Genomic DNA, 72,089 nt, shown 5'->3' with positions numbered 1-72,089 from the left:
AGATGACTTGCAAATTTGAACTGGGTTTGTCGCCATAGATGAAGAGGGTTTCGCCATTCGGTAGATTAAGGCGAACGGCCCTTTCGTAACATAGAATGTCGGCACGATGGGAACTTAACCAATCCATACCGATGATTATGTCAAAGCATTTTATTGTGACCGGCATCAGGTCTACTTTAAACGAATGGTTGTCTAGAGTGAGGGTACACCCTAAGTATATATCATTAGTGTGCTCTTCTTTCCCATTAGCCATTTCTACTATGTATGTATCTTTTAATGAATGAGGGGTTTGTTTTAGCAATTGTTTGAATTCATGGCTCACAAAACTCCTCTCTGCTCCACTATCAAATAGTACGCATGCATATGTGTTATTGAGGAGAAACGTACCAGAAACCACCAAGGGATCCTTGATTGCTTCTCCGTGTCCCATCGTCAGGACTTTCCCTACACCTCCAGCATTGCTGTTTCGTGCTTTCGGGCAGTCTCTTTTGAAGTGCCCTGCCTCTCCACATCCGTAACAGGTTTGACTTGCTCCAGTGTTAGCGGTTGGGGCGACTTGAGGGGCGGATTGGGCTGGCACTTTACAAAATCGAGCAGTGTGCCCCTTCCGGTTGCAATTTCTACAGTGCATTTCCCGACAAGCACCGGTATGGTGGAAGTTGCACTTGTTGCACTTGGGAAGAGTTCCTGCGTATTGCTTTGGTGGCGCTGGAGCGGGAGCAGTAGTGGCTGCACGGACAGCAACAGTCTGTTGCTTCTTTGTGGGGTCCTGCACCGGTTGTTTCTTTTTACTGTTCCAGAACTTCCTCTTGTTGTTCCCTCCTTTCGTTTGGTTGGTGGTGGCGACCATGGTGCCACGGCTGGCCCTATGATCGATAAGTTGTTGTGCCAATTCCTTGGCACTTTCAAAGGTAGTAGGTTTCGAGGCCAGAACACTATCGTGAATCTGGGATGATAGCCCCCAAAGGTATCGTTCTACCTTTTTCTCCTCCGGAGTAACCATTGCAGGACAGAGGAGTGCTAGGTCATTGAATCGGGCGGTATAAGCTTCGAGATCCATCCCCGACATCTTAAGATTCCAGAGTTCCTCTTCGAGTTTTTGTATTTCTCCCCTCGGGCAATACTCCTTTAACATCAACGCTTTTAAGTTTTCCCAGCCTATGGAGTTAGCCATTGCAGGAGTAAGTGACTTAACTCGGCCATTCCACCAAGTAAGAGCTTTTCTTGTGAAAGTGAATGCCGCATACTTGACTTTGCTCGCTTCGGGACAAGCACAAATTTCGAAGACTGCTTCGGTCCTTTCGAACCATTGCATCAGCGCTATGACGCCCCCGCTTCCGTCGAAAGGATCGGGTTTGCCATTAGTGAAGTCTTTGTACGAACACTCCTTAGTGCGCCCCGTACTGTCCCCCTGATTCGAGTTAGTATTCCCGGATCCGGAACCGCCGGAACCATTTGTACCCATTTGCGACATTGCTGCCGCCACGGCTGTTGTTACTGCAGCCTGAAACATCACAGGATCAAACTTCGGAGGTGGCGGCGGAGGGGGTGGTGCTGAGTTTCCGGAAGGTCTTGGTCTTTTCCTTGGTGGCATGGTTCTGACATAAGAAAATAAAAGAAAGACTTTTCGGTAAGACTTCAATGGTGATAACGAGTCGAGCGTTACTTGTTTCATCTCAATTGTATTTTGTTTCCGAGTTTATTAATTTAGAAGGTAATTCATCGCAAAGTTTATGCAATTAAACTTATGAATTAAATAGTGTTGACCCGAGCAGAGTCATGTGCTTGGTTCGTGTCAGCATCCAAGGAAGTAAAATACATGCCACATTCATTGATAATTTGTTAGTACATATTGTTTTGAGGAATTTGACCTCATAAGGGTCTACATTACATCATAATAAAAGATAAAGTTTTGGCAGTACAAAAGCCCCTTTGACTAGTGTGATCACTTAGTCGCGAGGTTAACCTATTCGCAATAAAGAGTAGCACCAACGCATACTCGAAATCCAAGATTTATAACAAAATGTAAGTAGCGCGAACACTACTCGTGGCGTGTAGCATCTGGTCCATGGTGGCCCTGGGATGAGGTCGAGGCTCCCTGGAGCTCCGCAATCCGGCACTCGGCCGCGATCACTCTCTCCTCGAGAGCTGCGTGCCTCTCCTGGTACTCCCTTACCTCCGCTCGAGCAGCGGTAAGGTCCTCGATGATTTGGTCCAATGGATAGAAGTCCCTCTCCAAATCCCGGGTGCGTGCATCGGTGGCTGCCGTAATAGCGCTGAGATTTCGAACCTGGTCTGCCATTTCCCTACTCTAGTTCCCCAAGTTCGTGATGTGCTGGGTCATAACGGGGAGAGCTCTGTCAGCCGGTCCCCCGTGACTGAGGTCATAGTAACCTCGTTGGTCGCCATAGGGTGACCTCTGGCGTTGTTGCCGACTCCACCTCTCGATCATGGTTGCCCAACGGGGCTCAGGCCCGTTGTGCCCCCAGCGGTTTGCAGGTACCCTCGCAATGTAAGGAGGGTTGAAGACTTCCTCCTCTGGCTCTTCTTCACCTTCATCCTCATCCATGTCCACCTCGTCGTCTTCCTCTTCTTCTTCTTCTTCTTCGTCTACCTCCTCTTCTTCTTCTTCGGGTTCTTCTTCGGGATCCTCTTCGGGATCCTCTTTAATCAGCTCTTCGGGCTCTTCCTCAATCCAGCCGACATTTCCCTGGTTGGGAAAGTATGGGTCTCCTGGTAGGTGAAATCCTGCCATGTCGTCTGCACGAGAATAGAGGGGTAAGAAGCAGATAGCGGTAGATATTAATAATATTGCGATATAGCAACATACAAATACTCCTATAGTATTTTAAATGTTTAGATTTGGTTCTTATAACACTCTTTGTAGGGTGAAGTTAGGTTATTAGACTTGTTGCCCTCCTACGACTATCCCCCGATATGAGTAAGTCACTTCCCGGACTAATATAGTTGATCAGGCTATATCCTTCCCAAAACTGATTACTCATACCAAGGCATACTCGTAGCGTTCAACTCCTCTTCTTTTAGTTTATGTTCTTCTAGTTATGACACTACGCGAGTATGCAATGCATGTAGGTATACTTTTAAACAAGAACTATTCGTTTTCAAAAAGTATAACCGGTTAGAATGTTTTAAAATCAGAGACTCTTAGTCCCAAATGTGTTTATAGTTTGTATATCCTATGTTGTTTGATATACTTAATTCACTATAAACCGTGCTCTGATACCAATCTGTCACACCCCCAAACCAAGGATGGCGGAAACGTCCGGGGGTGGAGGACTTCATGTGTAGTATCATAACAACAATGGCAATAGTGAAGAAAGTAAACACAACCAACATATATATAATTGAATGAGTTACATCATTGTATGAATTACATGTTTCAAAATCAATTACAATATGTTGTCAAAATATGATAAGTTTGACGCCTCAACCCCCCATCCTCAAAAGTACTTTGTTACCTGTTTAGCGATTTCCTGAGAATACAAGTAGTTTGAGAAAGTGTCAACACAATGGTTGGTGAGTTCATAAGTTTTTGTATATAATTATGAAAAAAAACTTGTCTCATAATTGTATAATTATTCCAGAAAATCCGATATTTTCCTTACAAAAGTTATGTAGTCCTAAATACCAGGACCAAAAATGAACAGCTATTTGTCATACTTAAAGATATAAAAGTGGTTTTAAATTGGCATAAAACCCTTTCTGATGTGAGAAAAATCCCGTAATGAATGATGGGTAGTCTTAAATACCAAGACCGAAAGTATACAATAAAGTATGTAATTGTTGACGTAAAAAGTGATTTTAAATCGACATAAAACCCTTTTTGATATGAAGGCGTATAAGTATTTTTCCATACTTAAAGTAATTTCAGTGAGCTAAATAGACATAACTCGCTAATTTAAAGTTAGAACCCATAAATCTTATGATTGTTAATACCACATGTGAGCTATTATAACCATACTTGACATAGATGGCCTCGTAATGCGACGTTCTTCAGGCGTCGCCGTTAAATGACACTTGTCACCACAGACCTGCCGGTCTAGCTGTTGCAAGCAGCTCTGGTGTGGGTTTGTCAAACCCAATATAGATCTATACACAACTATCACGTTCTCCCTACAAGAGACTCTGGTTACAATTTACAGGACTTTTTGACTTTGTTACTTTGGAAGTAACCCGAAGGGAATGACTCACAAATTTATTCATTAACAGATTTACGTGAACTAAACGGAAAACCTTTGGTAAATAAGTTTGAGAAGTAAATGATACATAAACTATACCTATTATAGTTTATCCAAAAACGTTTTGTAATGTATAAGAATTCTTTTATGAATGCTTTAATGCTATGAATCCATAAACTATGCTCATTATAGCTTAATATACGTGTTCTAAATGAATGAATAATCTTATCATGAATGACTATATTTCAGTTTATGATGATAAACTATCATGGAAACACATTCAATATTTGGAACTTATCGTTATACACTTTGCTCAACATAATACAAAGTGTTATGAAAGTTATAAGTTGTTAACAAATTTTCAACCTTTCTACACTGTTTTTGAAAATTCATAGAAAAATCATACGAAGCTGAAAACTAAATCCGTAAATTCTGAGAGTTCCCAAAATGTGTCTAGTTTACTCATAATTTTTATCATGATTTTTAATGACCTCCAACTTGGGTGAAAAAGTCCATAATCACAGACTGGTCCGGATTGGTGTTTGAAATGATAGGCAGTTTTGTAAAAATCACCATAAACTGTAGAAAAATCGTATGGAGATGTGCAAGTAGTCATTTCAAAGCTAAGAACTGGAACTACTTACACCTAAAACAGTTTTGAAAACTAAAATGTTTAAGTGGTCCAAAACAGTCCGTGAATGGAGTTGAACTTTTTTGATGAAGGCTGTTAGAAAAGTGTAGTTATGTTCTTGGTGTTTTAACTTGTATCCCCCCCCCCCCCCCCTAAAAACTTGAGAAAACATGAAAATATGGGGGTATGAACTCACCTTAAGTGTTTTCAGTAGATGATTGTTGAAGAATGGAGGTGTTTAACTCAAGAACACTTGGAGATGCCTTGAAGATTTTTGAGAATCTAGCATCATAGTTATGGAGTTTGTATAAGCTATCAATGATTTGAGTAGAATGAAGTGTAAAAATCACAAGGAGGATGGATTACACTTACCAAGAGTGGAAGAACACTTGATGATCAGCCTTGAGATCTTGAATTAGAGAGAAAAGTTGGAGAGAAAAAGTTGGAGTTGAATCTTTGGTGGAATGAGAGTGATTGAAGAAAATGAGGAGAGAGGTTGAGTGACCAGCCCTAGAACGTGGGGATGGCTTGTGAGAGGGGTAAAAAGTACAAGGAAGTAACAAGGTATGGTGGGGAGGAGTGTGGGTTAATCATGGAGTGGGTATGGGGTTGCTTGGGAGAGATTTGACATTTTTGGAGAGATTTCACATACAGAGAGATATTTAGGAGAGATTTCACATACTTAGAGAGATTTGGGAGAGATTTGACATACTTGGAGAGATTTCACATACAAAGAGATATTTGGGAGAGATTTCACATACTTAGAGAGATTTGGGAGAGATTTGACATACTTGGAGAGATTTGGGAGAGATTTGACATTTTTGGAGAGATTTCACATACAGAGAGATATTTGGGAGAGATTTCACATACTTAGAGAGATTTGGGAGAGATTTGACATACTTGGAGAGATTTCACATACAAAGAGATATTTGGGAGAGATTTGACATACTTAGAGAGATTTGGGAGAGATTTGACATTCTTGGAGAGATTTCACATACAGAGAGATATTTGGGAGAGATTTCACATACTTAGAGAGATTTAGGAGAGATTTGACATACTTGGAGAGATTTCACATACAAAGAGATATTTGGGAGAGATTTCACATACTTAGAGAGATTTGGGAGAGATTTGACATACTTGGAGAGATTTCTCATACAAAGAGATATGTGGGAGAGATTTCACATACTTAGAGAGATTTGGGAGAGATTTGACATACTTGGAGAGATTTCACATACAAAGAGATATTTGGGAGAGATTTCACATACTTAGAGAGATTTGGGAGAGATTTGACATACTTGGAGAGATTTCTCATACAAAGAGATATGTGGGAGAGATTTCACATACTTAGAGAGATTTGGGAGAGATTTGACATTCTTGGAGAGATTTCTCATACAAAGAGATATATGGGAGAGATTTTTGATAAGAAGAGATAGAGTGAAAACGATTGAGAGCGTTTTCGTGTGTGATGAATGTGAGTGTCCGGCTTCGCAATGCAAGGTCCTTAGACCCCGTTATGCCATGTTTTAGGATCTTACACACTCCCTATGAGTATGCAACATTGTTTTATTGTTCTTGTTCATTGTTTAGCACTAAGGTTAAAGAAATTTGAACGCACGAACTTTCCAAGTGATGTTTTCTCATTAAGATAGTAAGTTATGCAGAAATTACATAATACAAACCCTATTATACAAGGTTTAATTCAGTTGACCGGTTTGACTCGTTGACCTTGTCCGGCTTAGACTTGACCCGAATTTGACTATTGTCACAAACTTGCTCTCACTTTGAATTGTGGCATGATAAACATCATTTCGTTTATAGTGAAATCCAACTGGCTTGCATCTGTGTTTGTAAAAATGTAGCTTTGTTTGGGCTTTTTCTCAAATGCGTACATGTGATTGAAAGCAACTTTGGCTTCAATCGTTTCATAATTGTAATGCTTCGCAGGATCACCCTTGTTCAAGCTAGGAGGGTCACTTGCCCTTTGAGTCATGATACTTTGGATCATTCTTATTTTTTCAACCTTAGCATCTGCTTCTGCCTTCTTCTCTTCCTTATATTTTTCAATTAAAATTTCTTTCCCTTTTGATTTTGCACCAGATGCATCAACATTTTCTTTTTGCTTCGAACCACTCCCTCCAACATCAGTAGATTTACCAATCACAATTCCTTTCGGTCTGGTGATTGGCACAGTTGTCACAACTGTTAAAGTGATTGGACCAGTTGTTGCAATGACTGGTTTTGATGATGGAATATTTGTTGAAAACACTTTCCCCACCACCTTCGAATCTCCTCCAGTCTTCGAACATGCCATGATTTTTTCTCCCCCTTGCACCCCTGTGTTAGCAGGTGGGGCATAAGTAGTTGGAAGAAGACTGGAGATGCGTGATAAAGGGGCCAATTGTTGGAAAAGTAATTCTTCGAACTTCGAAAATTTCTGGATCAAATCTTCCGAAGATAGTATGGATGAAGGAGGCTTGGAAGATAGACTTTTAAGCTCTTTCAGAAGGTCGAACACCTCCATGAAATTTTTATTGTCATTAGTTGAAAGCTGAGTAATCTGAGGACTCAGACTTTTGTAAAGCTTTGCAAACTTTGTAACAGCTTCACAGATAATATCCACCTTCTTGTTGATGGACTCGAATTCAGTTCGAACAAACGAAATTTCCTTCTCCATATCTTCACGTAACTCCTGAATTTTGAAATTTACATCTTCTCGCACCTTCTTTACATCTTGAATGAATAGCACATGTCGTTCTTTTGCTACCATCTACAAATCTTTCAAGTTGGATGCAAAATCAAACTTTTGGGAATTTACGCGTAATTCATTATTTTGATCAGAATGATCAACTTTCTCCAATAATTGACACTCGGAATCTTTAAGCATGCCAGAGACTTTGGATGTCAACCTCCCTTCAAGCAATGACAACATACCCTCAACTTCCATACTAGACACCGCATGACCTCCCCCAATATCACCCTGAGATTGAAGAATCGAATTGAGCTTCGTATTCAGAATCTTGAACTGTTTCATCATCATAAGCATATGATCCAGGAAATCTGTTTCCTCTTCGTCAAACTCCAGATTTTCAAAAGTACCCCGAAAAGCTTTGGATTCATTTTCAGTTTCCAAGAAGGAATCTTTCAGTGGAGAGGTAGTGGTAGGTGGATCAATAGATTGTGAAGAAAAGAGAGTGGTGAATGGGTGTGAAATAATATGAGTAAATGTTGGAGAATCTGTGGTGGATGTTGTAGGAATGATAGGAGTAATCTGTGAAGGTAAAGAAATTAAGGATTCGGAAACCACATTTGAAATGTTACCTTTATCTGCATTATTCGAAGTATCCTCACCCATGATGACATTTGTATCTATATCAGATATGTTTACAGGGATGTCTGAAGTTCAAGCCTCCACAGTAACTGTCTTGGCAATCGAAACTTCGGGTGGTTGGGTCACAAAAGTATCGACTTTAGTAGATTCAGTGATAAGAACTGCTTAAGGAGTCTCTGGAATAACTTATATCTCATCAGCTGTAGAATCAGAAGATAGAATCAACTTACGCTTCTTTTTCTGAGAAATATGTTTGGCCATGTCAGCAGCCATTCTCTTCTTCGATGATGGAGAAGCAGGGGCAAGGATTTCCCTAAAAATCACCCCTTGATGAGAAACTTGTGGTTTACGAACAATAGTCATACCCGATGACCTTCACTTGTTTTTCGACTTCATCTTAATTCGTCTGAATACACCAGTCTTCGAAGGAATGACTTCCTTTTTAGTGACCTGGGTATCAGGAATAATAGGCTCCGGCGGAATTGGCTCGGGTTCGATCATAGGAACCTGCTTCGTATTCTTTGATGACTTGACCTTTGTACCTGAAGACCCACCATCAGTTGTCTTCAATTTCTTGGACTTCTTTTCAGTTGTCTGTGGTAAGAGAATCCCAGTTTCCACAGAGGTATTGATGGTTGCCAAGTAAGAAACCAAGACTGGGTTTGAAGGATCAATTCTTTTCAACATAGCGTCTGGGATATGAGCAACAAACAAAAATTTGTCTAAATCATCTGTTGCATCCTTCGGACAACTGTAAGTGTGAAACACAGCCTTCTCCTTTTCCGTTGGAATTAAGATACCTTCTTTGTGATAGAAATGTTGCAAAATCAAGCTCCAGTACCTAGCACACAAAATGCCATGAACAACATTTGTGTTCTCGATACTCTTTTGAAATTCCTTCCACAGTTGTGTCGGATAATCCACCTGGAGATCATAATACAACCCTACAACCATGGCGTAGACCTCCATTCTTCCCTTATCAAGTCCAACCGTTCTGCCAGTCAAACAACAGAGAAAAATCCCAAATAGAAAATTCCATATACATGGAAGCCCTGACTTCTTGAAATCGCTAATTTTGGTTAACTGGGGTTGATGACCCATTTCGTTGAACATGTGGACAATTTGAGGAAAGGTAAAAGTAACATATGGTGGAGAATTTGGGATATCAAAATTTTTGCAGAAAAGCTTTTGTGTCAATCTAACCTTTTTATCATTGATTAGGTTAAATGTAACAACATCCAATCCTTTTGAATATGTGGCGGTTGATCCTTCTTGTGATAACCAGGAGAGAGGTACAGAAAAGGAATTGAATATCGCCTTTGATAAGACGGAGTGTTGCAGAGCAACGATCAGCATTTTAAGTTCTTCAAGATACAGTGAAACATTGGATTCCACGTAATAATTAGTACCCTGGATCTTCATAATTGGCAAAGAAGTAACATCATCTGCTGTGTGAGAAGGTTCAGCCGTAACATTTGCAACATTCGCCATTTTTAGGGTTTGAAGTGGATGATGAACAGAGAGTATTTAATTTGCAGAGAGTATTTGGAATGAAGAAAATGTAAACTAATTATTAACCCTTGTTTCCCCTTTTATACGTAACTCTGAAATTTGAAATCAAAGCGGGATGTGCATTGAATGCATGCTGACGTGTCACCAGAAAAAACGCATCATGATGATGATAAAGTTATCATGCGTCAAAAAGTAATTGTCATATCTCCTTGAAAATCAAAAGGAATACAAAACGTCTCCTCAAACATCCTGTATTTATTGACCCAATAAATTGTAACCGTTAGAAACCTTCGGATGGAGGTTAGGCTCTTTTACTTTTGAGTTTCGAAGTAAAGTCATTTTCCAGATTTTTGAAATCATCGGCCTGATTTGGTGTTACTCAGAACCTCAAGGATTTGGTGTGTGCATTGTGTCAAAGAAGAAAGATGAGAAGCAAATTAATTTTTTTCTTAGATATTTGTGATGTCAAAAATGAAATTGACACAAAGGCAATTAAACCCCAGGCAAATGTTGCTTCATTAATTATCAAGAAAGATAATCAACAGCTTGTGTATGTTCCCGTGAAATACAATCGAAAACTTGTAGATAAGTTTCGAAGGGCATCTTTTGCAAGGTTACATGGGTGACTAAAATTTTTTGTTACATATCAGCCTTAACATAAGGTGAGTAATTGTAACAGAAATTACTTATTTGACGAGTGTAGTCAGTGACAAGTGTGCTTTGAAAAATATTTAAAGTAACTTTGGGATATGAAGTAAACTCACACAGAAATCATATCCATGAAAAAATTTATGATGGGTCTTGATGGGTAACAAACTTCGTGGTTTTCGAAAATTTGATCAAGACCACTCATGCGAAATGAATATGATTTGGAGTTTTGAAGATTGGTACTGAAACAAAAGTTTCGTGAAATATGGAACATAGTTCCCTGTCAAATCCTTAAATTGGAAAGAAATTTGGGTTTCACTTTCATCACGGTCTCATGATGACTGGTCAATAACATAGATTTGTGATATATCTAGATTTCGATTGGTTTTGATCAGAAACCTCTTGGATATATGTCTTCGTGTGTGTAAGTGTAAGAATTTTAAGATGAAAAAGATTGGTTTCTTAGAGAAAAATGTACCTCTGTTATGTTGGACCAAACAGAAGACTCTTAACTCATGTGAGGAGAGTAAGGTAGCTTAATAGACTAATGTGAATGTAAGCCTTATTGGGGAGAAATCTTTGTATGAATAATTTCATTAAGGCTTTCGAACATTGAGTCAATTTGAGGCTTTAGACAACATGCTGCAACATGCTTCTAGGGACATCTTAACTAGTTTTAAAAATTTAAAATTCAAAGAGTAGAAATTTATACCTGACCCTAGAACTTGTGAACATTTTCCTCTTCATCTCTTCAAGAAAAGCTACGACAAAGTACTTTAAAAAACAAAATATTTTTGTTGTTTTTGATTTTTAGAAAAGAAAAAACAAAATAAAATGAAAATCTTTTTGATGTTTTTGAGTTTTTGAAAAAAATACACAAAATTTACTTGTTGCAGATCTTCGAAGTTTTAAGATGAGATGAAAAATACCAATCATACAAATTCGAAGCATTCGAAGATAGACATATGAACAGTAACCTTATCCGTTGATGACATGTCTGTGAACCTTCAATCTTCTTTTTCATATGAAATTGAATTACCATCAACCATTCCAAGTCCTTCCAGAATTCTTACAAACAATTTTTCACTAATGCTTTCGTGAAAATATCAGCTAATTGATCAGTAGTTTTCACAAAATGAAGTTCAATATTTCCATCTTCTACATGATCTTTTCTAAAGTGATAACGAAGAGCAATGTGTTTGGTCTTCGAATGCTTCACAGGATTATGACAAATTCTTATTGCACTTTGTGAATCACAATATAAAGGAATCTTTTTCATGTTAATTGCATAATCACATAATTGACTTTGAATCCAGATTATCTGTGATGTGCAAGCAGTAGCAACAACATATTCAGCTTCAGCTGTTGAGATAGAAACACATGTCTGCTTTTTCGATTGCCAACTTACCAATTTACCATCAAGTAATTGACAACCACCACTTGTAATTTTCCTGTCAAGATTACATCCTCCCAAATCTGCATCCGAATATGCTTGAATAAAAAATCCAGTATTCGAAGGGTACCACAATCCAAGTGAAGATGTTCCTTTGAGATAACGAAAGATATTCTTTACAGCAGTGAGATGTGGTTCTCGAGGATTTGATTGATATCTAGCACAATTACAAACAGAAAACATGATATCAGGTTTACTTTCAGTCAAATAAAGTAAAGATCCAATCATGCTTCTGTATAAAGTAAGATCAACGGCAAGTTTATCCAATGAAGGAGTGAGTTTAATGCCAGTTGCCATTGGAATACGTAATTTTGTGATATTCATCAAACCAAACTTTTCGAGCAGATTCTTCATGTATTTTTCTTGGTTTATGAAAATTCCTTCTCCGTTTTGACGAATGTTTAAACCAAGAAAATTATTAATTTTTCCCATCATGCTCATTTCGAACTTACTCTTCATCAGATCTTCGAATTCTTTAGACAAAACAGGGTCAGTTGAGCCAAAAATAATGTCATCAACATAAATTTGAACAAGCATTAGATGATTCTCAACTTTCTTACGAAATAATGTGGGATCAACTGATCCTTGTTTAAATTTAGATTGCTTCAAAAATGAAGTAAAAGTTCCATACCAGGCTCGAGGTGCTTCTTTTAACCGATAAACTGCCTTATCTAAGATATAAACATAATCAGGATGTTCTTCGTTTACAAAACCTGGAGGTTGTTCCACATAAACAGTTTCTTCGTGTTCTCCATTCAGAAATGCACACTTCACATCCATTTGATATACATCAAAATCTTTATGGGCTGCATAAGCCAGAAATATTCGAGCTGCCTCGAGTCTTGTAACAGGGGCAAACGTTTCTTCGTAATCAATTCCTTCTTGTTGAGAATATCCTTTAACAACAAGTCTAGCTTTGTTTCGAACAATATTTACATCTTTGTTGGTTTTATTTTTGAAAATCCATTTTAATCCGACAATCGAAACATCATCTGGCTTAGGAATTAACTTTTAAACCTTATTTCGTTCAAATTCAGACAATTTAGATTGCATCGCCACAACCCAATCTGAGTGTTCCATTGCAATCTTAATTGTTTTTGGTTCAATTTTAGAGATAAAAACATTGAACATACAAAATTCTTGATGCACATTTAATACCTCATTCTTCGCACGAATTTGAGCTCTTGTTAAAACTCCTTCTTGTGGATTACCAATTATTTGCTCATTCGGATGATCTTTTGTCCATTTGTCCATTGGTGGATATGCTGGATCGAAGTATAAAGGTGCATCTTCGTATATTTCTTCATTCTCAGATCCTGCAATCGAAAAAGCATTATTAATATCATGATAAGTTTCATCATTTTGATTTAACTCCCCCTCAATATTATTATTTAATTGCTCCCCCTCAACATCATCGCATGCTCTTTCATTCTCCCCCTCGAAAGAATGCTCCCCCACAAGTAGAGTGTTCGAATCCGAGTGCTCCCCCTCCACTGGATCATCATGCATACTTTCGCCCATTTCTTGAGGAGATGATGTTGAATCATCAATTATCTTTGAAACTTCAATAACATGATTATCAGGAGCATTACATTCAGCATTTGCAGCATAATCTGAATTGCCAAAAATCAAATCATAATCAATATCCAATGATTGTATATTTTTAGATTCAGTTTGATTTTCTTTTAATATTAGATGATTGTCAAATTGTTTATTAGATTGTGTAATATAATAATCATCAAAAGTAAGATTAAATGTTTCTTCCACTTTTCGAGTTTGTTTGTTTAGCACACGATAGGCAACAAAATTATGCGAATATCCAAGGAAAATCTCCAGTGGTTCAACAATCTTCGAATCAATTGTGATTGGATGACCTTGTTTATGTTGCTTGCCAACTTCACAAGCTGCACATAAAGAATCATTATCAAATTTAAGTACAGGTAAGCCTCTTACAAAATCTTGAACAACAAGTTTATTTATGTTTCGAAAATTAAGATGTGAAAGTCTTCAAAGTCATAGCCAGCTTAGATCTGATGTTGCTTTCGAAAGAAGACAAACAGTAGGTTTGCCTACAATCGGATTGATATCCAATGTAAACATATCACCCTTCCTCTTTGATTTAAGTAAAACTTCTTTAGTGTCGACATTTGAAATGATGCTGCCCACTTCGTTAAAAAGTACTTGATTGCCAGTGCCCACAACAAGTTGAGAGACACTTATCAAGTTATGTTGTAAACCTTCAACATACGCAACTCGATTCACTATGAATTTACCATTCGTGATTTTTCCATATCCTTTTACTTCGCACTTCTGATTGTTTCCAAATTTAACAACTCCAGCATTCTTCAAGCTTCGAAAATCTCTAAGATTCTCTATTTTCCCATTCATGTGACGAGAGCAACCACTATCAATGTACCATTTATTATCGTATTGCTCGTCACAAAGTACCTGCAATCATTGAAAGAATTTAGGTACCCAAGGCTTTTTGGGTCCTTAGAAATTAGATGTCAACAAAGAATTAAATGAAGAATGTTTGACACAGTCACAAATTTTAGTCTTGAGACTATCAATAATGTCTACATCATCATTTGAAGGAATTGAAACATAAGATTTTGTTGGTTTCAAATGTCCACTGATTTTACCCTTCGCATTCTAAGATTGTGACAGAATTGTCTTTGTTTTTGTGACTGGTCTCCAAGATTTGATGGAGATATTCGAATCTTTTGATGATGAACTTCCATTCGAAGAAGTATTGACATACTTTTCATAAGCCTCTTTGATTTGTTTTTTAGAGAATTTGCTAGACAGATAAACTTTACCTTGTCCTTCGAGCCAGTGATCTATATTTTTCCTTGAAGTTATTCCTTTTTCATGCGAAACCTTTAATGTTTGTTTCTTCGTATGATTAGGAAAATTTGGCTTTCGAGGAATAAAATCGACTTTTGGTTTAGTAAGAAAAGATTCAGCATAAGAAGTATTCACAGTGGTTTTAAAATGTTGTGTTTGAGAAAATATCTTTGGAGTATTAGATTTTTCTGAAAATTTCTTTGAAACATTAGGTTTTGACTCTTTCGAAATCTTTTGAGAGTTTTTCACTTTGTAAACAAATTTTGGTGATTTTGAATCGAACCCTCTTTTCTTTATTTGATTTAAAATCTTCTTTTTGTCTGAAAAACTTTCTGAACTTATATACTGAAATAGTTTTGATTTCTCATGTTTCAATTTTTGAGATTCAATTGTTTGCCAAAAGATTTTCTTTCTTGCTTGTCTTTTTGAAATGTTATTTTCTTTTGACAGTTTGACAATTTGTTCCTTGAATTCCTTAGTATTAAGTTTTAATCTTTGTTTAATTTCCTCAACCAAAGGCTTAATAACTTCATTTTAAACTTTAGATTTTTCAACCCATTTTCTCTTTGGTTTTTGTCTTTGAAAAACATATGAATTCTTGGTTAGGTTGTTTTCAGTTGTGCTTTGATTTGCGAAGAACCCTTCTTCCGATGATTCTATGTTGTCTTGTTCCACCATTTCCTTGAATTCCGATTTGATATTTTCAGCATTTCCAGTTGTTACAAAGACTTGGTTCGGAAAAATAACATCATCAGAACACTTGAAGATTGAGTAAATCACAGTATTCGTTTCTAGGAAATCAGCCATTTTCTCAGTTAGCACTTTTTCGAACTGTTGTGTATCTCCATACACTTGATCAACAACTATACGAGGAATTTCTTCTTCCTTTACAACTTTCTTTTCCATCATTTGTTTCTCTTCTTTTTCATCATCACTATCATCGGTTTGACTGTCTTTGACTTCTACAAAGTTCTCATCACAAACTTTCGAAGTAGATGGTTCATCAGTGTCAAACTCAACCAACAATTCCTTAACTTTTTCTTTTCCTTTGAATGATGATGCAACATTTATAATAGTCAACTTAGAACAATCAACATCCTCAAGATCACTAATTTCACTAATGTTAACAGAATTATCCTCAATATCAGCAAAATTAGATTGACAATCAGATGTTGAATACTCAGTCTTTTTCAAGATGTTAACTTGTTCAGACTTAGTCAAAGTTTCATTTACAGTGTTAACCAATTCATTTGAATCAAGATATTCATCTACTTTAACTATTCCATATTTATATCTATCATCTGGAACTTTGTTAAAATCAGCAATTTCTTTTTCACAATCATACGAAATATTATCTACTGTAGCTCTTTCGTAAGCTAAAAAAGGCAGTAATTTTCTATGTTGTTCTTTGCTGATTTCGCATGAATGATGTAGTTCTGTCAATTTTCCATACAATCTTTTAGCCGAATTACAATAAATATTCCTCTGGGCTAACAACAGTTTTGAATCACTTGACAAGTTATCTCTATCAACCATGATATTAGTTATTTGAAGTTCTAAACAATCTATCTTAGCAATTTTCGAATCTAGTTTCTTCTGTGTCTCTAACAACTGATCAGACAGCTTCTTAGCCTCATTGCTAGCAGATACCACAATTGAATCAAAATAAGTAACAGTTTCATCAAAGAAGATTAATTCATAATTATAAGCATGTACTGGAATATTAAAAGATTCAAGAATGTTACGTACCTTTGTAGTCATTGGGGATTTGTCAGCAGCTTTCGATATGAAGCATCTCCCATGAACTTCGCATGCTTCTTCATCTGATTCTTCCTCCAACTTCGCATACATTGCTCCATAGGTCGGATGTCTCATTTCTTCATCATCTGATCCATATGACCAAATTTGATAAGTTCCATCTTCGTCTTGTTCACCATGAGCAACTAATCAGAGATTCTTTGTCTTCGAACGCAGCTCCTCTAACTTTTCCACATAATACGCTTCATCCTTCGTCTTATTCGTCTTCTCATGTCTTTTCTTTAACATGCAATCATTAGCTAAATGATTAGCCCCGTTGCAATAGTGACAATCAATTCCAGCAACTCCTTGCAGTTTCTTCTTAGTTTTTCCTTCAACAAACTTCGTATCTTTCTTTTCTTCCTTCTTCTTCTCATCCCCAACAATTTTAGTCACATTATTTCCTTTACTTTCAGAAGACTTTGCCTTCAGATTGAACGGCTTTTTAAAGAACTTTTTCACACAATTGTTAGAATAAAAAGCAATTGCCTCATCATCAAAATTCATGATGAATCCTTCGTCTTCATCAGAAACTTCTTTCTCTGCTTCTCTTTCAGAAACCTTCGAAACCAAAGCTAGTGGACCTCCCAAACTTAAATTTGATTCTTCTGCAATTTCATTAACCTCACTTTCATGTGACTTTAGCTGATTGTACAAGTCATTCAAAGTTGACGTATCAAAACTCTGTTGATTTTTAACCATCATGCTCACACTACACCATTCCTTTCGAAGACCCATAACAAATATAAGATTGAATTCCATGGCTGATCTGGTGATTCCATATCGATTGCATCGATAGATTAGTTCATTAAGATGATCATAATAAACCTCAATTGTTTCACCATCTTTCTGTCTGAAGTCCTTAAGTTCCACCAAACATTGTTTTACAGAATTAACTTTTGTCTTTTCACTCCCCTGAAATTTTTCCTTGAGATTGTTCCAAATCTCCTTTTCTGTTGTACAACTCCTTACGTAGTTGTAAACAACAAGAGGCAAAGCTCCTCTTAGCTCTCTCATGCATATCTTCTCCAGTTTTTTAAGACGATCAGATTGATTCTCTACCTCGGAATTTCCAGAAGATGCACCAATTAGTTGAACATTTGATGGTGGATTGCGATCACCAGAAATGCAGTTCCACAACTCTTCATCCAAACCATTAAGATAATCCTGCATACGATCAGCCCATTGATCGTAATACTCAGGACTTAGCATAGGAATTTTAGTGGATGAACCTAAAAGTTGAGAGAATGAAGTCATGGAATTAAGATTGAAAGACGCCATTGATTTACGGAAGAAAACCTTAAGAATTTTAGCAAAAAACTTTTAGAATTTTGACAACAAACTATATGATTCAAATCTGAATCATTAGTAGAACACTCGACTCAATGATTCAAGTGCATAATCTAATCACAAACTTAGATCCAGTGAATTTTTCTCTTTCAAAAAGCGCGGAACTTCTTAAACCAAAATTTTGATTTAAAAACTTTTTGAAAAGATGAAAATCAGATCAGAGTAATGATTCCCGCTCTGATACCAATTGATGAATCAAGGAATCGAATATGTAATCAATCAGAATTTAATATGATCAAAAAGGAAGTATGCGAGATTTGAACACCGATGTAAATATGATTTCTGGTTCAGCTCTATTACGCTCTCAAGTTTTACAGAGTACAAGATAAAGTTCTGTAAAAGTCTCACCTAACTCTAGTAAACACTCCTATTTATAGGAGAGGAAAGCGTACAAAAAATATTCTAAGGACTAAGCATTAAGCTTCAAATACAATGCCTTAGAAAAATACATTACATACAATACGAAGACTAGTACATACGAAGACATGAAATACTTCGACTAATTACAACAAAATACATCCTTATAGTGTGGCAGGGGTCATTCTGGGGTTTGTCGAGCAGGAGGTGGTTGCCAGAAATGTGGCAAGGAGGGGCACTATGCCAGGGACTGTCGCCAATCCGCCCCTCCAGCAGATATGAGGATTTGTTACCATTTTCTTCAGGTTGGTCACGTGAAGACCACCTGTCCTCAGCTCGTCGCCAAGTTGGTGCAGGGATCCCCACAGGCTACTTTGAGGATTGGGGATGGGAGGCCAGTCAAGGTGGAGCCTCCGAAGGCTCAGGGACACACCTTCCAGCTCACGGCCTAGGAGGCCAACGGAGCATCGGATGTGGTTGCTGGTAAGTTTCTATTTTCTGTTTCAGTTATTGTATCTGTGTTATGCTTACGGTTGTACCTGTTTTTAGGTACGTTTTTAGTAAACTCTTTTCCTGCATTGGTTTTATTCGACTCGGGGGCGAGTCGGTCGTTTGTATCTCATACTTTCAGTAGAGAGTTCAATGTGTTGATAGATGAGATTGAGTGTCCGTTGCGATTTTTGATCACCAACAAGCACGAGGTTTCTGCTTCTTCGGTTTACCGGGGATGCGAGTTGGAGATTTTCGGGGTATCCTTCCCGATAGATTTGATTCCTATTCCCATGGGGGAAGTATGTGTGATCGTAGGAATGGATTGGCTCAGTCGGTTTGGCGCCATGATCGACTGTGAGGGACAGCGAGTGGTAGTTCGAACCCCAAGTGGGGGAAAACTGGTGGTGTATGGTGAAGGCACCAGAGTGGGAGCAGGGTTTTGTTCATCCGCCAGAGCTCGGCAGTTCATTCAGCACTGGTGTGCCGGTTATCTAGTGTATATGATGGATACGCAGATTAGGGATCATGCTTCAGTTTCATAGGTTCCATTGGTTAGAGAGTTTGTTGATGTGTTTCCAGAGGAGTTACCTGGAGTGCCTCCGGAGAGGCAGGTAGAGTTCAGGATTGATCTAGTGTCGAGTGCGGCTCCTATCGCTAAGGCGTCGTACCGTCTGGCACCGCCAGAGATGCATGAGTTGGCATCTTAGTTGCAGGAGCTGCTGGGTAAGCAGTTTATTCGCTCGAGTAGTTCTCCTTGGGGAGCACCAATCCTCTTCGTCAGGAAGAAGGATGGTTCGCACAGGATGTGCATTGACTATAGGAAGTTAACCAAGTTAACGGTGAAGAACCGTTATCCACTCCCGAGGATAGATGATCTTTTCGATTAGCTGCAGGGTGCATCTTGGTTTTCCAAGATCGATTTGAGATCTGGTTATCACCAGGTCAGGGTGAGGGAGGAAGACGTGGAGAATACCGCATTTTGGACTCGTTATGGTCATTACGAGTTCATGGTGATGTCATTTAGGCTCGCCAACGCGCCAATAGTGTTCATGGATTTGATGAACCGAGTCTGCAGACCGATGCTCGATTGCTCGGTCATTGTGTTCATAGACGATATCATGGTGTATTCCAAGACCCGAGAGCAGCACGAGGAGCACCTCAGGGATCTGTTGGAGGTTCTGCGGTGAGAATGGCTATATGCCAAGTTCTCGAAGTGTGAGTTTTGGTTACGAGAGGTCCAGTTCCTCGGACATCTCATTAACCAGGAGGGGATTTTGGTCGACCCGGCTAAAGTCGAGGTGGTTATGCAGTGGGAGATTCCGAAATCTCCCTCAGACATCAGGAGTTTCTTGGGATTATAAGGGTACTACCAGAGATTCATTCGAGATTTCTCTAAGATTGAAGTACCCCTCACTCGTTTAACGAGGAAGAGGGTGGATTTCCGGTGGGGCCCCGAGCAGCAGAGGGTGTTTGATACCCTCCGGCGGTGTTTATGTGAGGCGCCAGTGTTGATGCTCCCCGAGGGAGTTGAGGATTTTGTAGTATTTTGTGATGCGTCCATCACAGGCTTGGGGACAGTCCTCATGCAGAGGGGACGAGTGATAGCCTATGCATCGCGGCAGTTGAAGCCGCATGAGACGAGATACCCTACACACGATCTTGAGTTGGGAGCGGTGGTATTCGCTCTCAAGATTTGGAGGCATTATCTCTACGGTGTCCGTTGCACTATATACACGGATCACAAGAGTTTGAGACACATCATGGATTAGCCGAACCTGAACATGAGGCAGCGTAGGTGGCTGGATGTAGTCAAGAGCTATGATTGTGAGATCCTTTACCATCCTGGTAAAGCGAATGTGGTTGCAGATGCTTTGAGCCGCAAGTCAGCTGGGTCTCTTACCCCAGCAAGGTGTATGAGGATAACGGTGGTTTCCCCACTCGTGAGCTTGATTAGGGATGCTTAGGTTGAGGGCATGAAGTCAAAGAACTGAAAGTTGGAGAGGATCAAGGGTGAGAGCGCCCAGTTTGTTCAGGATAGTCGCAGATTATTGACCCGAATCGGTCAGGTTTGGGTTCCGATGTCCGGAGGGGTCCGGCAGACAGTGATGGAGGAGGCTCATAAGTCTCACTTTTCTATACACCCGGGTCCACCAAGATGTATCGCGATCTGAGTTTGAGTTACCGGTGGCCTGGTATGAAGCGAGAAATCGCTTGGTGTGTTGAGAGGTGTTTGACCTGTAGGATGGTCAAGGCCGAGCATCAGAGGCCGCATGGTAAGCTGCAGCCTCTGGAGATTCCCATGTGGAAATGGGAGCAGATCACGATGGACTTCATTACGAAGTTGCCGAGGACGGCGAAGGGGTTCGATACTATTGTTGGATTAGTGTCTAAATCCATAACTATTTTGGTATGTACTTGACCCGATTGTGCATGGTCCTTTTGGGTTGCCTTCACCAAAGCAGCTTGATAGGATGATTTATGGAGAAAGAGGATTAATTATGATTTATTAATATATTATATGAATAATATATTAAAAGAGAAATCATATTGTTTAATTAATAATAGTCATTAATTAATAAGAATTAATTTTGTGGCTAAAAGACATTAATTAAATAAAGGGGACTAGAATTGTCAATTGTGTGATAGTTGAATATTGGGCTAATGGACTCCATATTAGAGGGGTGGATGAATTTTATGGGGAAACCCATTAGAAATCGTCCAAGGCCTCTAAGAAGGGAGTCTATGGGCTGCTTAGGGCCTAAGCAGTCAAATTAGGGTTTCCTTGTTTGATAAACCTAATAGCCTCACTATTTAAGGACCCCTAGAGCACCAAAAACGTGGCCAAGAGTTTCCTTAGGGTTTCTAGACGTTTTTGGGTGCTTCTCCTCTTCTCCTAAGTCATCCTCTTGCTCTTGGTGTTTGTGAGCCATTAGAGGTACTACACTTGTGGTACTTGCTTTCAAAGCTAAGGAGTTTCAAGGAACTAGTTGTTATTACTATATAATAACAAAAGTTATGTATTATATTCTTTTATGTGGATTTCGAAAATAGTAGTAGCATGCCAGGTTTCTTTTTGTGTTCATAAAGTTGTATAACTAATAGTGAAAACATAGATCCAACTCTAGGGTTGCATGCACACATATGATTGTTTGTATAAAACCCATCAACTATCTGGGTCATCGTGGATCGGTTGACCAAGAGTGCCCATTTCTTGGCCATACGGGAGAGTTCGTCGACTGAGAAATTGGCTGACATGTACGTCAACGAGATTGTCTCTCGCCATGGGGTTCCAGTCTCCATTGTTTCCGATCGAGATGTCAGGTTTACTTCCTATTTTTGGCAGAAGTTCCACGAGGAACTGGGTACACGGCTGCACTTTAGTACAATATTCCATCTGCAGACCGATGGACAGAGTGAGCGAACCATTCAGACCCTCAAATATATGATGAGGGCATGCGTCATTGACTTCGGTGGGAGTTGGGATTCCCACCTACCGCTTGTAGAGTTCGCCTACAACAACAACTATAATTCCAGTATTGGCGCCCTAACTTTTAAGCTATTATATGGTCGGAGATGTAGAACCCCAGTTTTTTAGGGTGAGGTTGGACACAAAGTGATGGGTCGGACGGAGGTAGTCTTGCAGACTACCGAAAAGATCCAGCAGACCAGACAGTGGCTGCAGACCGCTCATAGTCGGCAAAAGAGTTACGCTGATAGACGCCGATCAGGTTTGGAGTTTCAGGTGGGTAGCATGGTACTTCTGAAGGTCTCACCCTGGAAGGGTATGATCCGCTTTAGGAAGAGGGGAAAATTGGTTCCCCATTATATTGGGTCATTCAGGATCATTGCCAGGGTTGGCAAAGTGGCTTATAGGCTAGAGTTACCAGAGGAGCTCAGCCGAATTCATAGCACGTTCCATGTTTCGCAATTGCGAAAGTGCATTATGGACGAGGAGGCAGTAGTATCGTTGGATGATATTCAGGTCGATGAGCACTTGAATTACGTGGAGAGGCCTGTGGCCATCTTGGAGAGGAAGAAGAAGATTTTACGGAACAAAGAAATACCTTTGGTAAAGGTGCAGTAGGAACATCAGAAGGGATCTGAGTGGACATGGAAGCCGGAGGCGGAGATGCGCGACCATTACCCGACATTGTTTACTCCAGCGGACTTCGAGTGCGAAGTCTAGTTCAAGTGGGGGAGAATTGTAACGCCCCGATTCGCAGGTATTGATTTGAATGAAAATTTATTTGGTTTTAAGATCTACTCGACGAGTTGGTTGCCCTACTCGTCGCGTAGCAGCGGGGTGGGATCGCATGTTTAGTGGCCTACTCGTCGAGTCCATGAGGAAACTCGACGAGTAGGAGTTGGCAAAATAAACCCTATATCCCGGGGTTTTGCACCCTATTTAAGGAAGCATAAGCCTCCTTTGGCCTCTTTACAGTCCTTTGAGAGCTTAGAAACCCTAATTCGTGTGGTGCTTCATCCTTGTGTGACTTGGGCTTTAGGAAGGAGGTTTTTGGAAAAGAAGAGCTTGGAGGGCAAGAGGCTAGAAGCAAGGAGGGCGTGGGAATCAGAAATCTACCTCAGTTAACATCATTTGGAGGTATCAAGTCGTCACCTTTACTTCATTTTCCTTCTAGACCTCATTTGGTTGAGATTTAGGGTTTTTATGGTTTGATTGAGAAGATAGTGTGGGATATGAGCCAGATCTGAAGTTGTAACTTCAGATCTGGACCCTTCTTAAGTTCTAGAGTCATAAAGCTCCGAGTTTAGTCATGTATGAAGCCTCCTTGAGTATGAAACCCTCATTGTGAACTTGGATTTGACATTAGGAGCCTTTTTAAACATGCATGCACGTAAAGTTTGCAAAGCAGGCCTTAGAAGCCTGGATATGTGATTTGGAGCACTACATGGCTTAAAGGGGGGTCTGTATGGCTTAAGGACTGAAGGAACTCAGCGAGTCGCACGGTCGACTCGGCTAGTCATATGAAGATAGGCCTAGACCCAACGAGTTGGATGAACAACTCGGCGAGTCCGATGAAGATTGCCATATAACTCGACGAGTTGTATGAACAACTCGGCGAGTCGGTTGAGGTTTCCTCAATTCATGTATGTGTGTGTAACCGTCGAGATGCAAGAAAGAAACTCGACGAGTGGCCTTAGAGTTCGATCGTAAACCGAAGGAACTCAACAAGTCACTCCGTGACTCTGCTAGTGGGCGAGTACATCAAGGAACTCGACAAGTAGCTGAGGGTACTCGGCGAGTTAGGGTCAACATGGACTGTTGACCTTGACTGATGACTTTGACTTTGACCAGGGGTTGATTAGTTGACTTATGGGGTAACTTGAAAGGTTGAGAACTTATGGGTATGATTATATAATGGTAATAGGTGGTGGAGTTGTTGACAGTGATCTTAGAGTTGGAGTTCATCTACCGAGTCGACATCTACAAGGTGAGTTATCCTCACTATATCGATAGGGTCTACGACACCAAGGCCGACCCTTTAGTTGTTATTATTATGGTATGCTACATGTGGTTATGATCTGTTAGATCGGAATCAGGATAGACAGTATGTTTTGCTCTTATGATTCGTAGGTATTGGTATGTTAGTGACCTGCTAGGTCGGTGCTCTAGTTACGAGAGATTTCTATGTTTGATGATTAGTGAGATAGATATGTTTGATGTTTGTATATACCAGTATATGATTGTTATACGCACATGGTTATTGCTTGTTGGTTGGGTTGAGGCGGTCCTGATTTGTGATGAAGGCCAACATACCCTATGAGCAGTGCGAGGAGACTGTAGGCCCACGTGGCGGACCAGTCATGCCGAAGGCTCGGGATAGGATCAGATAGACTGTAGGCCCTGCAGGGCGGTCCAGTCAGGCCGATGACCTAGTATGCATGTTATTGATTGTCTGTTACTGACATGGTATTATCAGTGTGGTATTGGTATTTTGGGGGTAGCTCACTAAGCCCTCGGGCTTACAATTTTCAGTTTATTATTTGAGGTACTTCCGGAGATCATGGCAAGGCGAAGGCGTGACCGTACTGCTCCTCATCCTTTTGATCTAGTTATTGGGACACTCTGATGAATAATGATTTGAAAACATTTTGTAAAAAAATACTATTTGATTTTTAATTATGATTGGAAAAGTTTAAATTTGGCGTAAATTTTTGGATGTTACAAATACGACCCAAAAATTTCGTTTGAAAAATATTATAAAAACTATAATCATCCATAATTAATAAGAAATCAAGTGTCATGTGTCTCAAAATATCATATAAAATGTTGTATCAAAAACAAATGATAAAATATCAGAGCCTAAAACAATCCCAGGCTGAATACTGTGGTGTGTGTCATGCGATCACCCTGAGCTCTCCCCCTTGCTACCGGAAGTACCTGAAACCAAAACTGAAAACTGTAAGCACGAAGCTTAGTGAGCTCCCCCCAAACTACCACATACCATACAATAACACATAACACATATTGGGCCTTGCCCACTGCATCGGGCTCCTCCCGGCATCAAATCGAAGTCCGGCATAAATTGAGCCCTGCCTACTGCATCGGGCCCCACCCGGCATCGGACTGAAGTCCGAAATAACTTGGGCCCCACCCACTGCATCGGGCCCCACCCGGCGTCGGACTGAATTCCGATGTAAACTGAACATAACATAAACATAAATATATAACATAATCACATATATTGCATCGGGCTTGCCTGACATCGGACCGGAGTCCAAAACATATAACACATAACATAAACATGCATGAATCACATAGACATCAAGCATACATAACTACTTCTCGGGACCGCCCCGACATCAGATCGAAGTCCGGAAACATATAAACTGCATCGGGCTAACCCCCGCATCGGGCTTACCTCGGCATACTGCAACTACATAAACGGGTCGGTATTGGTGCCTTAGACGTGTTCCTACTGGAGGAAAAACTCACATCGTATGATTGACTGCTGAAAATCTGGGTGAGAAATCCCTGTCTGCTGCTCCGATGACTCTCCAGCTATAAATTCCATAAGGACACTTAGTCAAAAACTGATAACTATTCTTAAGGTAAAATGACCATTTTACCTCTGGTCAAAGTCAACGTCCTGGTCAAAGTCAACCTTCCAGGTTGACCAAACTCGCCGTGTCAGTTGAGATGTAAACAAACTGAAAAATTAATTATGATGGTAAGTCTATTTCCAATTATTTTTTTAGCAATACCCTTGTTAAATTGTTCCACAAAACTTAGATGCGCAGGTTAGCGAGGCTAGCGTTAACATGTGCGCAAGTTAGACGCGTCCTCCATGTACCTCCATGTCAAAACCGAAAACTTCTACTTCTCCTCTCTCTTTCCAATCTCCACTTCAACAGGTTCGTGTATTTTGGCAAAAGTTTGCAGAAAGAGAGGGCAAATCTGTGAGCAAAGAACGATGACAGAGGCCTTCATAAGGAACAAGCCAGGCATGGCGAGCGTCAAAGACATGCCACTTCTCCAAGACGGTCCTCCTCCCGGCGGTTTTGCGCCGGTCAGGTACGCACGGAGGATCCCGTCCAAAGGACCCAGCGCCGTCGCCATATTCCTCACTACTTTCGGCATTTTCTCTTGGGGTATGTATCAGGTCGGCAAGGGCAACAAAATCCGTAGGTAAGTATCTCGATTTCGACAAAACCCTTGTTCTTATTTTCAAGAATCTAGTAGCTAATTAAACTGTGATTAAAGGTAGGTAGTATTCTAATTGATGATCGAAAACTAAAATTGTATCGGATCTGTTACGAATTTCAGAACTGTAGTTGGATCATTTCTAGGTTTAGAAATTGGATAGATAATACAAGAGACGATGCTTATTACTTACAGAGCTACCTTTCATCTTTTCTTGGTGTTCACATTCAAAGATCGATATGAATATCTGGTTATTTACCAGAAAAAATGATGATTGCATATGACAAATACTAAGAATTGCAATTTTTTTTTTTTTTTTTTTTTTTTTTTTTTTTTTTTTTTTTTTTTTTTGTAACAAGAAATCATTGTAACTTCTGAGTCTTGAGGAATTGAAATCACGTGTTCTTGTTTTTGAATCCTAGTAGTCTCCAAGCAGATCATATCTCAAATGCCATTACAAGAAATTGCAAATTCCAAAGTTATTGTATGGAATCGTTTGGGGACATGTTATTTTGGTATGATGAAAATTAATAGCTACTACAATCATTATATAAATTGCATCCTTTTGATTCATTTAGGGCAATAAAGGAGGAAAAGTATGCTGCCCGAAGGGCAATTTTGCCAATGCTACAGGCAGAAGAGGATGAAAGGTAATCAAAGCAGAAATGGTCATCTCTTTTGTTGTTGTTGTTTTTGGTTAAAAATTGATTTTGATTGGTTTGTGATTTAGATTTGTGAAAGAATGGAGGAAATATTTAGAAGAAGAGGCGAGGATAATGAAAGATGTGCCAGGGTGGAAAGTTGGTGAGAGTGTTTATAACTCTGGAAGATGGATGCCTCCTGCAACCGGTGAACTTCGCCCTGAGGTCTGGTAATCAACCTAAAAATCATGCTCTTATCATAAGGGGAAATAAAATCCGATGTATTTGTGATTTTTTGTGCTACTTTTACCTATTAGGTCAAGTTTTGACCTTCTTTTGTTGTGACACCAGAAAGTTACTTGCTATATCAAGTGTATTGATAAGATAAATTGTTGGTGTTTTTTTTTCTCTTGTTTATTGAATTGTTATTATTATCTTGATGAGTAGTTGTTAAAAGGTTTGCAATTGTGTAGTGTGCAGCATCTTGTGTAGTGTTTGTTTGGTTGTGCTGTATTTTAAAACCGGCAAATTTTAGAAAAGCCTTTACATTTTCAGTCTTTTATCTGATGAATTTTATTTATTTAAAAAGCAATTATTTACAGACTAAAATTTAGAAAAGCCTTTACATTTCCCGTCTTAGTTTTTTTTTTTCATTTAAAAAACGATTATTTACAGACTAAAATTGGTTAGTATGGTACAAATATGGGTGTCAAAAATGCCCGGACCTAACTAAGCTGATCCAATCTGAAACTCAATAAGACAAATAGGGTTGGTTTTAAGAGGATCAGAAAGTCAAAATGGTTTAACCTGAAAAACCTGATATACATATAGTGTATGGTTTTGTGTATTTTATATGATTTATTTCGGGTTCGGGTTAACCCGAATAAAAATAATTAATTCATTCCAGAAACATTAAGGGTGCGTTGTGGAAAAATGGGCTGTTTTCCGGAAAATTTTTCCAAGAAAAATGAGAATTTTGAAAACGCGTTTAGTTCGTCTATTTTTCTAAATTTTTCACGGAAAATGAAAATTTTCCGTTTTCTAAAATTACAAAGAAGTTGGAAATTTTTGGAAAACTGATAATCATTGTTTTCCACATTTTTTTAATTCCAAAATTTTTCTAAAATATAAACACCCACTCCCACTCCATCCACCTTTACCTACCCTCACCTTAACACCTCCAACCCACCACACCCTTACCTACCCACACTCACTCTCAAGCCCACCCCTACCCCACAAACACACACACACACCCACACCCACAAACACATACACACACACACACACCCACCTCCACAAACACATACACCCCCACCCACAAACACACACACCAACTCCCACACACCCACAAACTCACACCCACCCCCACCCCACACCCACACACAACACCACTACCACAATCACCAACCTACCATCATCATCACCATCACCACCATCACCAGCACCATCACCGCTGCCATCACCACCACTGCCATAATTGCCGCCGCCACAACCACCACTTGTCATCACCACCACCGCCGCCACCCCGGTGCCACTGCCACCACCACCACTGCCGCCGCCACCCCGCTGCCACCACTGCCCCCTGCCACTACCCCCCCACCACCATCGTCCCCACACCCACCCTACCACCGCTACTGTTTTCTAAAAATGAAAACCGATAGAAAAATACACATCTAAACACGTTTTCTAATTTTCTAAAACTGAAAATGAAAAATGAATAAATTTTAACTAAACGCGTTTTCTAAATTTTCCAATGAAAACCGAAAACGGAAAACGAAAACTGAAAAGGGAAAACAAAAAACAGAAAATGAAAACTGCTTTTCCGTAACTAAATGCAACTTAAGGTTGCGTTTAGTTACGGAAAACCAATTTTCATTTTCCATTTTTTGTTTTCCCTTTTTGATTTTCGTTTTCCGTTTTCATTTTTCATTGAAAAATTTAGAAAACGCGTTTAGTTAAACTTATTCATTTTTTATTTTAAGTTTTAGAAAATTAAAAAACGTGTTTAGATGTGTATTTTTTTATCGGTTTTCATTTTTAGAAAACGGTAACGGTGGTAGGATGTGTGTGGGGGTGGTGACGGTAGCGGGTCGGCGGCGGTGGTGGTGATGACAGACGATGGTGGTGGCGGCGGCAATTGTGTGATGGCGGAGGCAGCGGTGGTGGTGGTGCTAGTGATGGGTTAGTGGTGGTGGTGGTGATGGTGATGGTAGGTCGGTGATTGTGGTGGTGGTGTTGGGTGGGTGGGGGTGCGAGTGTGTGTTTGTGGTGGTAGGTGTGAGTTTGTGTATGGGTGTGTGTCTGTGAGGGTGGGGGTGGGGGTAGGTGTGGATTTGTATGTGTGTGGGTGTGTGTGTGTCTGTGAGGGTGGGGTGGGGTAGGTGTGGGTTTGTGTGTTTGTGGGAGTGTGGGTGGGTATGTGTGTGAGTGTATTTGTGTGTGTGTGGGTGTGTTGGTGGGTATGTATGTGTGTGTGTTTATGGGTGGGTGTATGTATGTGTAGGTATGTATGTGTGTTTGTGGGTGAGTGTGTGTGTGGGGGTGGATATGTTTGTGTGTGTGTGTGGGTTGGTGTGTGTGTCTTTGTGTGCGAGTGTATGTGTGTGTGTGTGGGTGAGGGGTGTTAAGGTGGGGTAGGTAGAAATGGATGAGGTGGGAGTGGGTATATGTTTATATTTTAGAAAAATTTTGGAATTAGAAAAACGTGGAAAAGAATGATTATTAGTTTTCCAAAAATTTCCAACTTCTTTGTAATTTTAGAAAACGAAATTTTTTTATTTTCCGTGAAAAATTTAGAAAAATATACGAACTAAACGTGTTTTCAAAATTCTCATTTTTCTTGGAAAATATTTCCGGAAAACGGCTCATTTTTCCGTAACTAAACGCACCCTAAGTTTTCTATATAATATTCAACTTCTTGAGACTATATATTAACTGACGCAAATACGTTTTCTGTAGAACAAAAGTTTGACAATTTTTTTGTTGTCCTTGTTCGAAACTCTTGTTCGTTGTTATATGAAATATGTCAATGTGAACTGATGAGTGTTTCCATGGAGAAAAAGAATTTTTTTTATTACCAGCCAATGTATTTATTTATTGCTTAAATACAATCTATACTGATTTTCATACGCATAAACAAAAACAGAATAGTATTAGCTTCAACTTTTTTTTGTGTCCTAATATTAATTGTACTTTAATTAATTCTTGAGCACATGTATACTAGTATCGGTGTAGCCGAGCACCATAACTAATAGACACATGGAACCATGTTAGCAATGTAGATGTCACCAGATACTAAAAGGGTTTTGCAATATATTCAATAGAAAAATTAGCACGATCAACTTGTGTCATCTTTTTCCCTCGTAAATGTATGTATTGATATTTATAGAAATTAAATTGTCTCGTACTTTTTATATCTACAAATATTCCTATCCATTAATATTATATCTACAAATATTCCTATCCATTAATATTATGACACGTGTCATCATTCCAACATTCAATTTAATTTGATTTGATATATTCCAAATATATTCTAAATGAGATAGTTAAAAAAATATGGAATTGTGACACTTATAATAATATTAGTGGGTAAGAATATTTATAGGCATAAAATGTAGGAAACAATTTAGGCGGTGCTTTTAGAAAAGTCCAAAAGTTGTTTTAACTTTTCCAAAAAATTAGAAAAATCCAAAAGCTGTTTGGTAAGCGGTAAAGTACTTTTAAAAACAACTTTTACCAAAACACAAAAACTGACATTCGCAAAAGTCACACATCCGTGACTTTTTATGTCTTTTTGAACTTTTGAGGCTGGAAAAGCAAAAGGAATCCGAAACACTTTTTAAACATCTTATAAAAAAATCTTTTACAAAAAATCCTTTTACAAAAATGACTTTTCACATTGAAAATGAATCCCAAACGCCCCCCTTAATTTCTCTAATATTTAATATATACATATTAAAGCATAAGAAGTTAGGGAACACGTTAGGTGGTTAAGAATTTGTCCACAAGAATTTCCGAAACTTATAGTTTTTGTCCCTTATTATGTGGTTTTTTCAAATTTCACCATCCATTAAGAACAGGAAACTTTAGGTGGTTAGGAATTTAGCCACAATAGTCCGAAATTTATAGTTTTTGTCCCTTATTATGTGGCTTTTTCAAATTTCATCGTCCATTAACTTTGGACTAGCTGGCTTCAACTTTGAAGCTGTGGCTTGAGATTGCATTGTCATCGGCTTCTGAGAGTATCATAACATGCGTTTTTCTTTCGCTACTCCCAGTCACTTCCTGCATTGCCTCTGTATCTTAATTTTGAAGTTGTGGCCACCATCAGCCTAGGAGTTCTTCGACATCGCCGACATTATAGATCGATAACGACACTCGATTGTCTTTATCTTCCTCTGCATCTTCTCCGTATCTTGATTATGATTTCAATTCGAGATAAAGAATCAGTTAACAATGATGGAGTTCACCTTTCACCTTCGTCGGATTTTGGTTAGGAACATATTGCGGTTTGCAGGTTTGATTCCAATTCTCACACTCTACTGCGCCACTCTATCAAAGTCCAGGTCAACCATTTTCTTATATTGTTTTTATTTAGGGTTTTAAAGGGTGTTTTTCAATGGCTTACATTCTTTTTCTGTCTTTTTGCTTTTAGATTGAATTCTATGAAAAGTTGTTTGGGTGAAGAAACCATATACAAAAGTGTCATCTTCTACGATGAGTTTATGATGCATATTACATGTTTGATGAAATGCTTGAGAGAGAACTCAGCCCCATAATTATTATTTACAATTATTGAATTAGCAATCAATTGGTATTTCGATGGAAAGGCCACTTCACTTCAGATCAACAAAAGATTAGTTCACATTAGGTTCAAATGTTCAACTAAACCGAGGTATGCCCTACCTGATTTCCTGTTTGTAATTTTGATTTCCTTTAATTGGCGCTTCTTTTAGAATAAATCTAACTCGCTCCAGCTCTAGATTTCTTTAATTTTCATTGAACAAAACAAACTAATGGATAGTTCTGATGGACTTAAACAAGCCTCTCGCAGCTGGAATCTTTGCTTCCATGAAAACGTCAAAGAGTTTGGATTTTCTAGAAGTGAGGATGAGTAATGTGTGTATGTCAAAGCTAGTGGGAGTGTAGCTAAATTTCTATTTTTTATGTTGATGGCATACTCCTTATAGGAAACAATGCTCCAACTTTTCAAGAAGTGAACTCTTGGCTTAGAAAATGTTTCACTATAAAGGAGCTAAGTGAGGCAACGTACATTCTTGGAATAAGGATTTAAAGGGATAGACAAATAACATTTGTTAGGACTTAGCCATAGTACCTACTTGGATAAAACATTGAAACGGTTTAATGTGGAAAATTCCAAGAAAAGGGATTTAACCATGCATCATAATTTCAAGTTGAGCAAGGCTCAATGTCCCTATAATGATAAGGAAATAGATGCAATGAGTCGAGTCCCATATGCTTTGGCTATAGGATCGATCATGTATGTTGTGACTTGTACTCGCCCTGATGTGGTTAATGCTTTAAGCATGGTTAGCATATATCTGGGAAATCATAGCGCAACTCATTGGATAGCAGTGAAAAACATACTTAAGTACTTGCAAAAAACCAAAGATATGATCCTAGTTTTCAACAACAAATATGAACTTAAAGTGAGTGGTTATAGTGATGTCAACTTTCAAACGGATCGAGATAATAGTTTTTCGCAATCTGGATGGGTATTCCTATTGAAAAGTTCACAACAAGCAAGGTGGCAAAGGAAGGAAATTGGTTAAAGAGTTTCATTGGAGACCGTGGAATTTTTCCATCAATCTAGGAGCCCATGAAGATTTTCTGCGATAACGAGGGTGCGGTTGCTTTGACAAAAGAACCAAATGATCATGGAAGATCAATGCACATCAAAAGAAAATATCATTATCTCCAACATCAAGTTGAAGAGGGCAAGGTTGTGGTGAATCATGTATCATAAGAGAATAATCATGTTAATCCTCTCACAAAAGGGTTAAAGTGTAACAGCCTGGATTTCCAGGTATCTTTATTGTTTATGATTTTGGTGTTTTGAGAGGGGACTCGGCGAGTTGGAGCTCAGACTCGCCGAGTAGGGACGCGATTCTGGACGCGGGATTCGCCTGGACTCGGCGAGTCCAGGATATGGACTCGGCGAGTCCAGGATATGGACTCGGCGAGTCCGCTCTGTTTAATGAAACCCTAATTTCTCGGGTTTGGGACCTATTTAAAGGGCCTTATGGCCGTCATTTGTACCCAACAGTCCATAGAGTGAAACCCTAGAGTGCTTTAGCGATTTGAGGGAGAAAGGAAGCAATTCTTGACCATTGTGTGTTGTTTAGCAAAGAAGAAGGAGGTTCTAGCCAAGAGGAGGCAAAGGAGGTTGCTATTCTGTGGATTTAAAGCTTAGATCTTCGATCTAAAGGTATGATTTCGGCTCATCTTCTGTTTTGTGAAGTATATTTGGATTTAGGGTTTCTTGTGGCCTTTGTTGGGTTGATTTGATGGCCAAATAGTCCCTTGCTAGTGATGAGGCTTTGGATCTGGATCCAAAGAGGTCCAGAGAGCCTCATTCATTAAGCTTTATGAAGAACAATGGAGGTTATGACCTTGAGTGGTGATATTTGTTGATAATTCTTCATATATGGACATTTAGAGGTTGTATGTACACCAAGTTTGGGGCTTTACGTGGTGAATCAGTCTAGGAAGGCCAGATCTATGAATTGATGGAACAGATCTGACCTTAGGAGCGATTTTGAGTGATTGCATGGCATGAACTCACCGAGTCAGATGAGCAGACTCGACGAGTAGCTTGAAGATTGCCTGGGTTCGGCCAGTGATTGGTCCAGTCGAGTCATGGGTTGACTCAGTGAGTCAGGGCGAGTTAGGGAAGGGTGGTCAAGTGGAATGAGTCGAGCTGGGACTCGCTGAGTTGTTCTTGAGACTCGGCGAGTTGAGTCGGGGTGGCCCCGCGATTCTTCCAGGTGGAACTCGTCGAGTCAGGGGGAGTACTCGACGTGTAAGAAGGGAATCCTAGAGAGTTGGTGAAAACGTCTAGACTCGCCGAGTTGCCCTTGTGCACTCGCCGAGTCCGGTCAAAGTTGACCGTTGACCAGAGTTGACCTATGTTGACTTCTTAGGGATAGTCAACCTTAGAGATAAAAAGTGTTAATTAGAGACATATGATGTTATAGGAGGATTATAGCTCGGAGGATCGGGCACGAGGGATTTCAGGATTTGTGAGTCATCGAGATACGCGAGGTGAGTCTTCTCACTATACTTTACCTTGAGTAGGTAACCAGAGTTATGTGACAGAGTATTGTATGTTATGTATGCTATATGTTGTACTGCATTATTTCTATGTGATTATGCTGTGCATGTCTACAGAGTTGGAACCGGAAGGTTCCTAGAGTTAGAACCTGAGGGTTCACAGAGTTTGGGTGCACAGACCCATAGAGTTATAGCCTCGAGTAGCTAATATGTGTTTTATGTGTGGTATTTTGGGGAACTCACTAAGCTTCGTGCTTACAGTGTTAGTGTTGTTGTTTCAGGTACTAGCGATGACCGTGGGAAGGCGCCGGCTTGATCCGTACACACGCATGGGATTTTGTTATACTTGTGATCTTGGGATTTTGTATAATGTGAATTGAGATCTAAACTTGATGTTTTTATGAAAAGTTAATGGGAAATGCTTTTATAAATTGAGAAAAATTATTTTGAAATTTACGGTGTTACATAAAGAATATCAAGCACTTTGAACTTGCTGAGAGCATTGGATTAAGAGAAGATATTTAGTTTTAGTTGTTAGTTGATAGTTCTAAAAAAACGTAATAGTAATAAATTGTAATTGTTTTTGGTGATTAAATACTGGAGAGTTATTTATGAGTTTGACTACCATTTTCAATTGTTTATTTTTGTGTTTCACTTTGCATGTTTTACTTCCTGAATATTAATTTATTCGAAATACCACAATCGCTCATACTTTTGGGAGTAAGTATTGATTTAAGACTGTCGTGGAATATTTGTAGATTCTACATGGTGATAGAATATTTCATGGGGATTGATGCAATATTCATGAGTACTTAGAAATAGGGATTTTGAGTATTGGTTAAACTTGTTCTTAGATATAACTTCATGGATTCTATCACGAGTAAGTTTAAGATGATAATATCTTCTGTTCTTAAAAATAGAGATATATAAGTTATACTTTGCAAGTTTGTTATGCATTGGTTTTGCATCAACGCATCCGTAACTGGATGTCATAAAATGTAATTTCATGTATGACATGATGAGTAAAGTTTATGATTATATATTCAAATTTTATTCATTCTTTTGCCTGTTAAGAAAAAAGCGATATCTTTAGGCCCCTCGGTGATTTGATGGTGGTATTATAGTGTTGGGCCCAACCTCGACTAAGTTGATGTGTTTAATTTGTAGTCTTGTAGTCTAATGACGTTATCATAAATCAGGAAGTCGAGAAATAGAATCTTGGACCATGAGATTGATTCATATCCATGTCTCGTTTCCATATGATATCTTGAAGAATATAGGAATAGATGATCACTTATATTAGGGCTAACGTCTAAGTTAATCAGAGTTTGACAGTGGCTTTGGAAATCACTATTTACTGGTTATTCAAAGACTATACTTGCAATTGTAGTTGACGACTTATCCAAGTGGGAGATTGTTGGATTAAAGTGTCTAAGGTCTTAACTAAATTAATATAATCTTAGTGAATAAAATTAAGTCCATTTGGGTTGCCCTCATAACTAGAAAAAAGACAGGTTTAATATTAAGAGAGAGATAAAATGGTTTGTTAATATATTATATGATTAATATATTAATTAGAAATAGTTAGTAATTAATTAAGAATTAATCAGACTTACTTGGAAATTAGCTTTGGATTAATTAGATGTAACATCCCTAAAATAGTGATAAAAAATTTCATTTTTTAAATTCATTAATTCCATACATCATATGTCTTAGATATAATCATGATATAAATTATCCGAAACACCAGAGTAACAGTAAGCATAAGTGCATAAACATAAAGGGGGTGTTTTGCCATCACGTCAGGCCCTTCCATTTTGTACCAGAAGTACCTAAAACCATAATCATAAACTGTAAGCACAAAGCTTAGTGAGCTTCCCCAAAATACCACATACATTATATACATAAAAAAATATAACAACATGTGGATGCAAATGTCGCTTTCCGCCATGCTAGTCAAAAGTTGGAGATATCCAACTGGCTAGAAGGCATGTTGGAGATACTTTATGTATTGGCCTCGAGGTCACTCAGGAAATCACGCAGAAGATCGTTCAGATCAAGGAAAGGTTAAAGGCCACACACCTATAGTAAAAGTCCAATGAAACTCCCATAGAGAGCTGGAGTTAGTAGGGAACGTGAAGACCAAATGAAACACAAGTACCTACAACTGTTCAATGGTGATACCTCCACTAGTGGAACGAAATAGTTGTAGGAACGAGATAATTTCGGGACGAAATTCCTTTAACGGGGAGGTAATGTGACATCCCGAAAATTTAGGGTTGAATCTGTAAACGGTCAGGTCACCGCAAACCTTTTCGTTTCTCGATTGATCGAACTTCAACACATATTATAGTACAAATATCTGTAAAAGTCAGAAAAATCGGACGTTTCAGACCAATTAGACGCGAAATTTTAAACGCAAATTCCCGAAGTTCTACAACTCGAAAAATATATCGGTTCGGGTTTTTAGAATCCTTGAATTAAAATATATCAATCGGTGCTATCGGAAAATTTTCATGACGTCGAGAATTGGACTCACGAATCGAGATCCGTTTTTAAGACTTAATGAGATATTTGCTTTTGGTAAAAAAAAAAAAAGAAGAAGAATATCAAAATAATCAGCTTATTACTATTGACGTCTCTCTCTTTTTGGACTTTATAAGAAGTCAAACCTCTTCTTCATTAGGATGTGTAGGAAATTGCTTTCCTCTGGACCAAACATTTGTCAGCTTAAATTGATAAAAGAATAAACATCACCAACTAAAGGTCGAGCGCCATCCATTCAACTTCATTTTCCAAATTTCATAAGATACGTGAATTGCAACCATAAGACCACCATAGTAAACACCAACCACTGCCTCCACCGTATGATGTCTCGTTTTCCTTTGTTTCACCACCACAAAACAAACACCACCGAGAGTGGTGTTGCTGTGGTGACCACCGAGAGGCACCACCACCTCTATCCCCACTCTTTTATGTTCTGTTGATCGGAGAAAACCCCAAAACGCCCTTAAATCCATCGGTTTGCTTCCCTCTCACCCATTCTCGCAAAACAGCAGGAGAAACGGAGGCAGCAGGAGGCTGCCACCGCAATCAACCAACCGCCATCACGTCTCCGTTACTATGAAGCACCGCCGTCGTCAGCTGCTGCTTCCTTTTGACCCCCTTGTCGAACTCGTCGGAGCAGCAAGAGAACAAAGTAGTTGGATCTACAGTCGACAGCCACCCATCCCACTTGCTGCCACCGCTCACCTGCAGCTGCTGATAAGTGCCAGCCTCCCATATCTCTCCAAATCATCTTTCCCGTCAAACGGAAGCTAAAACAAGGCGGGAAGAGGCCGCCGGAGCTCCGCCACTCACCTACATCCCCGCTCACTGCCACCGCCGCCATCCTTCGACGCCATCTCCGCCAGGATGCCTCCGGTAAGTCATCTCCATCCTCGCCATTTCGTTCCCATGACCCACTGTCGAGCATACAGCCGAGAACTAAGAGACCCAACGAGCGGGTCTCGTTCCAGTTCATGTACCTGTAGCGAGAGAAAGAAGACGACACTGTGTAAACTTTTATTCAGTTCGTTTAAAAATAGACCCTGAAGATGTATCAAGTTACCAGTCAGACCCCCGTCTTCCAAACTTGAATTCAAAATAAATAGAATGACTCCTCCCATGTAATTTCCTTACAAACTGAATCCAAACTCCTAAACTGTCATTAAAATAATCAGGAACAGCCCCTTTCCTCGAAATTTTTAGCAAGATGGGTACAAAACTGTAACTTAGGCTGAGAATATGCACTTTCAGCCCCTGTTTTTGAAATAATTTACGAGATCAGTCCCTTGTTGAAAACTTTTAGCAAGATTAAACCCTAGAATTTAATTGTTTTAATAAAAAACCACTCCATACCTACTAATTAATATCAAAACTACCCTCTTGGTTATTAGGTAAAATTAAATAGAACCGGTGATTCGTTTTAAGAGCATGGACCGTCACAAAACGACCTTCGCAACAAATTTCACCCTCGAGACTCATTCACGCTTCAAGGGTGAGTGTTACGGCCCCTTTTTGTGTTTTATTATTTTGGGGGGGAATACATGTGAAATATATATAAATATATTTTCCGGTTATGAAATATGTTTATAAACATGCTAAATATATATATCGGTTATGGAATACGCATATAAATAAATATATCTAGTTTTAATACTTATTATTGTCAAAATAATGTATTATAAACCGATTTCTTTACAATATACATGCGTTTAAAAATATTTAGTCATGTGCATAACTTATTTTACTTACATCAAGCATGTACAAACATATTTATTAGTTATATATGTACAAATTATAACAATTATATCTTGGAAATCATTCATCCATGTGAGGAAACATTTTATCTATTTAAGCGAGTGACATACATTTTTACGGATTTATCGAACTTATTCAGCTTTTATAGTGAAACTTTACCGTATAACCTAGTTAATGGCTTCTATAGTGAGACAGTATTCATTACCTAAGTTTAACCACTTAGTATTCCCATTTAACTATAACCGTTAATCCTCGGAGCGAGATACATATGTATAGATCTATACGGGTTGACACCCCCACCTGCGGTTGCTAGCTACAACCTCGACTGATCAATCGAAGCGGGTGAATATTTATCTTTGGTATAACTACGACGTCTAATGAAGCGTTGTGCAAGGATTATAACTGGTCACATAGCTCGGTTATAGGACTCACTATAGGCATTAACCAGACTCTTTAACTAGAAACCACGGATTCGGTTTCTCTGTGTATCAAGCATTTTAAGTATGGATTTACTTGTGGTTTAACTCTTTATCAAGCATTTTAAGTATGGGTTTACTTATGGTTTAACTCTTTATCAAGCATTTTAAGTATGGGTTTACTTATGGTTTAACTCTTTATCAAGCATTTTAAGTATGGGTTTACTTATGGTTTAACTCTTTATCAAGCATTTTAAGTATGGGTTTACTTATGGTTTAACTCTTTATCAAGCATTTTAAGTATGAATTTACTTATGGTTTAACTCTTTACCAAGCATTTCAAGTATGGATTTACCTATGGTTTATCTATTTATCAAGCATTTAAAGTATGGATATACTTATGATTTATCTCTTTAACAAATATTCCAAGTATAGATATATTTGTGATTTAACTCTTTATCAAACATGGTTTTAACCACAAAAGAAATACTTTCTAGACTTATAAAGTATCATTACTGCGGTTAGCAGAAAACCTGTAACTCTCACCAACCTTTGTGTTGACCCTCAAATCACATGTATTCTCAGGAGATCAGTAAACCAGCGTTTAACAGAAGATTTGTTCATGGATTTTCAGGCAATCTAGTCTTATTTAGTTTTTGTTATGTCGACCTACTTGTTAAGGTGAATTTATGAACCTATTAATATATGTATGAAACTTGTATTTGAACTTTAAATTTGAGTGTAACTGCTATGTTGTTATTGTTATAACTTGTGATGTATATTCAATTTGCTTGGGATCCATGAACTAAGTCGCACAGCCCGGCGTATTCCGCCGCCTTGGCCGGGGGTGTGACACTATGCACAACCTAATTAGTCAAACCAGATAAACCCTTAGCTCTTCCTCCAAACTAGGTGACTGACCAAAACTCAACCCAAGCCAAAAGTCAACGGTCAATGTCAACGGTCAATGTTGACTTTTGTTAGCCGCCACGTCGTGGGCCTCCAGTAACAGTGCGTCGTGATTTTCCCCACCGCCACGCCGTGAAGACCTATATCCACATCGTGGGCACTGGGTTCTTAACAACTTAATGGGTTAAGTTGCTTTCTTCGATCCTAAGAGCTCCAAAGCTCGTATCTGGTCTGAAAACAGTTCTATAAGATAAAGTTTCCAACTTTATCCGTTAAGACCACCCAAAAGGTTAAAATCTCAAACCCTAGGTTTCAAATAGGCTAAATAAGACATGACTTCCCCTATTAAGCACTTATTCTGAAAAAGTCCATAGTTCATTTACTCGAGATCAGATTCTATTATCGATACCAACACAAAATTTGGTGATTTATATACATGCATGTCTTGAATCCATAATGAGTCAAAAATAAGGATTTTTCGATGGAAATCTCATGTATGGCTCAAAACCCAACTAGAAACCAGATCCAAACCAACAATCATGTCAAATGTCCCATATATTCATAAAGTTGCAAGCTTTATGAGATCCCATCACTCCAACCCAAAAAACATGAATATTTAGGGACAAAACATAAGATCTAGCAACCTATCATAATAAAAATCGAGTCTTGGACACTTACAAAAGGTCCAGAAGAGTGCCAACACAAAAGATGAGGACTATCTTGTTGAATCTTAGCTAACTTCTTCTTCTTTCTTCCTTCAATGGCTAACGTACACCAAACGGGCTCAAAATAAGAGAGGAAGGAATTTTGGGTTTCTCATATCACAAAGAGGCCGATGGAGTTTGAGTGTGAGCAAACCCTAGCCTCTCCACTCCTTTAAATAGGGAGCAAAACTTGGAAAATAGGGTTTGACAATTGCCAACTGCCACACCGTTGCAGCTTAAGTGAAATACATGGACTAAGCTAGTCGTGACACGTCGTGGCACCTCACCACCATGCCGTGTCAAACCTAAAAATGCCAAAATTGAAAATAATATAAAGTACCTAGGGATTTAGTTGTTACAACTCTCCCCCACTAGAATCAGACTTCGTCCTCAAATCCGTCTCCGAAAATAACTTGGGGTAATACTCTTTCATCTCGTCCTCTGTCTCCCACATCTACTTAGAACCCCTCCGATGTTGCCACCGCACGTTTACCTAGTTCACCATTTTGTTGCACATAATCTTTGTGTTTCTTTCGAGAATTGTAATCAGTCTTTCTACATAATTTAGGAGCTCATCAACTTGAATGTTGTCCAAAGGAATCATTGTAGAATCATCGGCTAAACACTTCCGCAACTGAGAGACATGGAAAGGGTTATGCATCTAACTGAGCTCATCAGGAAACTCTAATCGGTATGGAGGAACTTGAGATCATAACGACGTCAGTCAACATAACTCTTATGTCAACTTTATGTGATCCACAACCAGTTATGCACCTATTGTATCAACTTGGTGGTCTTGAGCACTACTTCAGTACTCCCCATGACCCGATGCCCAACCTTGCCCGAACAAACCGGGGTCCTACACTTCCTTCCATACAACATCTTGAAAGGTGGTCCATCAATACTGGCATGATAACTGTTTTTGTAGAAGAACTTGGCCAGTGGAAGATAAGTATCCCAACTTTCACCAAAATCTAGCACAGACACCCTAATCATATCTTCGAGCGTTTGAATTATCTACTCATTTTGTCCATCGGTCTGGGGGTGGTATGTTGTAATAAAATGCAGCTGAGTACCCTACTCTTCATGAAACTTTCTCGAAAACTGGAGGTGAAACGAACAGTCGATCCGAAACCACCAAAAATGGCACCCCATGCCGAACCACCACCTCCCGAATGTAAATGTCAGCTAACTTCTCGACTAATATACTCTCGGCACTCGGAATGAAATGAGCACCCATGTTAAATCTAACAACAATGACCCATATATAATCCACCCCACATGCTTGTTGGATTAGGTGTCTAAGCCCATAACTATAATTGGTATGTACTTGACCCGATAGTAGCATGGTCCTTTTGGGTTGCCTTCACCGGAGCAATTTGATAGGATGGACTTTTGAGAAAGAGGTTATTTGTGATTTTTTAATATATTATAAGTATAATATATTAATTGAGAAATTATATTATTTAATTAGTATTGATCAAGAACTAATTTGGAATTAATTTAGTGATCAAAAGAGACTGATTAAATTTACGGGGACTGATTAGGTAAATCAGTAATACTTATAGTTTAGGCTAATGATCCATGGTTGATTAGGAATAGGCTAAACCTATATGATAGTCCATAAAGGTTTAACCCAAAGGGCCTAAGAAATATGAAGGTTCATGGTGAATTAGGGTTTGCAAGGAAGAAACCCGAGGCTTTGCCACACTATAAAAGCAACCCCCTAGTCACTAAAATCGCCCCCCCATGCATTCTAAAGTAGAGCCATAACCGATTTGGTGTTACCTAGCCTCTCTCTCATAAGCCTCCTCTTGAATTTGGTGTTTGTGACACATTAGAGGCATCACATTTGAGGTGCTAAAGATTTTGAAGGCCAAGAACTACAAGCTACATTAATAGGTATTCATATAACTTTGTTTTATGTTGTATATCTCCAATTGTATGCTAGCTAGGGTGTATGCTTTGGAAAATGAAATTGCATGTATAATTAGAGAAAACTTTGATCCAAAGCATCTAGAGTTGTATGTGCACCATAGGAGTGTTATAGTACTCAAAACCCAACAGTGGTATCAGAGCCTAGGATTGTTTTCTATTATATTGATGCATTGGTAATTTTTCAAAAAAAGAAAAATCATTTTTTTGGAATCTGACTGGTGACCATGGCGTGGTCAATGTTACCACGATGTGGTGACTGTTCAGTGGACGATTTTTTCAGTTTTTTGGCCAAGTTTTGGATTAGAATCATTACCACAAACTGTTTTGACTATTAAAAATTGTTTTTGTGATAAGATAATGATTTCCATCATCCAAAATTAAAAAGACAATTATCAAATTTTAAGATAATGTTTTGATTATATGATAATTTGATTATTTGTATAGTTTGATTAGAATTATCTTGCAATAAGAATTAAATTAGGTCAAATTGGTAAATGATAAGTTATATGATAATTGTATTAGTTTATATTTTGATCTAAGTGTTTCTTGAAGAGATTCATAACTTGTCCTCAAGTTATGAAATATGAAAAGTCTCATTCATGAAACTTTAAACTCTTCAAGTTATGGAATTTTAAAGGCCTTGAAGAGTTCATAACTTGACCTCAAGTTATGGAACTTGGAAAGTCTCATTTATGTTACATAAATTCTAAAAATCAGGAGGTTTTGAAGAGTTTCAAAACCTGCCCTCAAGCTTTGAAATTTAAAGAGTCATATTTATGAAACTTTAATTCCAAACCCTAGAATTTTAAAAGTTTAAAAGTCAACCCTATACTATTATAATATTAAAGTTTAATACTTATATATATATATATATATATATGTATGTATGTATGTATGTATGTATGTATGTATGTATAAGACAAGTCAGTCTTACCATTAGTAGGCCTCATTCACTAAGCCGGTCTATAAGTGGGGTATAAGGAAATTGCCAATAAAATGGCGATTGAATGGTTGTCCAATCTCACCCACCGCTTCCTTGACTGGTGGAGGGTCGTTAGCCGAACGGGTAGCATATGACATTAATCCTCATTAATAAGTATAATGATATTATAAAGTAACTAAACTTTTATAAAGTCCCAATATTAGTTACTTTAGGAAAAATGTGAAAATGATGCTATTCCATGAAATTGCACTTTGCACCTTGTTATGTCGTTAGTGGAGCGTGTGTGGTTAACCGACACACTAATTTGGGACTAACAAGGGTGGAAAAGGGTAACTTGATGTTAATCATGGATCAATGGAGCGTGTGTGGTTAACTGGCACATTGATTAGGTGATAAGTAACATTAAGATTACCAAGCACATTTACATGGTTATTCACACCTTGTTTACGATCCTCGGTATTGTAACGACCGAAAAATACAACCAATTTTAAATTTTTCAAAAACAGCTCGATTCCATTAAATCTTTACAAAAAGGTTTTCAATACAAAACGTTTAACGTATTCCCAGAATCACATTACTACAAAATCATGAGGAGCGGTACGATCACGCCTTCGCCTTGCCACGATCTCCTGAAGAACCTGAAAAACATAAAGCCACAACTGTAAGCCCGAAAGCTTAGTGAGATATCCCCAAAATACCAACCACTTATACCATACACGCATAACATGCCACAACATATCTGATCACTGAACAACCATGCACTTCGGGTCTACTGTGTGACTAGTCCACCGCACCGGCCTACAGTCCACCTGGTCCACCCTCTAAGTCTATCCACATACATCGAGTCTACAGTGTGATTGGTCTGCCCGCTCCCGGGTCTTCAATCCACCTGGTCCACTCTCTGAGTCTACAGTATGACTGGTCCGCCCGCACCGGGCCTTCAGTCGGCCTGGTCCACTCTTCGAGCCTCGGCACGTCTGGTCCGCCCTCTTGGGGCCTACAGCCTATCCGGACCGCTCGCTGGGCCTTCGAAACAACCGGTCCGCCCTGGGTATCTTGGCCTACAACACAACGCAGGAACCGCCTCAACCCAACTCCAGTCCAAACAACCATGTGCACATATACATACAAGCATATAGCAATTCACAGTCAATAAGCAGATCAAACAGATCACATAACATATCATCATCCTAACCAGGATACCGACCTAACAGGTCACTAGCATAGCATCTCCCTATCTCTCAGGATACCGATCTCAATCAGGTCTCTAACATATACCATCCTAACTACCAGGATGCAATCATATCACAGCAATAACATAACAACAAGTACCCGGATCTCAATCCGATAAAGGGCCGGCCTTGGTGCCTTAGACCCTGTTGTTATAGTGAGGATAACTCACCTTGATACTGTCGACTGAACAGATAACCCAAGGTGCTCCGATCACTGATACGATCTCCACCACTGGACAACCACCAAGGCTCTGAACTCAAAACAATAACCAACAATTACCAAAATGCCCCTGGAAACCACTGGTCAACCCTTGGTCAAAGACAAGGTCAAAGTCAACCCCTGACTGACTCTACTCGCCGAGTCAACCCGATGACTCGCCGAGTCCTCATACTCAGAACTTCCCTCAATCCGCGACCTAACTCGCCGAGTCACCCCAAGACTCGTCGAGTCCAACAACTTTGAGTCCACTCGCCCACAACTCACCGAGTCATCCCCTTGACTCGCCGATTCTCGACTCAACTAGAAAATATTGGGACTCTTCGACAAGACTCGCCGAGTCCAAGAACAGACTCACCGAGTCTAAGGCTATCTTCAACCTACTCGCCGAGTTGTTCATACAACTCGCCGAGTTGTTCATACAACTCGCCGAGTTCCAGGCCATCTTCATCCAACTCGCCGAGTTGTTCTTCCAACTTGTCGAGTTCCATCCTATCTTCAAGAAACTCGTCGAGTCTACCCATGTGACTCGCCGTGTACCACCGGTCTGAATCCATACAGAAGCGCTCCAGGCCATGCAATTGATCCAAAACATAGATCTAGCCTCCTACAACCCATCCATCACGTAAAGTGTCAAACTTTACGTGAATCCAAAGAGATCTAGGCCTTTTACACTTTAGGGCTAGGGTTTGGGACATGGTAGCTTCACTACACACTCAAACACAGGGACTTTCAGGCATTCCAACCCTTCCCCATTTCAGATCTGAGGTAGCAACCTCAGATCTAACCTCTAAACTCCAAAACACCAAAAGATATGATCTCTAACACCCCCAAAATGAGGAATCTAGACAATAGCAGCTCAAACAATGGAATGATACCTCAAAAGGAAGCTCCAAGAGAAGATTATCCCAAATCCTTGCAAAGCCCTTTGATCCAAGTCTCTTCTTCTTTAAGATCTCTTCAACAACCACTTCTCCACGATCGAATTTGCTCAACAATGGGGTTTCTCCACGAAATTAGGGTTTCTGGAACTCAAGGGATGATAAGGAGGCTGGGGAGGAAACATAATGTTATTTATATAGGGCTCAACCCCGAGAATTAGGGTTTTCTCCACTCAGCGCCTAATCGCCGAGTCCATCTTACTGACTCGCCGAGTCGGCTACTTAACACGCGACCAAGTCGCGACTCTACTCGCCGAGTCCACCCATGGACTCGCCGAGTCGCTCTTTCCCAATTTACTCTTTTAGCCCTTCAACTCTACTCTTGATATTTCGGGATGTTACAATTCTCCCCCACTTAAATTAGGCTTCATCCTCGAAGCCTACGGCAACACAACTCTTAGAAATACTCCTGTCATGCACCACCTGGCATTAATCCAACCAGGTTTCTCAAAACACAACCATAGAACCAGAAACTCGTTTTCTCCTTCCTTACGGTGTCCTGACCACCGTCTCGAGCCGGGTACCGGCTGTACCCTCTGATAATCACACTCAACAACCGAGAATTACCCATGATGCATCACTGCTCCAAATCTCAACAATCACCCGACCCATATGGGCTAGAAAACCGTGAACCATCGAATCCCCGATCCGAATCCCACTCTATCCATTCCATGATGACGGAAAGACCCATTCTTCAATCTCAGAGAAACTCCCACGAGTTCTCCTCTTGCAATCACATACACATGCTGAACTAACTCTAGCACCCTCCGGTTGGGAAAGCCCGATACACTGATGATATCCTCAAACATCCCCCAGGATGAACCACTAATACATACCCGATACCCTGATCAGAATCACACTGAGAGCCCAAGACTCTCTCCTTGCATCCCTTCCGAGCCTCTTGGCTCTACACCTGCGGAATTCCCTTCGCGACCTCAGCAGACATCCCAAACCGGATGAGCTTCTATTCCACTGCCGCAAACACGCTGCTCAATATCCATACTCGAATTACTCTAATCATAACTCTGTTCTGCCGCTTTCACTTCTGTGAACTTACACCCTCTCTCGGAGTTACACACCTCTCTCTTTTCCTTTACCAAGGAATCCACTTGGCCACATTGACACTCCGACAAGTGTCACGGTGCTCGCCCAACGCTACACCACCCTTTTATAGCGTATCCACTATCCATCCAACACACATACTCTGACTCTCATCGTAGGGACTCTCAAGCCCATGCACTATCTCAACTAATCAAGATCACTACCCTGGGCTAGACCTTCTAATACAATCACACTGCAACATACACAATCCATATCCTCGAACCGATCCAACAATACCTGCAGAGTCTTCAGCATGACTGGACCGCCTCACCAGGCCTTCATCCAATCTGGACCCCTCTCAGAACCTTCAGCCAATCTGGACCGCTCTCAGTGCCTTCAGTTTGGCTGGACCGTTCTCCGAGCCTTCGACCTGACTGGTACGCCTACCGGCCTTCAGTCTATCTGGACCGCTCAACTAGCATTCATCATTCCGAGCTATCACTCCCGGAAATCCTCCTATGCGTACTGTTCTAGCCCTTTAAGGGTTCCGAACTCTGTCTCAATCGTACATGCTCGATCCCGGCCTGCTCCCAGGCCCTCCACAATCAAATGCCCTAGGTCTGTATCCCGCCCCGCATGCCCAACACTTGCTCCTATCAGCCTATACTCTGGGCTGACAGAACACTACTGAATCCCAACAGCTAAGCACCCTCAAATACTCATCGATCTCCCGGAGAATTCTTCAATTCTCCCCCTGTTGGGCTGAAGTTTTATTTGATGTTGCGTCTTTTGGGCTCGTTAGTTTAGCCTTGTATTCTCCGGTTTGGGCCTGTCCAATCGAGAGACTTTTATGTATTGTATATAAGTTAAATGCTTGCATGCATATTAGGTTAAGATTGCAGAGATTATCGATATAGCGATTTATCCAGAGTACAACATTTTTCTTTAATCGTTCTTGTAATCTTCTAATCCTCTACAGTTGATGTTCTTAATCGAGCTCTTCTGAGGATTTTATTTAATCATTCGACACGTTTGATTCAAGCTGTTTTGTTCTTATCATTGCGTTCTTGTTACTTTATATTCATATACTTGTTCAAGATCTAATCGATCTTCATAGATTAAAAGTTGTTTTAATCCCATCAATTGGTATTAGAGCAGGAGGCTGTGTAATCGATACACATCTTTTCTGTGAAAAAGATTTCCATTAGGGTTTTCCGCAATCATCGATATTTATTGAGCCGTCATCTTAATTGACGTATCTTAATATTTATTGTTTTGCCCTAATCTGCTTTATTACAAGTCTGATCTTTGAACAGGTTTTTACGATCATTATGGACGCAACGCAATCAAACCCTATTAATATTTCCAACAGCATCGGTTCGACGACAAAGATTCCAATCTTATACACCCATGACTATGAAGTATGGGCGCATCATTTTGAAGATTATGTGATTGGATCGGAGGACAATGGTTATCTCATATGGGAAGCCATCATCAATGGACCGTTTTCTCATTCTGCTACATCCAGAATCATCAAGACACAAAAAGAGTACAACGAAATGCTTAAGGACGTGAAGGATATTGCACAAGACGAGAAAGACAAATTCCAGTGTAATATTAAGGCATTAAGGTTGATCAGATTCGCCCTTCAGTTAGACACATTCAGACTGGTCAGCTCATGTACTACGACGAAGGAAGTATGGGATAGACTTCGCGAACTATATTCCACAGACGAAGATCTTGAACATTCTATCCAAACCTTGCTTCTATCTGAGTTTGGAGAATTCAGGCAAGGGGCCGAAGAAACGGTGACCCAGACGTTTGATCGCTTCAATCATCTTCTCAGCAAGATGATCAAACACGACATTGAAAGAAAGCTTATCGAACAGAAGGTTACTTTCTTGAACGGACTAAGGTCTGAGTGGAGAGCAGTGGTTTCCACAGTCAAAGCCCATGAGCAGTTTAAATCATACTCTTTGGCGAAACTGGTGGGTATTCTAAAGTCTCAAGAGAAGATTGTGGTACAAGAGAAGAACGTTGTTTCTAGTCTTGGTTCGTTGGCCCTCCTATCTAAAAGTAAAGCTGTGATGGAGGATGAAGAGCTTAACTTGGAGGAATATGACCTCACATCTGAGGATTATGCCATGATGGTGTCCAATCCTAAGAGGTTCATAAAGAAGAGATTCCCCAGCAACAAAAACCGAAACTGGCAGGGGAGTTACAGCTCTGAAAAAGCGAACAATGAACCGAAGGCTGAGGAGCCTAAGAAGGAACCGAAGGCAGATGGCGATTCCGGAGTAAGCTGTTTCTACTGTGGTGGCAAGAACCACTATGCTAAGGACTGTGTTCTTAAGAAGATGGCCGAAAAGGACGATGGAAATGACGAGGAAGCCGTGCTGCAGAAGAGATTGGATGAGTTGAGAAAGAAGAAGTCTACATCTAACCCTTCTATTAATGCTCTTATTGTGCAGGGTTCGGTTAATGACGATGAGTTCGGTAGCACAGAAGTTTGGTCTACTGACTCAGAAGATGAAGAAGTGAGGAAGCCTACCCATGGAAAGGCGTATGTGGCTAAGGAGGAAAGCAGTGGAGGAAAATGCTTCATGGTGACTGACGTATCACAAATGAGGGGATATAATACCGATGGAGGAAGCGATGGACCGAAGGTACAGGAGGATATGTGCTTTATGGCCAAACCACTCAGCCAGCAGTTCAATGAGCTCGATGAACTGATAAAGAAGGTACAATCTGTTTTTATTTCATCCAAAGTACCACCATCCTCATATGAGAATGAACTAAAAAATGTTAATACAAGAATTTCTCATTTAGATAGTAGCTTAACTCAAACTTGAGTCACCAATTCTAACCTGACTGATCAATTAAGCAGGGTGGCGTCGAAGAGTGAGGAGCGGCGAATGTGGATTGAGTTAAAAGAGTCGGAATTAGTTAAAGTCAAAGACGAAAACATTTATTTGCAGAGAGACAATTTAAAATTGTTAAAACAACGAAATGTTTTTTGTTTAATTGCTAAACGTTTATATTCCAATATTACTCAACTTCACTTAGACTGTGAGATAGGCTAAAAGATCCATCGCATGATTTTGCCCTTCCTAGAGTTTAAGGAGGATGAAATCGATGCCGAAGCCTACAATTGTGAGAGTGTGATATCGTCTGATGATGTCAACCCAACCTATATATATGGACTGGACAAAATTGAGTCCTTCATCAAATCCAAAGACCACAAGGACATGCTCAAAACTCTTTTGGACGAAAATGACAGACTTAAACTGAGAACCGAAACCATGCAAAAATTTGACTCTCTAAACGCCAACGTAAGCTCAGAAAATAAAATCGATGTTGAAAATGCATCTGAGCTTAACGAGGACGAAAACATGAGTGAAATTTCTGTAGAGGATACGGTTGACTGCTCAGAATTTGTTAAAAGCGAAACTGAAAACCACAAAAATCTTATTTCTGAAAATTCTGTGGAATTCGCTAGATTGTCCCAACAAAGGTCCCCGAAATTAGTAGAAAAAGCTGTTGTGTATCAAAAGGTCAGGACCACTCCGAATCAGGTATATAAGGTGATTGGAGTAACCGAACATCAAACAGCTGAACTCATAGCTATTGTTAACGAAGACAATGCTGATGGCTGTGATGAGTAGTTCTGGGAAGCTCCTATTGATAATGCAAACGAAACCGTTGGCTTGTCTGAAAGAACCTCCTGGATGAGCAAAGGAAGATACATCCCTGAACCATTAAATAAGCCGGATAACTTCAATGAGCCAAGTACCAGTGGTACGAAAGATATTCCTCAGGAGAATGGTCACTTAGCGAGAGAAGACACTTCCTCTACTCCAACTGCTCAAAATGAAACTTCATCTTCATCTTCATCAGATATTCCTTCCACTTCCTCAGTGCGAACTGAATCTTCTTCGGATATTCCCTCTGCTCCCTCGGCTCAAAGTAAAACTCCTGAAGTTCAAAAGGAACCAACCAAGGTGACAACAAAAACGAAAGCGAACGTTCATCATCAACCTAAGCAAATGAGGGATAAGAAGATAGAAAGGAACCAAAGATACAGGAAAAACCTTTCTGAAAGGAAACAATTCTGGCACTTCCAGAATGCATACTATTCACACAAAGACAAGAATCTGAAGTATGAAGACAATCCTGTAAGAAAGCCTGCAAGTTCCAACAACCGAAAGCCAAGGTTCGGTTCACAAGAAAATACCAACCGAAAGCCAAGGTTCGGTTCACAAGAAGATATCAACCGAAGGCAAAAGTTCGGTTCTGAAAAGGACGTCAACCGAAACCAAAGGTTCGGTTCCAAGAACAACTCCAACCAAACGCAGAGGTTCAGTTCTGAAGTCAAAGGAGAACAAGACTCTAAGGTCAGTCCCTCCAATGATCAAAAGCAAAAGAGTCACCTAGAGTCACCAACCAGGAAGTCCTCTCCATCCAAAACCTCTCATTCTAACTCTTCTCGTTCTTCTAATTCTTCTACTTCCACCAATTCATCTCCATCCTGCTCTAAAGCTAATCCCGTGTCTCCTCAAAAACCTCATTCATCAGCTGAACAGAAGGGAAAACAGAAGGTCGATGAATCCAAACCAGATTCCAAAACGAACACATCCAATCCTAACAAAATAAAAGTCTTTACCATTAAAAGGAAAGATGAAACAACTCTAATAAAACGAACATATCTAGTTGACATCTCTCTTACTATTCCCGTTCCCATGAAAAGCTCACATGGACCCAAGAAACTTTGGGTTCCTAAATCTGCTTAATTTTTGCAGGTTATAAGTGACGAGCAGTTTGACGAAGAATGGTACATCGATAGTGGCTGCTCGCGTCACATGACAGGGAGGAAAGAGGAGCTCAGGGAATACAGATCTCTTGCAAATGGTGGCAACGTTAAGTTTGGAAATAACTCTTTCGGCACCATAAAGGGATACGAGATGATAACGAATGGTGACTTTACAATAAGGAAGGTGGCTTATGTGGAAGGACTCCAACACAACCTCATCAGTGTATCTCAGCTTGTTGGAGGTACAGGTCTCAAAGTCTCATTCGATGATGAAGGTTCTGAAATCATAGAGAAAACGACAAAGAAAGTGATTCTAAAGTCAGAGCGAAAGGGTGAAATGTTTCCTCTGAACATGAAACCCATCAAAGGAAACCCAACCATATGTCTGTTATCAAAAGCTCAATCCGACGAAAGCTGGTTGTGGCACAGAAGACTCTCTCATCTCAATTTCAAAGACATCAACCGACTTGTCACTGGAGGTCATGTTAGGGGTCTTCCATTGCTCAAGTTCGACAGAGAGCATTTGTGCGCTGCATGCGAAATGGGAAAGCAGAGTCGTCAAAGTCACCCATCTGTAATCAACACAAAAGTTGTTGAACCACTCGAATTGCTTCATATCGATTTGTGTGGTCCTTCATCTATCGAAAGCATCGGTGGTAGCAAGTATATTCTTGTTATCGTTGATGACTTTTCACGATTTACATGGGTGTTCTTTCTAAAGCTCAAATCTGAAGCGACTCAAAAGCTGAAAGTATTTATCAAGCAAATTGAAGTCCAGCTTAAGAAGGTCGTTCGCAACATCAGGAGCGACAATGGTCTTGAATTCAAGAATAGGGAGTTTGAAGAGTTTCTTGCAGAAAAGGGAATTAGTCACAATTTCTCAGCTCCCTACACACCACAACAGAACGGAATAGTCGAAAGATGAAACCGATCCTTGTGTGAAGCTGCCCGAACTATGCTAAGTTTCGCTTCCTTACCTCTTTATTTTTGGGCTGACGCTATTTCTGCTGCTTGTTATACACAGAACAGGTCCTATCTCAATAAGCGATTCACGCTCACACCATATGAGATAATAAATAACAGAAAACCCAATGTGAAATTTCTTCATGTGTTTGGCTCACGGTGTTTCATCTTTAACTCTAAAGAACACCGCAACAAGTTTGATGTCAAAGCCGACGAGGGAATCTTTCTGGGTTACTCACTCACATCCAAGGCGTACAGGGTCCTAAACAAACGTTCAAGAAGGATAGAAGAGACATACTATGTGACCTTCGACGATAGCTATGTCAAGAAGCTACAGGCCATAGAGGACACTGCCAGGGAAATCTTTCCTCAAACTGGACAAGTCACAGTCTCAATCGCCAATTTATACGAGAATTTTCTGGAACTCTTTGACGAACCGGAAAAAGCTTCTCTCTCAGAAGTAGGTGCAGCTGACAACAAAGTTGATCATATGAAGCAAATTGTCGAAGATGCTGCAAGAAGAATGCATGAAGGAGAATCGCCCACTGATGAATCTCCATCCAACAAAGCTTCAGTCGAGGGGGAGCCAAGCTCACAAGTCCAGGGGGAGCCACGCTCAACAACTTCAACCGAAGGTTCTTCACCAACCAAAGGTACCTCTCCAACCGAAGATGCCCCTCCAAACGAAGGTACTTCAACGCCTGAAAGTCCAGCACCACAAGCAACCCCTGAACCTCATGTTTCTCAAGACTTATCAATTGAGGGGGAGCATGATGATATGACGCTTGATTACGATAGCCAATCTGAGCCAGAAGAGATGATCAACTCTGAACTAGATCCAACCTTCGATCTGCATTATCCTCCTCTTACCAAATGGACCAGAGATCATCCTATCTCTCAAGTAGTTGGTGATGTATCTGAAAAAGTTCTAACCCGGTCTCAACTGAAGGCAAAACAGACATCCTTATTTTCAAAGGTTGAGTTTTGTATGTTTAATTCATTCGTATCAAAAGTTGAACCGAAGACAGTAAACACTGCCCTCGATCACTCTGATTGGGTTCAAGCAATGCAAGACGAACTGAACGAGTTTGAAAGGAATAAAGTCTGGCGCCTCATTCCAACGCCTCCAGATGCTTCGGTTGTTGGTCTCAAATGGGTTTTTAGGAACAAACTGGACAAGGAAGGTAATGTCATAAGGAACAAGGCTCGTATGGTGGTCAAGGGATACTGTCAGGAGGAAGGAATAGATTAAGAAGAGACATTCGCTCCAGTAGCTAGGCTAGAATCTGTAAGAATATTTCTGGCCTATGCTGCTCACAAAAACTTTGAGGTTTTCCAAATGGACGTCAAGTGTGCATTTCTCAATGGAGAACTCGAAGAAACTGTGTATGTGGAGCAACCTCCTGGTTTCGTGAACGAAAAGTATCCAAATCATTGCTATATTCTGGATAAAGCTGTGTACGGCCTCAAACAAGCTCCGAGAGCCTGGTATGAAACGCTTACAAAATTTTTAAAAATGTCTAAATTCAAACAAGGTTCGGTTGACCCAACCTTCTTTCGCAAAAAGGAAGGTAACCACCTTATGATAGTTCAAATTTATGTCGATGACATCATCTTTGGCTCCACGAATCCCAGCTTAACAGCTGAATTCAGAAAGTTGATGGAGACTAAGTTTGAAATGATCTCAATGGGTCCTATTAATTTTTTTCTTGGTTTAAACATAAGACAGGGACCCGAAGGCATCTTTATCAATCAGGAAGCTTACACAAAGACTCTCCTAGCGAAGTTTGGCATGATGGGAGACTCAAAAGTCAAAGTCCCAATGGCATTCGGCACCAAGCTTACCCCATCTCTAGACAAACCGGCTGTCGATATCACGCTCTATCGTCAAATGATAGGCTCTCTGATGTATTTAACTGCTAGCAGGCCTGATATCATGTTTTCTGTGTGTTATTGTGCTCGATTTCAGGCTAACCCACGCGAACCTCACATGCTGGCAGTAAAGAACATACTACGCTATCTCAAGCGAACCACTTCCTTAGGTCTATGGTATCCATCCAATTCAGGCTTCTTCGTTCAAGCCTATTCTGATGCTGACCTTGGAGGATGTGGACTCGACCGTAAAAGCACAATTGGTGGCTGTCAATTTCTTGATGGGAAGTTGGTCAGCTGGCAATCCAAGAAACAAACGTGTGTGTCACTGTCTACTGCCGAAGCGGAATACATTGCCGCTGCATCCTGCACATCCCAAGTGATTTGGATCCAGAGTCAACTTCGAGACTATGGACTCAATATGAAGAAGATCCCACTATATTGTGACTCTGAAAGTGCAATTAGGATCTGTCATAACCCAGTGCAACATTCTAAAACCAAACACATAGCACTGAGGTATCACTTCATCAAAGATCATGTGGAAGATGGAAATGTCGAAGTTCACTTCGTAAGAACCACTGATCAACTGGCTGACGTCTTTACCAAAGCTCATCCTGAAGCATCATTCAATAAAATATTGCAAGGGCTAGGTATGATGGAATCAGAGTCAGTACCCCACACTACCTCTCAAACTCAAACGTAAGAAGCGAAACCAACCGAACGTTCGGGTTCGGTTCAACTATCTGACTCGCTCATTACTTCAAAGGTAGTTCTTCTGGGTTGTATATTTTCTTTGTACAAAATTTGTTTTTCTTTGTGTAAAAAGTTTTTCCAAATTGCATATCTAAACTCCTTGGTTTCTTAAAATTTTTCTGAACCGAAACCAACCGAAGGTTCGGGTTCGGTTTTTCAAAATTTTACTGAACCGAAACCAACCGAAGGTTCGGGTTCGGTTTTTCAAAATTTTCCTGAACCGAAACCAACCGAACGCTCGGGTTCGGTTTTTCATCTTCTTCCCAACCGAAACCAACCGAACGTTCGGGTTCAGTTTTTCAATTTTTTCCAAAGTTTTTTTTAAATCGTATTTTTTTAACTCTTTTATAATTTTTAAGTCTTATTTTTTTTAAAAATTTTAATTTTTTTTTTTCAAAACTCCATAAATATTTTATTTTTTTTGTGTGTGCTCATTTGTTTATGGGGATATATTTGATGACTTAAGTGTCCCTAGAAGCATGCTGCTGTATGTGTCTCAAGCCTCATAAGATTTTGAATAATAGCCTTCATGACCTGGTATACACAAACCTTGTCTTCCCAATAAGGCTAACATATTTATTCTAATCGTGAGCTACCTCACTCTTTTCTCACATGAGTTAAGAGTTTCCTGCTTGGTCCTTATTTTAGCAGCAGAGGTACTATATTTTCTTACACCATCCCCATTACCCTTCTCCATTACATTCGTTTCATCAACGTAACCCTTGAGACTCTCAAAAACTACCACTGAGGTTTATGGTTACACAACATCTGTGTTTATGATCTTAGTTTCGTGCCACTACGAGCTGCGTGAAACCCAAAATTCAACACCAACGAATTGACGGTGACCAATTAATTTGATCAAGTTTTCACCAATGAATTGACGAATGTACCCTCATGAAATCTCAATTTTTCTTTTGAGTGATTCCCATGAAATTGTTACACACCATAACATTTCTTCCCAAGGGATCCAGTTTTAAATTTTCATATGAGATTTCATCTTAATCAAAGCCAATACAAAATCAACTCCAACCTACTTGTTCAACAGACTACACCGGTCTCACAAGTACTTTGTTCACTTTCGTTCTTATCTCAAGAATTGAATTGATGAATCAAAGCGAAACCACCCTTAATAAGCCTTTCAACATTTATTAATAAATGTTTGATCGTAATTTAACGGGATTCCACACTAACACTTTGAGGTCTCTCTTGACCTTGAAGGAAGAGATTCGTGCCCGGGATCATCAGTTTCGTGTCATTATTGACATCACAGAATATCCTTAAAAGAGTTGCTTTATTTCTTTTTCTTTTACACTCTTTGCACGAAAATCTTTGATTTTCCAAAATTCCGTTACTAATTATTTACAGGCTGTAATTATGGTGCTGTGGTCAGAAACAATCCACGTGGGTGTTTAATTCAAAAGATGCCGTTTAAAAAGGATAAGACAAAAGGTTGCTGACTCGGCGGGAGTTAAAAGGATAGAAATTCAAACGACGGTAAAAAGGAAGGCGCGTGTGAATTTGAAACGGCCGCGCTTTTACTGACACTTATGGACGCGTGTGCGAAATCCAAGCGTCATCTCTCTGGCAATTAATGGCGCGTGCGGATTTGAAGCGATTTTCTTCTGAAACGGCGCTTGTTGGGTAGCGTGATCCTAGGATTCTGACAATCTCTCTCCTACGTGATCATTGCATAGAAGATATGAAACGATCTTTCTCTCTCCAATCTCTCACTATAAAAGGCCGTCCACAAAACCTTTTACCTCTTTACTGCCTCCGAAATTTCTCAAGAGCAAAAACTCATAAACCATCTACTGTTCATCCTCTTCTCCAACCTACAACAATGGCTGAATCTTCTTCCGTGCATGCTACTTCTCAGATCCTCCCCATCCGTCCTCAGCAATGTCTGGTCATTGATCTCAACCCACTCGCATACGACTCCTATATGTCGCCGGTCATAGAATGCTTGAAGTACTCCCAGCTTGCGCTTGCACTATCCCGACTTGAAACTGTACCAATGGTGGCCCTATCGCAGGTCTACGCGACGGCTTACTACGATAAGGCCGTAGAACGGGTATTTTTCGAAATTGCAGAACACAAAACCTCCGTTTCTCGACAACGGTTCTGCACAATGCTAGGGTTTGCTGCTGACCCTTCAAGAATCAATCCGGACACGATTCCGGTTGGGATGCTGTTCAACATGTTTTACAACATGGGATACACAGAGGTTCTCACCTCTGTCGCCAAGTTCAAGAAGTCTTGCCTGCCGCCACAATGGAATGGCTTATTTACAGTCCTTTTCAAGGGCTTGTCGGAGAGGAGCTCAGGGTCCGATGGTGCTAGTCGCCTATTTCTATCGATAATGTATGCCATCTACAACGGGGTTAATCTGGACTTTGGAATGGTCCTATGGCAACAGCTCATCCAGAGCCTATCTTCATCTTCATGACACTCTGAAGTGTCGTTGGCCCGGTTCTGGATCTTGATTACAAGATGGGCCATGGACAAGTTTGAGGTTCCCACTGCTGTCGGTGCATCGATGTCTTCTATTGGTACATTCCATACCAAGAAGATCATCGTCTCAGATGCATCAAAATTCTCTTTCATTGGCTCTATCCCGGAGTCGATGTATGCCGATGTGCCCGCTGATAGCAGACTGATCAGGACGATCAAGGAGTTTAGGCCAACTGGTCCGAGGGAACTGACACCGGATATGCTGCGATCGATTCATGATGCCGATAAACCGGTGGCCAGGGGCAAAAAGGCAGACAAGGGGAAGCAAGTGTCCAAAGCTCCAAAGGGACCTTCTCCCAAGAAGCGAAAACAACCGAAGGCTGCTTCATCCCCACAGCCGAAAAGGAGGAAGACCCAACCGAAGCGAAAGCTCGTTATTCCCTCCTCTTCAAGCGAATCCGAAGGTGGGAGTTTGGACTCTGAAGGATCACAAGGAGATGAATCTCCTCAACGAGGCAACACACCACCTCGGTCCCCAACCCCAGAGATGGAACTTCATCAATCCCCAGTTCCTTCACCTCCACCCACAATTCCTATTTCCATTCCCACCATAAACCCCACTATTCCTTCAACCTCATTCCCTATACCTCCACCCATATTCACCACATCAACCGAAACACCACCAGTTACCGAAACTCCTCCTGTAACCGAACCACCACAAACTCAAACACATACAACCGATCCTACCCATACACAACCACCACCCGAAACTAACCCCCCACCCACTCAACCTGAACCAACCAAACCCATCACACCCCCAGCTTCACCATCACCTCAATCTCCAGAAGACGCCTCCGATGGCGGTGATCAATACCTTGGTGGTGATCACATGAACTTCGATTCGGTCTACTATAGTCCGTTTCAAGTTCAGAGTGATGAGGAGGATGATGCTCCAGTGACACGGAAGCATCTTCGCGAGCTTAACGAGAAGGTTGATCAACTTCTCGCCTCCTCTTCCAACCAGCAGTCATCTTTGTCTGAAGCTGCCCTTCAGAAGATCGTTGACGCCTTCTCCAGGGCTCAACATGATTCGGTGGCCTCAGCAACTGCTGCAATCGATGCCTCCACCCGAACCTGTGAGGCTGCGACCGAAAAAGTCGATAAACTATTCTCCGACGCTTCTGTCCTGCTGAAGTCTTTGCAGGAAAGCGCCGACGCCACGAAGACGACTTTGGAACCAATCGTTCAACAATTGGCCAAGTTTGTCTCAACGGAGTTGACTTCGTTCGCTACCCTACGCCAGAATATCAGCGACGACAACTCGGCACTTCGTGCCTCCATCGATGGCCGCCTGGCAAAGCTACAAGAGGATCTTGCGGCAGAAAATTCTCTGATGGACGTCTTGGCGAGTAAGACTACCGCCCTTACGGTCAAGAGCATGCAACTTTCCAACTCCCAGCAACAATTGGAAGCTCTTCGATCCGAGAGGGAGGTAATAAAGACGTGTGTTTCGGATGTCCACACAGCACTATCCAACATCCTGGAAGCACACGACCCCATCCTAAACCATTCGGTGAGGCGTACCCTCGCTGAAAAACTCTCTCCAGCCATGGACCTTCTCAGCAAAATCGAAGGCCTTCCGAGTTTCGTGTCCATTCCGAAACAAGGGGGAGATGAGAAGAAAGGATCGAAACCACCTCCTTCCTCCAAAGCTACTCACACAACCGAACCACCTCAGACTGGTCATGCTTCGGGTTCGGGTGTGAAGAACAAGGGTAAAAACATAGCTGAGGAAGATGAAGATGAAGATGAAGACAGGGAGACCATTGCTGACATGTTAAAATGAAAGAACAGTGGCAATGCTGATGACGATGCCAGTCGTGTGGCGCGTGAGGCTGAAGAAGCCGAACGAAAGCAAAAAGAAGCCCACGATCTCCTTGAGAGCAGAAAGTTGCTCTTCCCTGCCTGGACCAGGGATCGTTTGATAAAAGAGGCCATAGAGACTCCAAGCATACTATGGCTCGAACCGGTGATATCATTCGACTGCAACAACTCTATCGATTCGCAGTTTGATATGCCGCTGACTCGAAAGGCGTTCATCTTCCACGTCTTCTCTAACATTTTTGAAGTCCCGCATCCGAACGATGAGCTTGACAGGGAGCTCATTGACTTCTACCTGGAGGCTGCTCGCCCTCAATACCTCACCTGGAGCGCCCAGAAGATTGTTAATGTTCGGGTGCTGAAGCCTTATGCCGTGGGGAGATTCACAAACGTTAAGTTCAAGCTCATCCGAGGATCTGCAAGAACTGCCCACATCATCTCCCTAGCGGATCTGCCGAATCTGAATCCTCATGACTGGATAGTCTTGTACAATATCCTGCTGACAGATGAATCTGAATATGGTCCCATCATAGACCATGTCAAAAGGATGTTGGCTTGCTACATCATGGAGGTTGCCCTAATGGATCAGGAGGTCGCCACAGTTTTTAAGAAGAAACCGAAAGTAGTACCTGTGGGATCGGCCAGTGATCTAAATCAAATGCAAATGGGCAAGATAGATCCGAGGCGAAACTCGGTAATGTTCACTAGAGCCGAAGGACAGAAATGTCTCTTCGCTTTAGCTGACAAACATCTTTACACCACAGCTTGCTTGGAACACGTCTTATCAATTATCAAGCGGTGTAAAGAGAACTCGGCTGATGATGTCAAGTACTTCAACGACATGATCAATTGGTACATCCGGTTTAGACAGACCATCCTCTCCATAACCAAGTGTCTGTTCAGCACCGTGAAGAAGAAGGTACCAGCTTCAACTGCCGGCCCAAGTAAGAAGTGAAGGTCTCGCTCCAAATTGTCGCAAATGGGGAGATTGTTGGCCTGAAGTTTTATTTGATGTTGCGTCTTTTGGGCTCGTTAGTTTAGCCTTGTATTCTCCGGTTTGGGCCTGTCCAACCGAGAGCCTTTTATGTATTGTATATAAGTTAAATGCTTGCATGCATATTAGGTTAAGATTGCAGAGATTATCGATATAGCGATTTATCCAGAGTACAACATTTTTCTTTAATCGTTCTTGTAATCTTCTAATCCTCTACAGTTGATGTTCTTAATCGAGCTCTTCTGAGGATTTTATTTAATCATTCGACACGTTTGATTCAAGCTGTTTTGTTCTTATCATTGCGTTCTTGTTACTTTATATTCATATACTTGTTCAAGATCTAATCGATCTTCATAGATTAAAAGTTGTTTTAATCCCATCACCCCCACTTGTAGCACTGATTAACAACTACCGGTCGCCATCACCGACCTCCCAGAACAACTCTGCACAAAGAAAACACTTACACGCGGACTGCTTCCCACAAGCATAAACAACCTTAACGAGATCTCACATCAACACCGATTAACCCGCTCGAAAGAAACTCAATCTGCATCTAACCACTCCTCAGAAAGCAGATGCTACCCGACCTTCAAACCAATGCCAGGTTCCCACTAATAACTCTCATGGATGATAACCAACGAAATTCCCAAAACAATAACCCATAACCAAACCACAACCCTCAAAACGACGAATACCACATCGAAAGCCACACAAAGATACCAGCACATAAACAATACTCCACAATAAACACAAGATAACAAGACATCAAGAAAGAAACATACCCGCAGCTGCATCTGGAACTGCCCTGACCTCTTCTGCTACAAGCTGAAAAGCACGACTCTGAGCCCTTGGGGGCTCCGCTCCACCCTGACCTCCACCTGTAATCCTCAAAGTGGCCGGTGCTGGAGCTTGCACCGCTCCTGCAGCAAGCTGTGGACAGTTGACCCTCAAATGTCCAATCTGATGACAATGATAACAAATCCTCAAATCCCAAACCGGCGCTGACTGCCGACAATCCCTCGCATAGTGCCCCTCATTTCCGCACTTGCGGCATGCACCACCGGACCTACAAACTCCAGTGTGACCCCTCCCACACTTCCCACAAGTGTGGCTGCTCAGATCCCCCACTCTAGAATCAACGGTCTTGGACCGTTTTGGCGCCGGCTGCGACTGCACCGGAGCCTGCCTCAGCTCACACAACTGCAACTCAATCTCTAACTCACGCCGCCTAGCGGCCTCCTGCAACTCCAACAAGGTCTCGCACCTCTGCGCAGACACAAACTGTCTGATGTCCCTCTTGAGCATACTCAGATATCGAGACATCTGAGCCTGCTCCGAAGCGAACTCAGGGCAAAACATTGCCCTCTCAGTGAACATCCTGGTGATCTCAGTCACCGACTCCGAATCCTGCTTCAGCTCCAGGAACTCCTGAGCCAATCTCTCCCTCTCCACTTGCGGAACATAACGAGTGCTGAACATCTCTTTGAACTGATCCCATGAAACTGCAGCCCTCTGCGCATCCGAAAATGACCTCGTGGTCAATCTCCACCAATCCTTCGCCCTGAGCCTCAACAGGTTCAGAGCACACCTCACCCTCTGATCAGCAGGGCATGAACACGTGAAGAAACACCCCTCCACGTCTGATAACCATCTCATAGCGACGATCGGGTCCTGAACTCCATCGAAGGTGGGAGGCTTCGTATTATTGAAGTCTTGATACTGAAAGCCCCGACCAGCTCCTCCCCCTGCCGCCGCTACAGCTGCTGTAGCTTCCGCGGCAGCCGTCTCTGCGAGAGCCGCATAGCGCTCATCAAAATACTCAACCATGGCGGCCTTGATCGACCCAAACAGCTTCGGAAACTCAGCCCGGAACAACTCAGCAATCTCAACACGCAGGATCTCACGAATCCTCGCATCCAACTCGCACGTGCTCATCTGACCGATAACCTCGGGCGGTACCGATCCACCCAGAACTCTCTCTCCTGCTCCCGATCCTGATCCGGATCCACTCTCATCATGCCTCGGAATCTCCATACTGAAAAACACCACACAAAATCTCAGACTCTTCCCACTATCCTAGGATCCAACTCTCTCAACCCAACCCTAGAGATCATGGTTTCCCTGATACGCGTATGGGTCTTGTGCTTTCAGTAGTACGGGCCCATACTACCTTCCACACCTACCCATATTTATATGAAGTAATACCACAACACCCTAGAGAAACATGCATAACAACGCTCAACCCTCACCACTAGAGGAACACTGATAATCTCCCATAAGGAACCCTAGGCTACAGGCATCACAAATCAGGCAACATTATCATGAAATCCTGAAGATCCCTAGCCTATCACTAGCATGCTGTTCTATCAAAGCTCAAAACAAATAACATGCATGGTATTTTGGGGTTACTTACTGGCTCCGACTGATCGTACCTCCGCGTCCTCCCTTACTCATTTTGAAAACCATTTTAAATACTCTTTTGAAAACTCTCCTCGATTTGAGACTGGAGTCACACGAATGTTTCTCCAATTCACTCAAACCAAGGCTCTGATACCAACTTGTAACGACCGAAAAATACAACCAATTTTAAATTTTTCAAAAACAGCTCGATTCCATTAAATCTTTACAAAAAGGTTTTCAATACAAAACATTTAACGTATTCCCAGAATCACATTACTACAAAATCATGAGGAGCGGTACGATCACGCCTTCGCCTTGCCACGATCTCCTGAAGAACCTGAAAAACATAAAACCACAACTGTAAGCCCGAAAGCTTAGTGAGATATCCCCAAAATACCAACCACTTATACCATACACGCATAACATGCCACAACATATCTGATCACTGAACAACCATGCACTTCGGGTCTACTGTGTGACTAGTCCACCGCACCGGCCTACAGTCCACCTGGTCCACCCTCTAAGTCTATCCACATACATCGAGTCTACAGTGTGATTGGTCTGCCCGCTCCCGGGCCTTCAATCCACCTGGTCCACTCTCTGAGTCTACAGTATGACTGGTCCGCCCGCACCGGGCCTTCAGTCGGCCTAGTCCACTCTCCGAGCCTTGGCACGTCTGGTCCGCCCTCTTGGGGCCTACAGCCTATCCGAACCGCTCGCTGGGCCTTCGGAACAACCGGTCCGCCCTGGGTATCTTGGCCTACAGCACAAAGCAGGACCCGCCTCAACCCAACTCCAGTCCAAACAACCATGTGCACATATACATACAATCATATAGCAATTCACAGTCAACAAGTAGATCAAACAGATCACATAACATATCATCATCCTAACCAGGATACCGACCTAACAGGTCACTAGCATAGCATCTCCCTATCTCTCAGGATACCAATCTCAATCAGGTCTCTAACATATACCATCCTAACTACCAGGATGCAATCATATCACAGCAATAACATAACAACAAGTACCCGGATCTCAATCCGATAAAGGGCCGGCCTTGGTGCCTTAGAAGACCCTGTTGATATAGTGAGGATAACTCACCTTGATACTGTCGATTGAACAGATAACCCAAGGTGCTCCGATCACTGATACGATCTCCACCACTGGACAACCACCAAGGCTCTGAACTCAAAACAATAACCAACAATTACCAAAATGCCCCTGGAAACTACTGGTCAACCCTTGGTCAAAGACAAGGTCAAAGTCAACCCCTAACTGACTCTACTCGCCGAGTCAACCCGATGACTTGCCGAGTCCCCATACTCAGAACTTCCCTCAATCCGCAACCTAACTCGCCGAGTCACCCCGAGACTCGTCGAGTCCAACAACTCTGAGTCCACTCGCCCACAACTCACCGAGTGATCCCCTTAACTCGCCGATTCTCGACTCAACTAGAAAATATTGGGACTTTTCGACAAGACTCGCCGAGTCCAAGAACAGACTCGCCGAGTCTAAGGCTATCTTCAACCTACTCGCCGAGTTGTTCATACAACTCGCCGAGTTCCAAGCCATCTTCATCCAACTCGCCGAGTTGTTCTTCCAACTCGTCGAGTTCCATCCTATCTTCAAGAAACTCGTCGAGTCTACCCATGTGACTCGCCGTGTACCACCGGTCTGAATCCATACAGAAGCGCTCCAGGCCATGCAATTGATCCAAAACATAGATCTAGCCTCCTACAACCCATCCATCACGTAAAGTGTCAAACTTTACGTGAATCCAAAGAGATCTAGGCCTTTTACACTTTAGGGCTAGGGTTTGGGACATGGTAGCTTCACTACACACTCAAACACAGGGACTTTCAGGCATTCCAACCCTTCCCCATTTCAGATCTGAGGTAGCAACCTCAGATCTAACCTCTAAACTCCAAAACACCAAAAGATATGATCTCTAACACCCCCAAAATGAGGAATCTAGACAATAGCAGCTCAAACAATGGAATGATACCTCAAAAGGAAGCTCCAAGAGAAGATTATCCCAAATCCTTGCAAAGCCCTTTGATCCAAGTCTCTTCTTCTTTAAGATCTCTTCAACAACCACTTCTCCACGATCAAATTTGCTCAACAATGGGGTTTCTCCACGAAATTAGGGTTTCTGGAACTCAAGGGATGATAAGGAGGCTGGGGAGGAAACATAATGTTCTTTATATAGGGCTCAACCCCGAGAATTAGGGTTTTCTCCACTCAGCGCCTACTCGCCGAGTCCATCTTACTGACTCACCGAGTCGGCTACTTAACACGCAACCAAGTCGCGACTCTACTCGCCGGGTCCACCCATGGACTCGCCGAGTCGCTCTTTCCCAATTTACTCTTTTAGCACTTCAACTCTACTCTTGATATGTCAGGATGTTACAGGTATCCCAGTCACAAACTTGAAGGGCATAATCGAGATTTAAACATGCCATTGAAAAGTTCAATGAATCTAGGAATTTCAATTCATTTAAATCTTAATAATCAATTTTGTTTTTCATGATGGAAATTGGTAAATCGTCATTTTCCTACCTTCAAATATTTTTTAATTGGATTACGGCATCCCTATTCTGAATTGTGAAGTATTTTGTTGGGTCCTAGCCTTAATATTTCATTTGGGTGTTATGTTAAGGATTATTATCTAATCTAAACTTTGTCCTTTTCCTTTTCAGATGTCTATCCCAAACAATGCTTCAGGCTCCAACCCTTCTAGCTCGTTCTCCCTCATGGACTTGGTTGGGAGACTTATCTTCGATGGGTCAAACTTTAACGATTGGATCTGAAACATTCGAATGGCCGTTCGCTACGAGGACAAAGAATATGTACTCGATAAAGAGCTAAAGGAGACTGATGATCAAACTGCTACTCCCGAGCAAATCGAGGAATACTGGGTTCATGAGAGGGACGCGACAAAGGTGTCGTGCATTATGATTGCTATCATGACTGCTGAGCTTCAAAAGTGCTATGAGGACTTCTGGCCCTTCGAGATGCACCAAGATTTGATAGAAAGGTACCATCAAAGTGCTCGATAGGAAAGGTATGAAATCATTGCCTCCGTGATTAGAACCAAGATGAAGGATGGAGAGTCCATCATGACCTGCTTGCAAAAGATACAAAGGTTTGTGGACCGCTTGCTGATGTTGAATGTGAACTATGATCAAGAGTTGGCCATTGATAGTATCCTACACTCTTTACCTCCATGTTATGATCAGTTTCGTATGACTTATCACATGAACAAGGAGGAGATCACTCTAAACAAGCTTCAAGGAATACTAAGAACCGCTGAAAGTAAATTGAAAGGCAAGTCTGTTGTACCCACTCCTACTGTTGTTGCCCCTGTTATGGCAATTGGACATGGGAAAGGAAAGAAGGGGAAGGCTCCTTCTAAGAGCCACAAGGGAAAGTACCATGATGGATCCTCTTCTAGTGGAACATAAAGTGGTTCTACTAAACCCTCTTTCAATCCAAAGGAAGCAGAGTGCTTCCATTGTCATGAAAAAGGGAACTATAAACGAAGCTGCCCCAAATACATGCAGGACATTAAGGATGGGGAGATAAAACCCACCTTCGTAGGTATTTATACTATTCTATCTATTAACTCATCACATGCTGATTCTTGGGTCCTTGATACAGGTTGTGGATTTCACATTTGTTTTGATTTGCAGGGACTAAGAAAAAGTAGGGATGTGGAGCATGGGAAGATAAACTTAATCATTGGGAATTGGAAAGTGTCGTCTATCACCAAGATCGGGGTTTTTTCCTTTATTGTTTAGTAGTGGGCTAGAATTATATTTGAATAATTATTGCTACTCATCGGATATGGCGAGAAATATTATTTCCTTTCATGGTTTGTATAAACAAGGTTTTAGTTTTTCATTTGATAATGAAGTTAGTGCTACTGATGCTTTTTATAATGGTGTATTTTATTTTAAAGCATTACCTTGTAATGGTATATATGAAACTGTGATGGTTGTAGATAACTTAGGAAATAATGTGTTGAATATTGATTCGTCCAATGGTTTGGACAAGGCATGCTTGTGGCATTGTCGTCTTGGACATGTCAACAAGAAACACATAGCCCAACTCCAAAAGGATGAAGTGTTGGGGTCATTTGACTTAAAGTCAGATGAAACTTGCGAATCTTATTTGCTTGGAAAGATGACCAAGTCACCCTTCACTGGTACTTGTGAAAAGAGTGAAGGTATGTTGGATCTCATACACACCGATGTGTGTGGATCCTTCAAATCCACCACAAGGGATGCTAACCGCTTCTATGCAACACTTACCGACAATTATAGCATATATGGAGATGTCTACTTAATCAAGCACAAGTCGGAAACCTTTGAAAAGTTCAAAGATTTTAAGCATGAAGTGGAGAATCAATTGGGATGGAAGATAAAGATGCTCCGATCCGATCGAGGTGGTGAGTATCTTAGTATCGAGTTCCACGACTATCTTAAGGAATGTGAAATTGTTTCACAATTGACGCCACCTAGGACACCACAACTTAATGGTGTGCTTGAGAGGCGCAATCGAATTTTGTTGGACATGGTTCGTTCCATGATGAGTCGGGATTCGTTACCTATCTCATTCTGGGGGTATGCCTTAGAGATTGCCGTCCATATCCTTAATCTAGTCCCAACTAAGAAGGTTGCCAAAACACCTCACGAGATGTGGACATGGAAGGTTCCCTCGTTAGCACATATCAAGGTTTGGGGTTGCGAGGATTTCGTAAGACGAGAGACTCATGACAAGCTTGAACCTTGTAGTGAGCGATGTATTTTCATCAGCTATCCGCAGAAGTCCTTTGGATATCTCTTCTATATACCGAGTGACAATGTTGTCTTTGTTGCAAGGAGAGGGGTTTTCCGAGAGAGAGAACTCATATGCCAAGATGACAGTGGGAGGAAAATTAACCCTGAAGAGCTTCAAGAGTTAAGTGATGAAGGACCCTCAAACACTAACACTCAAACTGAGGAGGAAACTCCTGTTGAACCAGTTGACGAGTACTTACCTCTAAGGCGTTCCAGTAGAGCTAGAACGACACATGAGTTTTATGGTTTCCATATTACTACTGAAGGTGATACGTTTATCAGTGATAGTACACTGGTAAATTTGGATGAACCTAAAAACTACAAGGAAGCTATGGCAAGCCCGAGTCTGAAAAATGGAAAGAGGTGATGGACAACGAGATTCATCCCATGTATGACAATCAAGTCTAAAACTTGGTTGACAATGTACCAGGTCGCAAGACAGTCAGGTGCAAATTAATCTTCAAGAAGAAGACGGACATGGATGGGAAAGTACACACATATAAGGCGCGACTGGTTGTGAAGGGCTTTACTCAAACTCATGCAGTTGACTATGATGAGACCTTCTTACCAGTCGCAAAGATTAAATCTATAAGGGTTATGCTAGCCATAACTGCATTTCATGATTATGAAATATGGCAAATGGATGTCAAAACCACTTTCCTTAATGGGAAGTTGGCTGAAGATGTTTACATGTGTCAGCTAGAGGGTTTTATCAATGCAAAACACCCTAATAGAGTGTCCAAGCTTGAGAAATCCATTTATGGATTCAAACAAGCATCTCGAAGATGGAATCTTTGTTTTGAAGAGAATGTCAAAGTGTTTGGATTTTCAATAAGAGAAGACGAGTCATGTGTATATGTCAAAGCTAGTAGGAGTATAGTTAGCTTTCTGGTATTGTATGTGGATGACATACTGCTCATAGGAAACGACATCCCAACTTTACAGGAGGTTAAGTCCTGGATTGGGAAGTGTTTCGCTATGAAGGAGCTTAGGGAAGCTGATTACATTATAGGGATAAGGATATTGAGAAACAGGAGTAAAAGGCTAATATGACTTAGTCAAAGTTCCTACTTGGATAAGGTATTGAAACATTTCAACATGGAGAATTCCAAGAAAGGTGAATTGCCTATCAGGAGCAATACCAAACTGAGCAATGATCAAAGTTCGAGAACTGATGAAAAGATAGTGGATATGAGTGAACTGCCATATGCCTCCGCGGGTGGCTCAATCATGTACGCTATGCCATGTACTCGCCATGATGTGGCATTTTCTTTGAGCATGGTTAGTTGATATCAAGGGAACCCTGGTAGAGCTTACTGGACTATAGTAAAGAACATTCTTACGTACCTGCGGAGGATTAAGGACTGGGTCCTTACCCTCAGAGGGAGTAATGACTTGAGAGTGACAAGGTATAGTGATGTCAGTTTTCATACCAACAGAGATAATTTCCGCTCTCAGTCGGGCTGGGTATTTACCCTAAATGGAGGAGCAATAACATGGAAAAGTTCCAAACAGGAGACTTTAGTTGATTCCACGAGTGAATCAGAGTAGATAGCAGCGACCGAAGCATCAAAAGAGGCGATATGGTTGAAAAACTTCACCGGAGACCTTGGAGTTGTAGCATCCATAAAGGAGCCTATGGAGATTTTCTGCGATAACGAAGGAGCGTTCGCCTTAACCAAGGAACCGAGAGATCATGGAAGATCAAGGAATATTGACATATAATACCACTTCATAAGAAATCGAGTAGAAGAAGGACTCCTTGTAGTAAGGAGGGTATCGTTAGAGGATAACCCAACATATCCTCTTACGAAGGGACTGAGTAGGGTTAAGCACTTGCAGCATGCTAAGAGTATCGGCCTGAAGGACGATATTAGTTTTAGTGATTAGATAGATATTTAGAAACTTGGAATAGCTAAAATGTAATTGACATTTGATGATTGAATAAAAGGAGTTTTATTTATAAGTAAAGCTACTATCTTGTACCAATTGTTTACTATTGTTTCCCTTTTGTATGTTTTAACTTCCAGAATAATAAGATTACTCCAACTATCAACAGTTGATCATAATTTGGAAGTAAGTTATGAGGCTAGACTGTCATGAATTGGCTTGTAGATTGTCTAAGGTGTTAGACATAGCAAAAGTCTGCTACAAAATTCATGAGTGCTCTTGAAATAGGATTTGAGTATTGGATCAAACTCACGCTCACATGAATCACTTCATCGAATTTATCATGAGTGATTGTGAGACAATAATATCATATAGTCTTCAAACCAAGATATATGAGTTGTTGACTACGAGTTGGTTGTGCATTGATGGTATGAAAACGCATCAGTAACTTGATTTTATAAAACATATTGTTGTGTATGATTTAACGAGTAGTTAGTACAAGCATATAAGTCAAAGCTTATATGTTCCTTTTATCCTAAGAGGTTTATAAGAAATATATTGGGTCCGTCGATGATTTTATTTTGTATTATGTGTCGGGACCGGTCAGGACTCAATGGATGTGTTCAATTAAGTTATATGTCAAACAAATCATAAATTGGGAAACAAACTGTTGGACAATGAGTATGACTTATTCCTTGTCTTTGTCCACACGATATCTTGTAGAATAGAGGATTATATGATCCCTAATCTAAAGGATGCCTCACTGACTAGGTCAGAATTCGACAACAAATTTTAAGAGCTACGATTGCTTATCATATTTTGAAAGTGCATTGGCAGTCATAGTTATTAGACTTATCTAAGTGGGAGACTGTTGGATTAGGTGTTTAACCCATAACTATAATTGGTATGTACTTGACCCGATAGTAGCATGGTCCTTTTGGGTTGCCTTCACCGAAGCAATTAGATAGGATGGACTTTTGAAAAAGTGGTTATTTGTGATTTATTAATGTATTATAAGTATAGTATATTAATTTGAGAAATCTATTAGTTAATTAGTATTGATCAAGAATTAATTTGGAATTAATTTAGTGATCAAAAGAGCCTGATTAAATTTACGGGGACTGATTAGGTAAATCAATAATACTTATAGTTTGGGCTAATGATCCATGGTTGATTAGGAATGGGCTAAACCTATATGATAGTCCATAAAGGTTTAACCCAAAGGGCCTAAGAAATATGAAGGGTCATGGTGAATTAGGGTTCACATGGAAGAAAACCTAGGCTTTGCCACACTACAAAAGCAACTCCTTAGTCACTAAAATCGCCCCATGCATTCTAAAGTAGAGCCATAACTGTCACATCCCAAAACCGAGAACGGCGGAAACGTTCTGGGGCGGAGGACGTCATGTAATGTATCACAACAAATGTAAAGTAGTAAACAAGTAACAACATCATCCATTGCATTAATAGTATAATTTTGATTACAAGTGTGTTCTTTCATAGTACAAGACAACATGATAACTAATCAAAATAAAAGACGAGTCTTGACTGCTCCGTGTTCTCTAAACCTCGCATCGGCACCTGTCTATTTGTAACCTGAGAATACAAGTTATTTTGAAAGCGAGTATCAGCAATAAAGCTGGTGAATTCATAAGTATTTTAATGTTATTGTTTTGAAAATGTTGTTTATGAAAGACTGGTGAATGTTTGATGAAACATTTAGTATGAGTATGAAAACCCTAGAAAATCCCATATTTCCTACTAGTATAAAAAGTAGTCTTCTACGAAGACCCAACCATTTTGAAAGTAGTCTTCTACCAAGACCAGACTGTTTTGAAAGTATGCATCACTTGAAAATGTGACGGTGTTTCCCTATTTAACTATTATGATAAAACTATAAAAGTAATAATATAATAACTTATGTTGTATCCTTTGGTACTAAGATACACACGGTGTGGAAACTCACCGTAAATGGATCAACTGTAGACATCCGTAGATGTGCATTTACCTCTGTTGCTAACAACCGGGTGTAGGAATAGTTAGTCCCTTAAGTATAACTGTAACGGTATCAACCGAAAACATCCGTAGATGTTCATTTACCTCTGTAGCTAACAGTGGTGATAGGAATGGTTAGTCCCACAAAGTATCCTTTGGTACTAGGATATAAAGTCCAATCTATCTCGTCGATGATGTGATTGTATCACAAGGTAAAGATAAGAAGGAGAACTATATAACAGTATCTACACATATAATATGTAATAGTAACTCATCATATATTATCTACGTAAACATACTCATCTAAGCATATCTATGTAAACATATTCATGTAAGCGTATCTATGTAAACGTATTCATGTAAGCGGAATCTCTGT

General features: G+C 40.6%; 2 protein-coding genes and 1 long non-coding RNA gene across 4 annotated transcripts; all 3 read left to right on the top strand.

The window, feature by feature from the left end:
- The first annotated feature begins 25,909 nt into the window (after positions 1–25,909).
- On the top strand, positions 25,910–27,361 carry LOC145086616 (NADH dehydrogenase [ubiquinone] 1 alpha subcomplex subunit 13-B-like). The gene is made up of 3 exons (XM_079024433.1): positions 25,910–26,265; positions 26,859–26,930; positions 27,011–27,361. The coding sequence occupies exons 1-3, from the start codon at positions 25,925–25,927 to the stop codon at positions 27,153–27,155; spliced, it is 558 nt and encodes a 185-aa protein (XP_078880559.1). The 5' UTR covers positions 25,910–25,924; the 3' UTR covers positions 27,156–27,361.
- Positions 27,362–36,917: 9,556 nt separating this feature from the next.
- LOC145086615 (uncharacterized) lies at positions 36,918–39,703 on the top strand. Its single transcript, XR_013700515.1, has 3 exons — positions 36,918–37,640; positions 38,156–38,256; positions 39,521–39,703. It is a non-coding gene; the product is annotated as an uncharacterized LOC145086615 (long non-coding RNA).
- An 8,403-nt stretch (positions 39,704–48,106) lies between these two features.
- Positions 48,107–66,908, top strand: LOC145086613 (uncharacterized). Of its 2 annotated transcripts, XM_079024432.1 has the most exons (3): positions 48,107–49,601; positions 65,687–66,587; positions 66,680–66,908. In XM_079024432.1, exons 1-2 carry the CDS (start codon positions 48,192–48,194, stop codon positions 65,795–65,797), a joined length of 1,521 nt encoding a protein of 506 aa, XP_078880558.1. In that variant the 5' UTR covers positions 48,107–48,191; the 3' UTR covers positions 65,798–66,587; positions 66,680–66,908. The 2 variants fall into 2 exon arrangements, with proteins under 2 accessions (XP_078880558.1, XP_078880557.1); XM_079024431.1 differs by lacking the exon at positions 48,107–49,601 and having other exon boundaries at positions 56,893–66,587.
- Positions 66,909–72,089: the final 5,181 nt, after the last annotated feature.

This window comes from Lactuca serriola, chromosome 2, assembly GCF_051521515.1.
Source record: "Lactuca serriola cultivar US96UC23 chromosome 2, Lser_US96UC23_V15, whole genome shotgun sequence".
NCBI lineage: Eukaryota > Viridiplantae > Streptophyta > Magnoliopsida > Asterales > Asteraceae > Lactuca > Lactuca serriola.
Note: the sequence above shows the minus strand (reverse complement) of the source record. Positions and strands in the feature narration are given on the sequence as shown.

Excerpts from the sequence above, each read along its gene's own strand:
- LOC145086616 (XM_079024433.1), top strand. The coding sequence starts at position 25,925 with ATGTACCTCCATGTCAAAACCGAAAACTTCTACTTCTCCTCTCTCTTT. Across the intron at positions 26,266-26,858 it reads AAGGGCAACAAAATCCGTAG|GGCAATAAAGGAGGAAAAGT; the intron begins GTAAGTATCTCG and ends TGATTCATTTAG. Across the intron at positions 26,931-27,010 it reads CAGGCAGAAGAGGATGAAAG|ATTTGTGAAAGAATGGAGGA; the intron begins GTAATCAAAGCA and ends TTTGTGATTTAG.
- LOC145086613 (XM_079024431.1), top strand. The coding sequence starts at position 57,756 with ATGGACAAGTTTGAGGTTCCCACTGCTGTCGGTGCATCGATGTCTTCT.